The sequence below is a fragment of the Triticum dicoccoides genome, chromosome 2B (genome assembly GCF_002162155.2).
Source record: "Triticum dicoccoides isolate Atlit2015 ecotype Zavitan chromosome 2B, WEW_v2.0, whole genome shotgun sequence".
Taxonomy (NCBI): Eukaryota; Viridiplantae; Streptophyta; class Magnoliopsida; order Poales; family Poaceae; genus Triticum; species Triticum dicoccoides.
The window spans coordinates 108,536,098-108,608,186 of NC_041383.1; the positions used below are offsets into that span (position 1 = coordinate 108,536,098).

General features: G+C 46.1%; 1 protein-coding gene and 1 pseudogene across 1 annotated transcript; both read left to right on the plus strand.

Annotated features, from left to right (window-relative positions):
* Window positions 1-7,994: 7,994 nt before the first annotated feature.
* Window positions 7,995-10,420, plus strand: LOC119362408 (thiamine pyrophosphokinase 2-like). The gene is made up of 3 exons (XM_037627623.1): window positions 7,995-8,458; window positions 8,575-8,824; window positions 10,090-10,420. The coding sequence occupies exons 1-3, from the start codon at window positions 8,315-8,317 to the stop codon at window positions 10,209-10,211; spliced, it is 516 nt and encodes a 171-aa protein (XP_037483520.1). The 5' UTR covers window positions 7,995-8,314; the 3' UTR covers window positions 10,212-10,420.
* A 1,993-nt stretch (window positions 10,421-12,413) lies between these two features.
* Window positions 12,414-54,116, plus strand: LOC119360595 (annotated as a pseudogene).
* The last annotated feature ends 17,973 nt before the right edge of the window (window positions 54,117-72,089 follow it).

The following is a 72,089-nucleotide window of genomic DNA, read 5'->3' on the forward strand; positions in this document are numbered from 1 at the left end:
AGTAGGATCTGATCGCACGAGGCGATCAGGAGGCGACGAGGCCCTTGTGCGCCGCCGGTGATCGCACGAGGGATCCCTGATTTTTATTGGTCTGTGGTTCCTCGATTTATCTTGTACTCTGTTGTTTCCATCCTTCGGAAATTTTGCGAAATTATTTTGATAATAGAGTAACTGGCCGAACCTTAAGTTGAAGATGGTATCAATAACACTGTATTAGGGCATCTCCAACAGCCGCGCTAAACTAGCGCCGCGCCGCAAATAAGTCCGTTTTAGCGCGCGCGCAACGCGGCGGGTCGCTCCAACGGGCGCGCAAAAACGGCGCGCGCGCTATAACGAGTTGGACGCGCTGTCGGAAACACTGTCCCGCGCGGTGTATTTCGGGCGCCCGCTACAGCGCGCGGCACACTCGAGCGCTCGCGCCCGCACTTTCTCTCCCACTTCCACCCCCATCCGGCCGCGCCGCCACCGCCGCCCGCGCCCCCCGGTGCCGTTCAGGTGCTTCCCCGGCCTATCCCCGCGCTGCCGCGCTTCCGCCCCATCCCCTCCTAGTCCCGCCGGCGCTCGCGCGCCTCTGTCGTGCGAGGAACAGCGCCCGAGTGCTCGCTGCCGCACCGCGCCCGCAAGGTGTTTGACAAAACGCCTACAAGGTATGTATTGCTCAAACTTCATGAGTTTGGTGCATGTTTTGAATTGTAGTTTTTATAGTATAGTATTGAACATTGTAGATGAGTTCGTCATATGATTCTTCCGAAGAAGAATTTGATATGGAAGAGGAGGAGGATCTTGCAATGATCCTACCTATGCATATCAATAAAAAACCGAAGCACGGTGGTTCGGTTATGAGTCGGGAGAAAATTTGGAGAGATAGGATTGATGCCCATAACAGATTGATGAAGAACTATTTCGTGGAGAATCCCACATACCCGGAGTCGTATTTTCGTCGCCGGTTTAGGATGAGCACCGACTTGTTCAGGCGCATTGCAGAGAAACTAGCGAGCCATGACCGGTTTTTCCAGCAAAGGAGGAATGCCACCGGAGAGCTCGGGCATAGCACCTTTCTGAAGGTGACAACCGCTTTGCGTATGTTGGCATACGGTATCCCTGCTGATCTAGTTGATGATCACTTGGCTATGGGTGAGAGCCAAGCCATCATGTGTGTCAAGCGCTTTGCAGTGGGAATTGTGCAAGTGTTTGGCGAGGAGTATTTGAGATCTCCCACGGCTGAAGACGCCGCAACGCTATTGGTGATGAACAAAGCGCGCGGCTTTCCTGGCATGCTTGGCTCAATAGATTGCATGCATTGGAGTTGGAAGAATTGTCCAAAGGCATGGCATGGGCAATTCCACAGTCAAAAAAAGGGTTCCACTATAATCCTTGAAGCGGTGGCCGATCAGGAGACTTGGATTTGGCATGCATTCTTTGGAATGCCTGGATCTTTGAATGACATCAATGTTGTCAATCGGTCACCACTGATGAATAAGATTGCAAACGGTGAGTTGCCACTTGTGCAGTTTGTAGAAAATGGTCGTACGTACAACTATGGCTATTATCTAGCGGATGGCATCTATCCAAAGTGGCAAACCTTCGTGAAGCCGTTGAAAAAGCCGGAAGGTAAGAAAAATCTTGATTTCCACAATGCCCAGGCGGCGGCTAGAAAAGATGTGGAGAGAGCATTTGGGATTTTGCAAGCCCAATTTGCTATTGTGAGAGGACCGGCTAGATTTTGGGATCAAAAAATGCTTTGGTACATCATGCACGCTTGTGTGATCATGCACAACATAATCATCGAGAATGAGCGTGGCCAAGATTTAGACTACTCATAGTATGAGCTCTTGGGACATCCCGTGCGAGTGCGACGGAGAGCTGAAAGGGTACCCCGTTTTATTGCCTCCTATCACGCCATTCGGCGTCCCGCAACGCACAATGAACTTCAGAATGATCTGATTGAAGAGTGGTGGGCATGGCATGGACGACAAAGAGCATGATGATTTCTGCATGATGAACTATTTGTTGTGTTTATTGCATTCGTTGTTGTACCGAACGATAAACTATTTGTTTGAGTTGTAATGATAACGAAATTGAACTATTTATTATTGATTTATTTTGTTTGTTTAATCATTTTTGCTCCTCTTCTTTGAATGTATATGTGGTTTGTGCGGCGCGCGCGCTGTATTTTTGCGCTCTGCTGGAGCGGCGCGCGCGCTGCATTATAGCGCGGCTGCTGGAGCCAGCGCTGGCGGCCGCGCTAAACCAGCCGAAGCGCGCGCGGCAAACATATTTTTTGCGCGGCGCTTAGCGCGGCTGTTGGAGATGCTCTTAACTAACACTATTTTAAGTCTCAGTTTTGACATCTAGTAGAGTGCACATTCTTGTTAATCTGAATATATGTATATAATATAATGAATTTTGCACTGGTGAACTAATTGTATTGAAAATGTGATCAGGATGTCATTGCCTCATTGTTTTGTTAAATTGTTCTTTACACAGGGATCCAAAATTTCTGATAAATCACATAACCAGGAGACAGCAGATCTGCACAAGTGTATTTCCAGTATCCGCCATCGCACACCCAATCATGAAAAGCTAATGTAAGTAGTGGTTGTACTTTCTTATTTGGTACTTTGTGTCATTGCTATCTTTTACCGGCTAATATGTTTATCAATATCAAAACACAAAGTTATGTGATGTTCAGGTATATTTGGTTCTAATTCTACTATTTAACTTACTTTTTGGGGGTTCTATGTAGCTTTGTGTTCTCGTTGCTGGAGCACTTGGTGGAAGGTTTGATCATGAGGCTGCAAACATCAATGTTCTCTATGTGTTCTCGGACATGCGGATTGTCCTTCTGTCAGATGATTGCTTCATCCAACTTCTTCCCAAAACGCATCACCATGAGATCTATATTGAGTCGTCTGTAGAAGGACCACATTGTGGAATTTTTCCTACTAGTAAGCTTGTACGTGCAACGCACGTCTATTTTTTTTTATATATTTTTAAAATATATATAATGTTTGTGATATCATTTAGTTTGTATTTTTAGGTAAACCGAACGCCACATTGTTAAACATATCGAGTCACTGTGCTTAAATCTACTAATTAATCTACTAATTAATCCTCCAAACCCCCATTGTTAAACATATCGAGTCACTATGCTTAAATCTACTAATTAATCTTCGGAACCCACATTGTTAAACATATCAAAACACTGGACAAGCTAATTCTAGCTTGATACTTCTTAGAACAACATGATTATAGTACAGAATATGATTTCAGTATACAACATGAATTGGTCCCAAAACAAAGATTTGTATGAAGAAGAAAATAGAACTACAATTTACACTCTTTGCATACCGGGTTGTTCCCTCTTTCTTCATGATGGCATGTAGATTTCTCCAACGGACTCTCGGTGAGCTCTCCATTTCCTGTGATTCAAATTGAAGAGGAATCTATAAAACATTTCCCTAATGCTGAAATCAGTATACACTTATATTTAATTAATTTAAAAAGAACTGGTTATTATAAGTTGTAATTGTGTGGTGGCATCGGGTGAGCGTACAAAATAAAATCATATGCATTTTGGACACGGACAATTCAACTACGCCGAACAATAAAGTGAGTAGAAATCTATGAAATGGATGGCATATATTCAAATGAGATTAGTTCAGCTCAGATTATATTCCTACAATATCAGGATGAAACGAAAAATATAGTCTATACTATTGTTTATGTTTTGTAAAAAAAGCTATATGAAGTATCAAGGCTGCCATACCAACTAACAAAATACCAGAGTATCAATTCCACTTGCATAGCCTATTCTCCTATGCAACATCATAGCAGCACACCACTCCCCTGAAATTTAAACACTTTATTACCTTTTATTGGTCATAGCAGTTTCGACAAAAACACAAAACACTGAAACATGATGTGCAAAAAGAAACATGAAGTAGCACAAGCTGTTGGAAATCTGAGCAATTTACCGAATGATTTTATTAACAGAAATAGTAGATAAAACATGACTAAAATAGCAAATATAAAGCAAGTCATGCAATCTGACAGAGAGAAGGTAAACATCGTCTGCATATATGAACTTGAGGTAAACACATCTAGAACAGTCACTAGATGAAGTTGCTTATACGACATAGAACCTAACATACGTAGGACAGAAACTAGAGCCAAGAACTATAGCAGGACTACTAGCAGAAAGGAGAAGAACACGTACGGCACAGCAGCAGCAGAAGCGCTGGACTTGGGGTCGGTGTCCTCGCCTGTCATGTTGTCGAGGAGGTCGTGGACGTCGGGGAAGAAGTCGTCGTCGGGGAAGTAGTCGTCGGCGACCGGATCGTCCGTGATGAATCAGCCAGTAGTTGCGCAGAGCGCTCCCCAAAAACCTTATCACCCTTCTACCGTACAGGACTCAAAGAATGCGGTTTCGGAGGCCTACTGTCCCGACCTGCGGTGCACGCTGCAAGACGGGATGGAGAAGATCGTAGCAGCAGCGCAGTGCTCAGGAACCGGTGGCGAGAGGAAGAAGTAGTTCTAGTGCCTCTTGCTGAGAGGAGCGACCTCCCTTTTATAGGCGCAAGAGAAGGAGGCGAGAGGGCAGCGCCGGGAGCTGAAGGGACCGAGGGAGATGAAACAAACAGACAGCAGCCGAAGGGTGCAGCGTTCGCATTTAATTTCCACTACAGCAAAACTTTCCATCTCCCGAGTGACCTTTCGTATACCCGTAGTGCGTGGCAGAAATTTAGACATCGGCTCATTCCCGCAACCAGCGGCGCGTCGTGACGAGGCGTGGCGTGGCGAGGCGGGCGGCGGAGGAGGAGCGCGCGTGGATGTCCCTCTTGTTCTCATGCTCATACAAGTGGGGAAAGAACCCCCCTTATAAGGAGGTCCAACTCCCACTAAACTAGCAATATGGGACTAAACTTTTAGTAGTATCCCTTGCCTTGCACAAATGGGCTAAGTGGGCCTCTAGAATTTATTAGGAATTTCTGAAATAGTTATTGGGCTGCCCAAAATAGACTAAATTCCAGCAATCCCCCACCAGATCCCAGAGGCACACAGAAATTTGCCTTTGGTTCCAAAACACTGTTTTATATACCGGTACTGCAATGGAGACTGTTAAGTTGAACTTCCACCTAGAACTCTATGCTACACTAGTAAGCAACTTGAACAGTGGACTGGGCCTTGAACTGCAAGTTTTGTGCGAATCTAGCTTCACATAAAGCCTTGACCGGTACGTGGCTACCGTGGGTCTTCCCCGCGGCTGGAGCTTATGCGTCATACTCCGTCACCTTTCATGAGTTTACTAGAGAGAACCCTACTCTCATAGATTGCGACGTCTGACAATCAGACTCATATAGGTGTGTTCTTCAAAAGATGTTCTGCAGGATAACATCTCTGCATAAATAAGCCACTTAGAACACATTAAGATATACATCAACCTGCCATGCAGATTAGGAGAGTATTGCAGCTTCATGGTGTTGGGGAACGTAGTAATTTCAAAATTTTCCTACACACACGCAAGATCATGGTGATGGCATAGCAACGAGAGGGGAGAGTATTGTCCACGTACCCTCGTAGACCGTAAGCGGAAGCGTTAGCACAACGCGGTTGATGTAGTCGTACGTCTTCACGATCCGACCGATCCAAGCACCGAACGTACGGCACCTCCGAGTTCAGCACACGTTTAGCTCGATGACGATCCCCGGGCTCCGATCCAGCAAAGCTTCGGGGATGAGTTCCGTCAGCACGACGGCGTGGTGACGATGATGATGTTCTACCGGCGCAGGGCTTCGCCTAAACTCCGCGACGATATGACCGAGGTGGAATATGGTGGAGGGGGGCACCGCACACGGCTAAGGAACGATCCATAGATCAACTTATGTGTCTATGGGGTGCCCCCTGCCCCCGTATATAAAGGAGGAAGGGGGAGGCCGGCCGGCCCTTGTTGGACGCGCCAGGAGGAGGAGTCCTCCTCCTAGTAGGAGTAGGACTCCTCCTTTCTTACTCCTACTAGGAGGGGAAGGAAGGGGGAGAGGAGGGGAAGGAAAGAGGGGGGCGCCCCCCCTCCTAGTCCAATTCGGACCAGAGGGAGAGGGGGCGCGCGGCCCTTCCTGGCCGCCCCTCTCTCTTCCCACCAAGGCCCATGTGGCCCATTAACTCTCCGGGAGGGGTTCCGGTAACCCTCCGGCACTCCGGTTTTCTCCGAAATCACCCGGAACACTTCCGGTGTCCGAATATAGTCGTCCAATATATCAATCTTTATGTCTCGACCATTTCGAGACTCCTCGTCATGTCCATGATCACATCTGAGACTCCAAACAAACTTCGGTACATCAAAACTTGTAAACTCATAATAAAACTGTCATCGTAACGTTAAGCGTGCGGACCCTACGGGTTCGAGAACTATGTAGACATGACCTAGAACTATTCTCGGTCAATAACCAATAGCGGAACCTGGATGCCCATATTGGTTCCTACATATTCTATGAAGATCTTTATCGGTCAAACCGCATAACAACATACGTTGTTCCCTTTGTCATCGGTATGTTACTTGCCCGAGATTTGATCGTCGGTATCCAATACCTAGTTCAATCTCGTTACCGGCAAGTCTCTTTACTCGTTCTGTAACACATCATCTTATAACTAACTCATTAATTATAATGCTTGCAAGGCTTAGGTGATGAGTATTACCGAGAGGGCCCAGAGATACCTCTCCGACAATCGGAGTGACAAACCTAATCTCGAATTATGCCAACCCAACATGTACCTTCGGAAACACCTATAGAGCACCTTTATAATCACCCAGTTACGTTGTGACGTTTGGTAGTACACAAAGTGTTCTTCCGGTAAACGGGAGTTGCACAATCTCATAGTTGCAGGAACTTTGTATAAGTCATGAAGAAAGCAATAGCAACATAATAAACGATCAAGTGCTAGGCTAACGGAATGGGTCATGTCAATCACATCATTCTCCTAATGATGTGATCCCGTTAATCAAATGACAACACTTTTGTCTATGGTTAGGAAACATAACCATCTTTGATAAACGAGCTAGTCAAGTAGAGGCATACTAGTGACACTATGTTTGTCTATGTATTCACACATGTATTATGTTTCCGGTTAATACAATTCTAGCATGAATAATAAACATTTATCATGATATAAGGAAATAAATAATAACTTTATTATTGCCTCTAGGGTATATTTCCTTCAGTCTCCCACTTGCACTAGAGTCAATAATCTAGTTCACATCGCTATGTGATTTAACACCAATATTCACATCTGCATGTGATTAATACCCATAGTTCACATCATCATGTGATCAACACCCAAAGGGTTTACTAGAGTCAATAATCTAGTTCACATCGCTATGTGATTAACACCCAAAAGAGTACTAAGGTATGATTATGTTTTGCTCGTGAGAGAAGCTTAGTCAACGGGTCTGTTCATATTCAGAGCCGTATGTATTTTGCAAATATTCTATGTCCACAATGCTCTACACGGAGCTACTCTAGCTAATTGCTCCCACTTTCAATATGTATCCAGATTGAGACTTAGAGTCATCTGGATTGGTGTAAAAGCTTACATCGTTGTAACTTTAACGACGGGCTCTTTTATCACCTCCATAATTGAGAAACATCTCATTAGTCCTCACTAAGGATATTTTTGACCCATGTCCGGTGATCTACTTATTAGATCAAAATTGTATTCCTTTGCCAAACACAGAGCAAGGTATACAATAGGTCTGGTTCACAGCATAGCATACTTTTATAGAACCTATGACTGAGGTATAGGGAATGACTTTTCATTCTCTTTCTATTTTCTGCAATGGTCGGGTCTTGAGTCTTACTCAACTTCACACCTTGTAACACAGGCAAGAACTCCTTCTTTGACTGTTCCATTTTGAACTATTTCAAAAATTTATTAAGGTATGTACTCATTGAAAAATCTTATCAAGCGTAGTATTTAATGATGTTTTCTCGTAGTAGCAACTTGTTTAAACTTGCATTCATGTAGTCATAATGATATTTTGCTACTTCCTTCTCATTTCTCCCTTGCATGCATGCGGGCATATTAGTAATCCCGGTTAACGAGAAGAAAAGTTGACTTGCAAAGCAATCATTAAATTTTGCCTTGGTACCTGTATTTTGAGTTTGTGGCTTTGTATAAGGGAATGGAGGGAGTATAAAGGATAACACTATTTTAAATCTGATTTTTGAGATCAAGTGGAGTGCACGTTTTTGTTGATCTGAATGTAACACAATGAATTTTGCACTGATGCACTAGTCGTATTACAAATGTGATCAGGATGTCATTGGCTCATCGTTTTGTTAAACTGTTCTCTACGCAGGGATCCAAAATTTCTGATAAATCACATAACCAAGAGACAACAGATTTGCACAAGTGTATTTCCAGTATCCGCCATCGCACACCTGATCAGGAAAAGGCTAATGTAAGTAGTGGCTGTACTGTCTAATTTGCTACTTGGTTTTATTGCTATCTTCTACCGGCTAATATGATCTATCAATATCAAAACACAAAGTTAAGTCTTTTTTTGGTTCTATGTAGCTTTGTATTCTTGTTACTGGAGCACTTGGTGGAAGGTTTGATCATGAGGCTGCAAATATCAATGTTCTCTATGTGTTCTCGGACATGCGAATTGTCCTTCTGTCAGATGATTGCTTGATCCAACTTCTTCCCAAAACGCATCACCATGAGATATATATTGAGTCGTCTGTAGAAGGACCGCATTGTGGAATTTTTCCTATTGGAGCACCATCTACAAGCACTACAACCACTGGCCTCAAGTGGAACCTGAGTAAATTTCTTCTGCTTGTTTTACCAGTTGTCTTGCGGTTTGAGAGTTTGACTATATGCACTAAAAAATTGTCCAGCAAAATTTCTAATTGGGCTCATTTGTGTGGCTTGAGGTATTGGTTGGGCCTAGCACCTAGTGGTTCTTCATGCGTTTCCTTGGTTTGATAAATAGGATGAGTTTGTCCATTGGCTTCGATCCATAGGGCCTGCTGAACATGGGCCGGGCTTAGTTGTATCTCATACGTAATGTAGTTTGTCTGGCTGGATGACCCATGCCATTCAGGCTGCACTACTGTGTCTCTGCCCATTAACAGCAAAAGTGTAATCAGGTCGAGCCTTGCAGCCAGTGTCTGCCAGGTTCGACATGCTGTAGCTGTGTGTACTAATGGGGAGCTACCAATATTCAAGTCTACTAGTGTACCAACTTTGTGCACAATATCATCCTAGGGAATGCTGAGTGTGGGATAAAGTCTCTCCAAAGAGAGGTTCTATCACTGTCGACCACATCTTCCACCTAGTATATCCCTAGTATACAGTTGATGCTATATGCATGTGAATTTCAAACTACTACCTCCGTTCACAAATATAAGATGTTCTAACCTTTTTTGTCAAGATGTATATAGACACGTTTTAGTGTGTTTGTTCACTCATTTCAGTCCGTATGTAGTCCATATTGAAATAATCAAAACATCTTATATTTGTGAATGGAGGGAGTATGTGTTACCACTATGGTTTTCTTTTGGTCTTGCCTTTCAACCTTTCTAGCACTAATTTGCACAAGTGATGTGCAGTAGGTGAATGTGGTCCGTGTTTTTGTATGCGGGCTAAATGAGACCCTTCTTTGATGCTTAAGATTACCCTATTTTCCAATGAAATCATTGAAGCAACTGCCAGTAAAATTAATGGCTGGACCAAAAACATATAAACCCTGTCAAATTAAAGAAGTGGACAGGTGGATCCTTTTGATCAAAAATGAATATAGCGTGATTGCAAGTTAAACCCTTTTTTGCCATCATTAACATATATACTCCCTCTGTTCCTAATATAAGCCTTTTTAGAGATTCCAATATGGGCTACATACGGAGCAAAATGAGTGAAATCACATTCTAAAATATGTCTATATACATCTGTATGTAGTTCGTATTGAAACCTCTAAAAGGGCTTATATTTAGAAGAAAGCAATGTGGTTTTCCATTCCATTTCAAATGCGATGGCCTTGCTACTCGTAGCATGGGCTAATTTTGTGCAAACCTTTTGTGCTTCCAGGTGATGCAGAGATGAGATTTGGGAGCATGATAAGCACATCCAACATCGTGGATTCAGATAAAGTAACTGTGCAGTCAGATGCGGATCTTCTGTGGACAATTTCTCTTCGAAATCTGACCTGAAGAGCATCCACATGATTGGAATCGTCTGCTGTGTTTCCTTTTTTGTAAAATCTTTGTTGATCTTGTATGCTATCAGCTCAGCTCTTGTACAGTGCAGCTGTGTTTGTGCTCATAAGTTGTTTTGTATCTGATAAATATAAATGATATCTTGTGGCTCGTGGTTGAAACCTCTGTTATCAGATAGATGGAGACCCGCCAGATTATCATAATGGTGTCCAATAGTACGTTTTTTGTGCGTCCAGGAGTGATGACGATCGACCATGTCTTTATATACCAATTAAAAAAATCGTTTTTGTATATTTATATTTGACAAAAAAATCTAAAAGATTTATCCTAGATTCTAGATAGAAAACTTTGCTACGCTGCAAAGGTTTGAACTTCAAAATATGTTTTATGTGAGAGAAACAAAAAAGAAAAATGTGTTTGCACGAATCGCGATGCGCAGAATGGATGGCTAGATAGAGAGGGCCCGGGTGCAGCTGTGCTATTTTATATTTTCGCAGGACCGCGGACCGCGCCGGCCATGCCGACGGCGGGTCGAGCTTGCAGTGGGTGAGCTCCAGCAGCCGGAGCGTGGCGGCGCACGGCAGGGACTCGAGCCGCGGGCGGTGTTGGTATCCGTAACTCCGGCACTCGAGGTGGAGCACTTCGAGTTGGGACGCGGCGGGGTGGGCGAGGGCGAGGCCGTCAACCCTGTCGCCGTCGGGCTCCTGGTCGTCGTCCTTGGATATCCAGTAGGGTTTGGCGCGGCGGTAGGCATCCTGGTCTAGCCTGAACGTGAGCCTCTTGAAGCGTGTGCCGGAGTTTAGCGGGCCGCTGCGGCGACCGCGGCCACGGAAGGCGGCGAGCGCGGTCTCGGCGGCGCTTAAGAACGCGTCGGACATGGTCGGAGAGTGCATTGGGCACGTCCGCGCTTTCACCCGCGCTGGCTAGGGTGATGGGTGGCCGCCATCGATGCCAACCAGGAGATTAGATGTAACTAACCTGTAGGATCTCGACCTGGAATCGCGTTTGGTTTTGGAAACGGATACGCACGCGCCGATGGTAATTGGAGTCGGCTTGGATTATTTGCTTGTTTTCTTTTTCTTTTTTTGCATGGTAATACGTGTCTCATCTATATAGAATAAAGATCAAGTTACGAGGCACGTAAGCACCGATCATACATGACTGAAAAGATATGCAAAATACCAGCGCCTGTTCCTTTCCTTCGACACCACCGAAGCGGCCATCAAAGGGTAAGAAGACAGATCACCTCTTCGCCCAAGCTCGACGCGGCTCCATCGCTGATCAGCAGCTTTACGGACCTCCAAAGTAGTTTGCCAAAAGCAAAACCATAGCCGTTGAAAGAATCAGACCGGGGCAACATGTCCCCGGACACGACATCGAACTTCAGAACTGACACCCTCGCATGACAACAACGTCGGAGAAGGAAACCAGAACTGTCGGCCTTCGACCACAGACCCAACACAAGATACTCCATCTTTCAGCTGTCACTTGCGTAGACAACCGTCTGCGCGTACTCCTAAACGACAAACCTCCCTGCTCCACCATGTCGTCGGAGACAACGCCACAGCAACAGGGACAGAGCAGAAGGAGAGACACACCTGATGGAGTCGTCGCCGCCGCCTCGTCAACACCATCCATGAACCCTAACGCTGTCGATATGAAGGATCGACAGAGACACGATGCCATCAACTCCGAGACGCCGCCATGAAGGACACCGCCGGTGTGGGAGTGGGGTTGAGGTAGATTTATTCGTCCGGGCGCCGCTCCCACCACCCCAATGACGCACCACGACCTACAAATCCAAAACGTAACTACAGAGCGGAGGAACGGGGTCCCCCCTCCCTCCTGCCGCTGGAGCAGCAATCGAAGGGAGAGGGGGCCAGCGCATCGGCCGGTGGAGATCGGAGGAAAAAGTGTCTCGCCCTAGTCGTCTGGCGGCGGCGGCGGCTAGGGTAGGAAACACTATTTGCTTGTTTTCCGTGACTATAGGCTATTCTCGTTTGGGTCCAATACAACGTACGTGGTTGTTTGGATAACGAGTATTTAGAGATCTGGTTTTTCTTATCTGTCATGCAATACAGAAACATGCCATCCAGGTGTGAATCATTCTTTTGAATCGGTACAGGCGCTCGTCGATGCATGTAGCAGGGAAGGCATCGTCGTGGAGAAGCAAAAACGGTGGAAGAGGAGGATGGGATGACCTTGGTGAAAGAGGAGGATGATCTCATGGTCGTCCTCACGGGAGGTAAGAGAATCTTGGAGGCGGAGGCAAGATCCGGGAAGGATGATACGGCCAGGGCGAATGTGAGTGTTCTCAATGTTCTTGAAACTTTTCCACATGTCAATGGTTTAGAGGCTAGAGATGTTTACGTAGCAAAATACATTAGATTTGATGAGAACTACGAGGAGGAGGTTGCAACTCTAGCTGAAGATACGTGCATGCTTGTTGATCCCTTGCATGGCTCAGGTTCAAATCAAGGAAAGAAGGATCAGCTGGATGTATGCTTGTCAGTTAGCCAGAGAAAGAAATCACAAGACTCCCACACGTACAAATACTATTTTGGAGGGCTCAGTTAGAGATTCCTATTTTTTATTAGATGGTCAAGGAGTTAAGGGAAAGGGTGCAGATTTCCTATTTTTGTTCTTGCCACGCAAAGAGATGTTCGCGAAAGGTGCATGCAGAACGTGGGATGCATGGGGTCTATTAACCTTGAAGGAAATTGGCTGGGGCCCACCTACCATGCAAGCAGAAAATATGGCGCACCCAATTATATGGAGACAATTAGTTTGTTAGTTATAGAGATAGAGAGAGAGAGATAGAAGTAAATAAATTGCGGAGATGTAAAAGGCAAGTATTTTTTTAGTTTTAGCAGAGTCCAGATTTCTTTCAACCGATTGCTTTTCTTTTTATTCTATGCGTGAGTTTGGTTACTTAACAACCAAGTTATAGGAGGCCGGCTAATATATAAATCTAGGTGCACCGTTGTAAAAGAGAGGTTATGGCCGCTCCGGAAAAGTAGGATCTGATCGCACGAGGCGATCAGGAGGCGACGAGGCCCTTGCGCGCCGCCGGTGACGCCTCCGGTTCCCTCTCTCTCCGTCGGCCGCTCTGGCGTCGGGAGGGAGGGGGAACCTCGGGTTTGTTCGCTAGGTGGGTGTGTGGTAGGGTTAGGGTTGAGGGAGACGCTGCCGAGGCCGTTGCGGTGATGTCGCGTCGGAATAAGTTTCTCCGGGCTCCGTTCGCGGTCAGGCGAGGCTTTTGCCTTCGTCTAGGAGCCAGCAGGGTTGGGGATCCCCGGATCTCGTCGAGGTCGCGGGCTATGGTGGCTGAAGGTCCATCGACACTGGCTATTTGGGTTCTCAGATGGGCGATGGATGCAGGGAGATGAAGACCCTTCTTCTTCCTTGTTGGTATGATTTGCTGCTGCTGTTCTTCTCCTTCCTCTGCGCTGATGCTGGTGGGAGATCCTGCTTTGTCCGGGTGGATGGCCCGGCCGCGGTGCTGGACCGGTCGGATGACTCGAGTTCTCTTCCTTCCGGAAGGGACACTTTTTGCGGTACTCAAAGTCAAAGATGGCGACGACTGTTGCAGGTGTGTTGGATTGATGTCCATGCCCTGTCAGCACTGGTGTCAAGAAAGGAGGAAGCAGCGTGGCAGCAATTGTACCGTGGTCGAAGATGATGACCTACTTGCGACTGGTTGCAGATCCTTCTGCTGCAGGGGTCTTCTCTCAAGATTTAGGGATGATGACCCAGGGTTCCGGAGATCTTCTTGTGTTATGGTTGTTTTAGAATACTCTAGGTGTTCATGGTCCTTTGTGTTTGCGTTTCAGTGTGCTTGTAAGGGCCAACTTCGTTGTACTGATTCGTGATATGAATGAAAAACTTCTCAAAAAAAGAGAGAGGTTATTTTATAAAATAGACACGATGTGTTTTTCAGGGTGGACACCCGTATCAAGTTTTTGAGGGATCTTTAGAAAACCTCAGTGTTGCGATTTCTCTTTGTGGAAATTGTTTTGCGCGTGAGTACCTTCGTCGAGATTGGTTTTCTCGTGCTGGTCCGCAAGGTTCAAACCCTCTACTTCGTGTACATCGCGCGCGCGGGCGAGAGGTTGCTACTGCTGGTGGTGGAGTGTCGTGAAAGGTCAGTCCGCAACAACGGATCAGATCTCGCCATCGAGGTCCGGTCTACATCAGGTGGTATTCAGAGCAAGGTTGTTCACGGCACTGTGCGAAAGATGACTGGATTATCATTGAAGCTAAGCTATGGATTTCAGTTGGAGAAGGAAGGCCGATGGGATGGACTTTTTCATACTCGTGTTGTGGTACCAGAGAGATCATGTGCTATGACAATCGACCACATGAGTTTGATCAACGCGACAAGCATCGAGATGGTGGAGAAGTTGGAACTGCCAATGACACCACGCCCACAACCATACTCATTCCGTTGGGGTCATGAAGAGCTCAGTGTCACACATCAAACCAAGGTACCGTTTTTGTTGGGAAAATATTATTGCACGGTTTTGTGTGACGTGATTCCTGCTCTGATGGTTTCATGTCACTTATTGTTGGGCAAGCCATGGTACAAAGAACACGATGTTTCAGATGATTGTCAAACACACATATATACCGTTAAGATGGGTAAGAAGTACGACCTCGTGCCTATGGGTCGGGATCGTTTTATTGCTTGGAGGAGAGAACATCAGAAGAACGTAAAAGAAGAAGAAGATGCTAAAAATGATATGGTCGAATCTACTGAAAATTGTGTGGTCGTTGCTCAATCCATACATCAAAATATTACTGCAGAGATTGAGTCGAAACCGAGGACGGTTTCGTTTCAAGGGGGAGAGGATGATACGGCCAGGGCGAATGTGAGTGTTCTCAATGTTCTTGAAACTTTTCCACATGTCAATGGTTTAGAGGTTTAGAGGCCAGAGATGTTTACGTAGCAAAATACATTAGATTTGATGAGAACTACGAGGAGGAGGTTGCAACTCTAGCTGAAGATACATGCATGCTTGTTGATCCCTTGCATGGCTCAGGGTCAAATCAAGGAAAGAAGGATCAGCTGGATGTATGCTTGTCAGTTAGCCAGAGAAAGAAATCACAAGACTCCCACACGTACAAATACTATTTTGAAGGGCTCAGTTTGCAAGCTATTGGTGTACGTGGAGATTCCTATTTTTTATTAGATGATCAAGGAGTTAAGGGAAAGGGTGCAGATTTCCTATTTCTGTTCTTGCCACGCAAAGAGATGTTCGTGAAAGGTGCATGCAGAACGTGGGATGCATGGAGTCTATTAACCTTGAAGGAAATTGGCTGGGGCCCACCTACCATGCAAGCAGAAAATATGGCGCACCCAATTATATGGAGACAATCAGTTTGTTAGTTATAGAGATAGAGAGAGAGAGAGAAGTAAATAAATTGCGGAGATGTAAAAGGCAAGTATTTTTTTAGTTTTAGCAGAGTCCAAATTTCTTTCAACCGATTGCTTTTCTTTTTATTCTATGCGTGAGTTTGGTTACTTAACAACCAAGTTATAGGAGGCTGGCTAATACATAAAGCTAGGTGCACCGTTGTAAAAGAGAGGTTATGACCGCTCCAAAAAAGTAGGATCTGATCGCACGAGGCGATCAGTAGGCGACGAGGCCCTTGCGCGCCGCCGGTGACGCCTCCGGTTCCCTCTCTCTCCGTCGGCCGCTCCGGCGTCGGGAGGGAGGGGGAACCTCGGGTTTGTTCGCTAGGTGGGTGTGTGGTAGGGTTAGGGTTGAGGGAGACGCTGTTGAGGCCGTTGCGGTGATGTCGCGTCGGAATAAGTTTCTCCGGGCTCCGTTCGCGGTCAGGCGAGCCTTTTGCCTTCGTCTAGGATCCAACGGGGTTGGGGATCCCCGGATCTCGTCGAGGTCGCGGGCTATGGTGGCTGGAGGTCCATCGACACTAGCCATTTGGGTTCTCAGATGGGTGATGGATGCAGGGAGACGAAGACCCTTCTTCTTCCTTGTTGGTATGATTTGCTGCTGCTGTTCTTCTCCTTCCTCTGCGCTGATGCTGGTGGGAGATCCTGCTTTGTCCGGGCGGATGGCCCGGCCGCGGTGCTGGACTGGTCGGATGACTCGAGTTCTCTTCCTTCCGGAAGGGACATTTTCGCGGTACTGAAAGTCAAAGATGGCGACGAGTGTTGCAGGTGTGTTGGATTGATGTCCATGCCCTCTCAGCGCTGGTGTCAAGAAAGGAGGAAGCAACGTGGCAGCAATTGTACCGTGGTCGAAGATGATGACTTGCTTGCGACTGGTTGCAGATCCTTCTGCTGCAGGGGTCTTCTCTCAAGATTTAGGGATGATGACCCAGGGCTCCGGAGATCTTCTTGTGTTATGGTTGTTTTAGAATACTCTAGGTGTTCATGGTCCTTTGTGTTTACGTTTCAGTGTGCTTGTAAGGGTCAACTTCGTTGTACTGATTCGTGATATGAATGAAAAACTACTCAAAAAAAGAGAGGTTATTTTATAAAATAGACACGATGTGTTTTTCAGGGTGGACACCCGTATCAAGTTTTTGAGGGATCTTTAGAAAACCTCAGTGTTGCGATTTCTCTTTATGGAAATTGTTTTGCGCGTGAGTACCTTCGCCGAGATTGGTTTTCTCATGCTGGGCCGCAAGGTTCAAAAGCTCTACTTCGTGTACATCGCACACGCGGGCGAGAGGTTCCTACTGCTGGTGGTGGAGTGTCGTGAAAGGTCGGGCCGCAACAACGGATCAGATCTCGCCATCGAGGTCCGGTCTACATCAGGTGGTATTCAGAGCAAGGTTGTTCATGGCAGTGTGCGGAAGATGACTGGATTATCATTGAAGCTAAGCTTTGGGTTTCAGTTGGAGAAGGAAGGCCGATGGGATGGAATTTTTCATACTCCTGTAGTGGTACAAGAGAGATCATGTGCTATGACAATCGACCACATGAGTTTGATCTACGCGACAAGCATCGAGATGGTGGAGAAGTTGGAACTGCCAATGACACCACACCCACAACCATACTCATTCCGTTGGGGTCATGAAGAGCTCAGTGTCACACATCAAACCAAGGTACCGTTTTTGTTGGGAAAATATTATTGCACGGTTTTGTGTGACGTGATTCCTGCTCCGATGGTTTCATGTCACTTATTGTTGGGCAAGCTGGTACAAAGAACACGATGTTTCATATGATTGTCAAACACACGTATATACCGTCAAGATGGGTTAGAAGTACGACCTCGTGCCTATGGGTCGGGATCGTTTTATTGCTTGGAGGAGAGAACATCAGAAGAACGTAAAAGAAGAAGAAGATGCCAAAAATGATATGGTCGAATCTACTGAAAATTGTGTGGTCGTTGCTCAATCCATACATCAAAATATTGCTGCAGAGATTGAGTCGAAACCGAGGACGGTTTCGTTTCAAGGGGGAGAGGATGATACGGCCAGGGCGAATGTGAGTGTTCTCAATGTTCTTGAAACTTTTCCACATGTCAATGGTTTAGAGGTTTAGAGGCCAGAGATGTTTACGTAGCAAAATACATTAGATTTGATGAGAACTACGAGGAGGAGGTTGCAACTCTAGCTGAAGATACGTGCATGCTTGTTGATCCCTTGCATGGCTCAGGTTCAAATCAAGGAAAGAAGGATCAGCTGGATGTATGCTTGTCAGTTAGCCAGAGAAAGAAACCACAAGACTCCCACACGTACAAATACTATTTTGGAGGGCTCAGTTTGCACGCTATTGGTGTACCTGGAGATTCCTATTTTTTATTAGATGATCAAGGAGTTAAGGGAAAGGGTGCAGATTTCCTATTTCTGTTCTTGCCACGCAAAGAGATGTTCGTGAAAGGTGCATGCAGAAGGTGGGATGCATGGAGTCTATTAACCTTGAAGGAAATTGGCTGGGGCCCACCTACCATGCAAGCAGAAAATATGGCGCACCCAATTATATGGAAACAATCAGTTTGTTAATTATAGAGATAGAGAGAGAGAGATAGAAGTAAATAAATTGTGGAGATGTAAAAGGCAAGTATTTTTTTAGTTTTAGCAGAGTCCAGATTTCTTTCAACCTATTGATTTTCTTTTTATTCCATGCGTGAGTTTGGTTACTTAACAACCAAGTTATAGGAGGCCGGCTAATATATAAAGCTAGGTGCACCGTTGTAAAAGAGAGGTTATGGCCGCTCCGGAAAAGTAGGATCTGATCGCACGAGGCGATCAGGAGGCGACGAGGCCCTTGCGCGCCGCCGGTGACGCCTCCGGTTCCCTCTCTCTCCGTCGGCCGCTTCGGCGTCGGGAGGGAGGGGGAACCTCGGGTTTGTTCGCTAGGTGGGTGTGTGGTAGGGTTAGGGTTGAGGGAGACGCTGTCGAGGCCGTTGCGGTGATGTCGCGTCGGAATAAGTTTCTCCGGGCTCCGCTCGTGGTCAGGCGAGGCTTTTGCCTTCGTCTAGGAGCCAGCGGGGTTGGGGATCCCCGGATCTCGTCGAGGTCGCGGGCTATGGTGGCTGGAGGTCCATCGGCACTAGCCATTTGGGTTCTCAGATGGGCGATGGATGCAGGGAGACGAAGACCCTTCTTCTTCCTTGTTGGTATGATTTGCTGCTGCTGTTCTTCTCCTTCCTCTGCGCTGATGCTGGTGGGAGATCCTGCTTTGTCCGGGCGGATGGCCCGGCCGCGGTGCTGGACCGGTCGGATGACTCGAGTTCTCTTCCTTCCGGAAGGGACACTTTTCGCGGTACTCAAAGTCAAAGATGGCGAAGACTGTTGCAGGTGTGTTGGATTGATGTCCATGCCCTCTCAGCGCTGTTGTCAAGAAAGGAGGAAGCAGCGTGGCAGCAATTGTACCGTGGTCGAAGATGATGACCTGCTTGCGACTGGTTGCAGATGCTTCTGCTGCAGGGGTCTTCTCTCAAGATTTAGGGATGATGACCCAGGGCTCCGGAGATCTTCTTGTGTTATGGTTGTTTTAGAATACTCTAGGTGTTCATGGTCCTTTGTGTTTACGTTTCAGTGTGCTTGTAAGGGTCAACTTCGTTGTACTGATTCGTGATATGAATGAAAAACTTCTCAAAAAAAAGAGAGGTTATTTTATAAAATAGACACGATGTGTTTTTCAGGGTGGACAACCGTATCAAGTTTTTGAGGGATCTTTAGAAAACCTCAGTGTTGCGATTTCTCTTTGTGGAAATTGTTTTGCGCGTGAGTACCTTCGTCGAGATTGGTTTTCTCGTGCTGGGCCGCAAGGTTCAAACCCTCTACTTCGTGTACATCGCGCGCGCGGGCGAGAGGTTGCTACTGCTGGTGGTGGAGTGTCGTGAAAGGTCGGGCCGCAACAACGGATCAGATCTCGCCATCGAGGTCCGGTCTACATCAGGTGGTATTCAGAGCAAGGTTGTTCACAACAGTGTGCGGAAGATGACTGGATTATCATTGAAGCTAAGCTATGGATTTCAGTTGGAGAAGGAAGGCCGATGGGATGGACTTTTTCATACTCGTGTTGTGGTACAAGAGAGATCATGTGCTATGACACTCGACCACATGAGTTTGATCAACGCGACAAGCATCGAGATGGTGGAGAAGTTGGAACTGCCAATGACACCACACCCACAACCATACTCATTCCGTTGGGGTCATGAAGAGCTCAGTGTCACACATCAAACCAAGGTACCGTTTTTGTTGGGAAAATATTATTGCACGGTTTTGTGTGACGTGATTCCTGCTCCGATGGTTTCATGTCACTTATTGTTGGGCAAGCCATGGTACAAAGAACACGATGTTTCATATGATTGTTAAACACACGTATATACCGTTAAGATGGGTAAGAAGTATGACCTCGTGCCTATGGGTCGGGATCGTTTTATTGCTTGGAGGAGAGAACATCAGAAGAACGTAAAAGAAGAAGAAGATGCTAAAAATGATATGGTCGAATCTACTGAAAATTGTGTGGTCGTTGCTAAATCCATACATCAAAATATTGCTGCAGAGATTGAGTCGAAACCGAGGATGGTTTCGTTTCAAGGGGGAGAGGATGATAAGGCCAGGGCGAATGTGAGCATTCTCAATGTTCTTGAAACTTTTCCACATATCAATGGTTTAGAGGTTTAGAGGCCAGAGATGTTTACGTAGAAAAATACATTAGATTTGATGAGAACTACGAGGAGGAGGTTGCAACTCTAGCTGAAGATACGTGCATGCTTGTTGATCCCTTGCATGGCTCAGGTTCAAATCAAGGAAAGAAGGATCAGCTGGATGTATGCTTGTCAGTTAGCCAGAGAAAGAAATCACAAGACTCCCACACGTACAAATACTATTTTGGAGGGCTCAGTTTGCACGCTATTGGTGTACGTGGAGATTCCTATTTTTTATTAGATGATCAAGGAGGTAAGGGAAAGGGTGCAGATTTCCTATTTCTATTCTTGCCACGCAAAGAGATGTTCGTGAAAGGTGCATGCAGAACGTGGGATGCATGGAGTCTAGTAACCTTGAAGGAAATTGGCTGGGGCCCACCTACCATGCAAGCAGAAAATATGGCGCACCCAATTATATGGAGACAATCAATTTTTTAGTTATAGAGATAGAGAGAGAGAGATAGAAGTAAATAAATTGCGGAGATGTAAAAGGCAAGTATTTTTTTAGTTTTAGCAGAGTCCAAATTTCTTTCAATCGATTGCTTTTCTTTTTATTCTATGCGTGAGTTTGGTTACTTAACAACCAAGTTATAGGAGGCCGGCTAATATATAAAGCTAGGTGCACCGTTGTAAAAGAGAGGTTATGGCCGCTCCGGAAAAGTAGGATCTGATCGCACGAGGAGATCAGGAGGCGACGAGGCCCTTGTGCGCCGCCGGTGATCGCACGAGGGATCCCCGATTTTTATTGGTCTGTGGTTGCTCGATTTATCTTGTACTCTGTTGTTTCCATCCTTCGGAAATTTTGCGAAATTATTTTGATAATAGAGTAACTGGCCGAACCTTAAGTTGAAGATGGTATCAATAACACTGTATTAGGGCATCTCCAACAGCCGCGCTAAACTAGCGCCGCGCCGCAAATAAGTCCGTTTTAGCGCGCGCGCAACGCGGCGGGTCGCTCCAACGGGCGCGCAAAAACGGCGCGCGCGCTATAACGAGTTGGACGCGCTGTCGGAAACACTGTCCCGCGCGGTGTATTTCAGGCGCCCGCTACAGCGCGCGGCACACTCGAGCGCTCGCGCCCGCACTTTCTCTCCCACTTCCACCCCCATCCGGCCGCGCCGCCACCGTCGCCCGCGCCCCCCGGTGCCGTTCAGGTGCTTCCCCGGCCTATCCCCGCGCTGCCGCGCTTCCGCCCCATCCCCTCCTAGTCCCGCCGGCGCTCGCGCGCCTCTGTCGTGCGAGGAACAGCGCCCGAGTGCTCGCTGCCGCACCGCGCCCGCAAGGTGTTTGACAAAACGCCTACAAGGTATGTATTGCTCAAACTTCATGAGTTTGGTGCATGTTTTGAATTGTAGTTTTTATAGTATAGTATTGAACATTGTAGATGAGTTCGTCATATGATTCTTCCGAAGAAGAATTTGATATGGAAGAGGAGGAGGATCTTGCAATGATCCTACCTATGCATATCAATAAAAAACCGAAGCACGGTGGTTCGGTTATGGGTCGGGAGAAAATTTGGAGAGATAGGATTGATGCCCATAACAGATTGATGAAGAACTATTTCGTGGAGAATCCCACATACCCGGAGTCGTATTTTCGTCGCCGGTTTAGGATGAGCACCGACTTGTTCAGGCGCATTGCAGAGAAACTAGCGAGCCATGACCGGTTTTTCCAGCAAAGGAGGAATGCCACCGGAGAGCTCGGGCATAGCACCTTTCTGAAGGTGACAACCGCTTTGCGTATGTTGGCATACGGTATCCCTGCTGATCTAGTTGATGATCACTTGGCTATGGGTGAGAGCCAAGCCATCATGTGTGTCAAGCGCTTTGCAGTGGGAATTGTGCAAGTGTTTGGCGAGGAGTATTTGAGATCTCCCACGGCTGAAGACGCCGCAACGCTATTGGCGATGAACAAAGCGCGCGGCTTTCCTGGCATGCTTGGCTCAATAGATTGCATGCATTGGAGTTGGAAGAATTGTCCAAAGGCATGGCATGGGCAATTCCACAGCCAAAAAAAGGGTTCCACTATAATCCTTGAAGCGGTGGCCGATCAGGAGACTTGGATTTGGCATGCATTCTTTGGAATGCCTGGATCTTTGAATGACATCAATGTTGTCAATCGGTCACCACTGATGAATAAGATTGCAAACGGTGAGTTGCCACTTGTGCAGTTTGTAGAAAATGGTCGTACGTACAACTATGGCTATTATCTAGCGGATGGCATCTATCCAAAGTGGCAAACCTTCGTGAAGCCGTTGAAAAAGCCGGAAGGTAAGAAAAATCTTGATTTCCACAATGCTCAGGCAGCGGCTAGAAAAGATGTGGAGAGAGCATTTGGGATTTTGCAAGCCCAATTTGCTATTGTGAGAGGACCGGCTAGATTTTGGGATCAAAAAATGCTTTGATACATCATGCACGCTTGTGTGATCATGCACAACATAATCATCGAGAATGAGCGTGGCCAAGATTTAGACTACTCATAGTATGAGCTCTTGGGACATCCCGTGCGAGTGCGACGGAGAGCTGAAAGGGTACCCCGTTTTATTGCCTCCTATCACGCCATTCGGCGTCCCGCAACGCACAATGAACTTCAGAATGATCTGATTGAAGAGTGGTGGGCATGGCATGGACGACAAAGAGCATGATGATTTCTGCATGATGAACTATTTGTTGTGTTTATTGCATTCGTTGTTGTACCGAACGATAAACTATTTGTTTGAGTTGTAATGATAACGAAATTGAACTATTTATTATTGATTTATTTTGTTTGTTTAATCATTTTTGCTCCTCTTCTTTGAATGTATATGTGGTTTGTGCGGCGCGCGCGCTGTATTTTTGCGCTCTGCTGGAGCGGCGCGCGCGCTGCATTATAGCGCGGCTGCTGGAGCCAGCGCTGGCGGCCGCGCTAAACCAGCCGAAGCGCGCGCGGCAAACATATTTTTTGCGCGGCGCTTAGCGCGGCTGTTGGAGATGCTCTTAACTAACACTATTTTAAGTCTCAGTTTTGACATCTAGTAGAGTGCACATTCTTGTTGATCTGAATATATGTATATAATATAATGAATTTTGCACTGGTGAACTAATTGTATTAAAAATGTGATCAGGATGTCATTGCCTCATTGTTTTGTTAAATTGTTCTTTACACAGGGATCCAAAATTTCTGATAAATCACATAACCAGGAGACAGCAGATCTGCACAAGTGTATTTCCAGTATCCGCCATCGCACACCCAATCATGAAAAGCTAATGTAAGTAGTGGTTGTACTTTCTTATTTGGTACTTTGTGTCATTGCTATCTTTTACCGGCTAATATGTTTATCAATATCAAAACACAAAGTTATGTGATGTTCAGGTATATTTGGTTCTAATTCTACTATTTAACTTACTTTTTGGGGGTTCTATGTAGCTTTGTGTTCTCGTTACTGGAGCACTTGGTGGAAGGTTTGATCATGAGGCTGCAAACATCAATGTTCTCTATGTGTTCTCGGACATGCGGATTGTCCTTCTGTCAGATGATTGCTTCATCCAACTTCTTCCCAAAACGCATCACCATGAGATCTATATTGAGTCGTCTGTAGAAGGACCACATTGTGGAATTTTTCCTACTAGTAAGCTTGTACGTGCAACGCACGTCTATTTTTTTTATATATTTTTAAAATATATATAATGTTTGTGATATCATTTAGTTTGTATTTTTAGGTAAACCGAACGCCACATTGTTAAACATATCGAGTCACTGTGCTTAAATCTACTAATTAATCTACTAATTAATCCTCCAAACCCCCATTGTTAAACATATCGAGTCACTATGCTTAAATCTACTAATTAATCTTCGGAACCCACATTGTTAAACATATCAAAACACTGGACAAGCTAATTCTAGCTTGATACTTCTTAGAACAACATGATTATAGTACAGAATATGATTTCAGTATACAACATGAATTGGTCCCAAAACAAAGATTTGTATGAAGAAGAAAATAGAACTACAATTTACACTCTTTGCATACCGGGTTGTTCCCACTTTCTTCATGATGGCATGTAGATTTCTCCAACGGACTCTCGGTGAGCTCTCCATTTCCTGTGATTCAAATTGAAGAGGAATCTATAAAACATTTCCCTAATGCTGAAATCAGTATACACTTATATTTAATTAATTTAAAAAGAACTGGTTATTATAAGTTGTAATTGTGTGGTGGCATCGGGTGAGCGTACAAAATAAAATCATATGCATTTTGGACACGGACAATTCAACTACGCCGAACAATAAAGTGAGTAGAAATCTATGAAATGGATGGCATATATTCAAATGAGATTAGTTCAGCTCAGATTATATTCCTACAATATCAGGATGAAACGAAAAATATAGTCTATACTATTGTTTATGTTTTGTAAAAAAAGCTATATGAAGTATCAAGGCTGCCATACCAACTAACAAAATACCAGAGTATCAATTCCACTTGCATAGCCTATTCTCCTATGCAACATCATAGCAGCACACCACTCCCCTGAAATTTAAACACTTTATTACCTTTTATTGGTCATAGCAGTTTTGACAAAAACACAAAACACTGAAACATGATGTGCAAAAAGAAACATGAAGTAGCACAAGCTGTTGGAAATCTGAGCAATTTACCGAATGATTTTATTAACAGAAATAGTAGATAAAACATGACTAAAATAGCAAATATAAAGCAAGTCATGCAATCTGACAGAGAGAAGGTAAACATCGTCTGCATATATGAACTTGAGGTAAACACATCTAGAACAGTCACTAGATGAAGTTGCTTATACGACATAGAACCTAACATACGTAGGACAGAAACTAGAGCCAAGAACTGTAGCAGGACTACTAGCAGAAAGGAGAAGAACACGTACGGCACAGCAGCAGCAGAAGCGCTGGACTTGGGGTCGGTGTCCTCGCCTGTCATGTTGTCGAGGAGGTCGTGGACGTCGGGGAAGAAGTCGTCGTCGGGGAAGTAGTCGTCGGCGACCGGATCGTCCGTGATGAATCAGCCAGTAGTTGCGCAGAGCGCTCCCCAAAAACCTTATCACCCTTCTCCCGTACAGGACTCAAAGAATGCGGTTTCGGAGGCCTACTGTCCCGACCTGCGGTGCACGCCGCAAGACGGGATGGAGAAGATCGTAGCAGCAGCGCAGTGCTCAGGAACCGGTGGCGAGAGGAAGAAGTAGTTCTGGTGCCTCTTGCTGAGAGGAGCGACCTCCCTTTTATAGGCGCAAGAGAAGGAGGCGAGAGGGCAGCGCCGGGAGCTGAAGGGACCGAGGGAGATGAAACGAACAGACAGCAGCCGAAGGGTGCAGCGTTCGCATTTAATTTCCACTACAGCAAAACTTTCCATCTCCCGAGTGACCTTTCGTATACCCGTAGTGCGTGGCAGAAATTTAGACATCGGCTCATTCCCGCAACCCGCGGCGCGTCGTGACGAGGCGTGGCGTGGCGAGGCGGGCGGCGGAGGAGGAGCGCGCGTGGATGTCCCTCTTGTTCTCATGCTCATACAAGTGGGGAAAGAACCCCCCTTATAAGGAGGTCCAACTCCCACTAAACTAGCAATGTGGGACTAAACTTTTAGTAGTATCCCTTGCCTTGCACAAATGGGCTAAGTGGGCCTCTAGGATTTATTAGGAATTTCTGAAATAGTTATTGGGCTGCCCAAAATAGACTAAATTCCAGCAATCCACCACCAGATCCCAGAGGCACACAGAAATTTGCCTTTGGTTCCAAAACACTGTTTTATATACCGGTACTGCAGTGGAGACTGTTAAGTTGAACTTCCACCTAGAACTCTATGCTACACTAGTAAGCAACTTGAACAGTGGACTGGGCCTTGAACTGCAAGTTTTCTGCGAATCTAGCTTCACATAAAGCCTTGACCGGTACGTGGCTACCGTGGGTCTTCCCCGCGGCTGGAGCTTATGCGTCATACTCCGTCACCTTTCATGAGTTTACTAGAGAGAACCCTACTCTCATAGATTGCGACGTCTGACAATCAGACTCATATAGGTGTGTTCTTCAAAAGATGTTCTGCAGGATAACATCTCTGCATAAATAAGCCACTTAGAACACATTAAGATATACATCAACCTGCCATGCAGATTAGGAGAGTATTGCAGCTTCATGGTGTTGGGGAACGTAGTAATTTCAAAATTTTCCTACACACACGCAAGATCATGGTGATGGCATAGCAACGAGAGGGGAGAGTATTGTCCACGTACCCTCGTAGACCGTAAGCGGAAGCGTTAGCACAACGCGGTTGATGTAGTCGTACGTCTTCACGATCCGACCGATCCAAGCACCGAACGTACGGCACCTCCGAGTTCAGCACACGTTTAGCTCGATGACGATCCCCGGGCTCCGATCCAGCAAAGCTTCGGGGATGAGTTCCGTCAGCACGACGGCGTGGTGACGATGATGATGTTCTACCGGCGCAGGGCTTCGCCTAAACTCCGCGACGATATGACCGAGGTGGAATATGGTGGAGGGGGGCACCGCACACGGCTAAGGAACGATCCATAGATCAACTTATGTGTCTATGGGGTGCCCCCTGCCCCCGTATATAAAGGAGGGAGGGGGAGGCCGGCCGGCCCTTGTTGGACGCGCCAGGAGGAGGAGTCCTCCTCCTAGTAGGAGTAGGACTCCTCCTTTCTTACTCCTACTAGGAGGCGAAGGAAGGGGGAGAGGAGGGGAAGGAAAGAGGGCCCCCCCTCCTAGTCCAATTCGGACCAGAGGGAGAGGGGGCGCGCGGCCCTTCCTGGCCGCCCCTCTCTCTTCCCACCAAGGCCCATGTGGCCCATTAACTCTCCGGGAGGGGTTCCGGTAACCCTCCGGCACTCCGGTTTTCTCCGAAATCACCCGGAACACTTCCGGTGTCCGAATATAGTCGTCCAATATATCAATATTTATGTCTCGACCATTTCGAGACTCCTCGTCATGTCCATGATCACATCTGAGACTCCAAACAAACTTCGGTACATCAAAACTTGTAAACTCATAATAAAACTGTCATCGTAACGTTAAGCGTGTGGACCCTACGGGTTCGAGAACTATGTAGACATGACCTAGAACTATTCTCGGTCAATAACCAATAGCGGAACCTGGATGCCCATATTGGTTCCTACATATTCTATGAAGATCTTTATCGGTCAAACCGCATAACAACATACGTTGTTCCCTTTGTCATCGGTATGTTACTTGCCCGAGATTTGATCGTCGGTATCCAATACCTAGTTCAATCTCGTTACCGGCAAGTCTCTTTACTCGTTCTGTAACACATCATCTTATAACTAACTCATTAATTATAATGCTTGCAAGGCTTAGGTGATGAGTATTACCGAGAGGGCCCAGAGATACCTCTCCGACAATCGGAGTGACAAAACCTAATCTCGAATTATGCCAACCCAACATGTACCTTCGGAAACACCTATAGAGCACCTTTATAATCACCCAGTTACGTTGTGACGTTTGGTAGCACACAAAGTGTTCTTCCGGTAAACGGGAGTTGCACAATCTCATAGTTGCAGGAACTTTGTATAAGTCATGAAGAAAGCAATAGCAACATAATAAACGATCAAGTGCTAGGCTAACGGAATGGGTCATGTCAATCACATCATTCTCCTAATGATGTGATCCCGTTAATCAAATGACAACACTTTTGTCTATGGTTAGGAAAGATAACCATCTTTGATAAACGAGCTAGTCAAGTAGAGGCATACTAGTGACACTATGTTTGTCTATGTATTCACACATGTATTATGTTTCCGGTTAATACAATTCTCGCATGAATAATAAACATTTATCATGATATAAGGAAATAAATAATAACTTTATTATTGCCTCTAGGGTATATTTCCTTTAGTCTCCCACTTGCACTAGAGTCAATAATCTAGTTCACATCGCTATGTGATTTAACACCAATATTCACATCTGCATGTGATTAATACCCATAGTTCACATCATCATGTGATCAACACCCAAAGGGTTTACTAGAGTCAATAATCTAGTTCACATCGCTATGTGATTAACACCCAAAAGAGTACTAAGGTATGATTATGTTTTGCTCGTGAGAGAAGCTTAGTCAACGGGTCTGTTCATATTCAGAGCCGTATGTATTTTGCAAATATTCTATGTCCACAATGCTCTACATGGAGCTACTCTAGCTAATTGCTCCCACTTTCAATATGTATCCAGATTGAGACTTAGAGTCATCTGGATTGGTGTAAAAGCTTACATCATTGTAACTTTAACGACGGGCTCTTTTATCACCTCCATAATTGAGAAACATCTCATTAGTCCTCACTAAGGATATTTTTGACCCATGTCCGGTGATCTACTTATTAGATCAAAATTGTATTCCTTTGCCAAACACAGAGCAAGGTATACAATAGGTCTGGTTCACAGCATAGCATACTTTTATAGAACCTATGACTGAGGTATAGGGAATGACTTTTCATTCTCTTTCTATTTTCTGCAATGGTCGGGTCTTGAGTCTTACTCAACTTCACACCTTGTAACACAGGCAAGAACTCCTTCTTTGACTGTTCCATTTTGAACTATTTCAAAAATTTATTAAGGTATGTACTCATTGAAAAATCTTATCAAGCGTCTTGATCTATCTATATAGATCTTGATGCTCAATGTGTAAGCAGCTTCACCGAGGTCTTGCTTTGAAAAACTCTTATTCAAGTATCCTTTCATGCTATCCAGAATTTCCATATCATTTCCAATTAACAATATGTCATCCACATATAATATTAGAAATGCTACAGAGCTCCCACTCACTTTCTTGTAAATACAGGCTTCTTCAAAAGTCTGTATAAAACCATATGCTTTGATCAACTCATCAAAGCGTATATTCCAACTCCGAGATGCTTGCACCAGTCCATAGATGGATCGCTGGAGCTTGCACACTTTGTTAGCATCTTTAGGATTGACAAAAACTTTCTGGTTGCATCGTATACAACTCTTCTTTAATAAATCTATTAAGGAATTTAATTTTGACATCCATTTGCCAAATTTCATAAAATGCGGCAATTGCTAACATGATTCAAACAGACTTAAGCATAGATATGAGTGAAAAACTCTCATAGTAGTCAACACCTTGAACTTGTCGAAAACCTTTTGCGACAATTCTAGCTTCGTAGATAGTAACGCTATCAGCGTCCGTCTTCCTCTTGAAGATCCATTTAATCTCATTGTCTCGCCAATCATTGGGCAAGTCAATCAAAGTCCATATTTTGTTTTCATACATGGATCTCATCTCAGATCTCATGGCCTCAAGCCATTTTGCGGAATCTAGGCTCACCATCGCTTCTTCATAGTTCGTAGGTTCGTCATGGTCTAGTAACATAACTTCCAGAACAGGATTACCGTACCACTCTGGTGCGGATCTTACTCTGGAAGACCTACGAGGTTCTGTAGTAACTTAATCTGAAGTTTCATGATCATCATCATTAACTTCCTCACTAATTGGTGTAGTAGTCACAGGAACATACTTCTGTGATGAACTACTTTCCAATAAGGGAGCATGTACAGTTACCTCATCAAGTTCTACTTTCCTCCCACTCACTTCTTTCGAGAGAAACTTCTTCTCTAGAAAGGATCCATCTTAGCAACGAATAACTTGCCTTAGGATCTGTGATAGAAGGTATACCCAATAGTTACCTTTGGGTATTCTATGAGGACGCACTTCTCCGATTTGGGTTCGAGCTTATCAGGTTGAAAAACTTTTTTTTTCATATAAGCATCGCAACTCCAAACTTTAAGAAACGACGGCTTAGGTTTACTGCTAAACCATAGTTCATACGGTGTCGTCTCAACGGATTTAATGGTGCCCTATTTAACGTGAATGCAGCTGTCTCTAATGCATAACCCCGAAACGATATTGGTAAATCGGTAAGAGACATCATTGATCGCACCATATCAAATAAAGTGCGGTTATGACGTTCGGACACACCATTACGTTATGGTGTTCCATGTGGCGTGAGCTGTGAAACTATTCCACATTGTTTTATATGAAGGCCAAACTCGTAACTCAAATATTCTCCTCCACGATCAGATCGTAGAAACTTTATTTTCTCGTTACGATGATTCTCCACTTCACTCTGAAATTATTTGAACTTTTCAAATGTTTCAGACTTGTGCTTCATTAAGTAGATATACTCATATCTGCTCAAATCATCTGTGAAGGTCAGAAAATAACGATAGCTACCACGAGCATCAACACTCATTGGACTGCATACATCGGTATGTATTATTTCCAACAAGTCAGTATCTCGTTCCATTGTTCCGAATAACGGAGTTTCAGTCATCTTGCCCAAAAGGCATGGTTCGCAAGCATCAAATGATTCATAATCAAGTGATTCCAAAAACCCATCAGCATGGAGTTTCTTCATGCACTTTACACCGATATGACCCAAACGGCAGTGCCACAAATAAGTTGCACTATCATTATTAACTTTGCATCTTTTGGCATCAATATTATGAATATGTGTATCACTACGATCGAGATCCAACAAATTATTTTCATTGGGTGTATGACCATTGAAGGTTTTATTCATTTAAACAGAACAACAATTATTCTCTGATTTTAAATGAACAACTGTATTGCAATAAACATGATCAAATCATATTCATGCTCAACGCAAACGCCAAATAACATTTATTTAGGTTTAACACTAATCCTGAAAGTATAGGGAGTATGCGATGATGATCATATCAATCTTGGAACTACTTCCAACACTCATCGTCACTTCCCCTTCAACTAGTCTTTGTTTATTCTGTAACTCCTGTTTCGTGTTACTAATCTTAGCAACCGAACAAGCATCAAATACTCAGGGGCTACTATAAACACTAGTAAAGCACACATCAATAACCTGTATATCAAATATACCCTTGTTCACTTTGCCATCCTTCTTATCCACCAAATATTTGGAGTAGTTCCACTTCCAGTGACCATTTCCTTTGCAGTAGAAGCACTCAGTTTCAGGCTTTACGTTCAGCTTTGGGCTTCTTCGCGGGAGTGACAACTTGCTTGTCATTCTACTTGAAGTTCTGTTTCTTTCCCTTTGCCATTCTCTTGAAACTAGTGGTCTTGTCAATCATCAACACTTGATGCTCTTTCTTGATTTCTACCTTCGTCGATTTCAACATCACGAAGAGCTCGGGAATCATTTTCGTCATCCTTTGCATACTATAGTTCATCATGAAGTTCTACTAACTTGGTGATGGTGACTAGAGAATTCTATCAATCACTATCTTATCTGGAAGATTAACTCCCACTTGATTCAAGCGATTGTAGTACCCAGACAATCTGAGCACTTGCTCACTAGTTGAGCGATTCTCCTCCATCCTTTAGCTATAAAACTTGTTTGGAGACTTCATATCTCTCAACTCAGGTATTTGCTTGAAATATTAACTTCAATTCCTGGAACATCTCATATGGTCCATGACGTTCAAAACGTCTTTGAAGTCCCGATTCTAAGTCGTTAAGTATGGTGCACTAAACTATCAAGTAGTCATCATATTGAGCTAGCCAAATGTTCATAACGTCTGCATCTGCTCCTGTAATAGGTCTGTCACCTAGCGGTGCATTAAGGACATAATTCTTCTGTGAAGCAATGCGGATAAACCTCATATCACGGATCCAATCCGCATCATTGCTACTAACATTTTTCAACATAATTTTCTCTAGGAACATATCAAAATAAACATATGAAAGCAACAACGCAAGCTATTGATCTACAACATAATTTGCAAAATACTACCAGGACTAAGTTCATGATAAATTAAAGTTCAATTAATCATATTATTTAAGAACTCCCACTTAGAAAGACATCCCTCTAATCCTCTAAGTGATTACATGATCCATATCAACTACACCATGTCCGATCATCACGTGAGATGGAGTAGTTTCAACGGTGAACATCAATATGTTGATCATATCTACTATATGATTCACGCTCGACCTTTCGGTCTCCGTGTTCCGAGGCCATATCTGCATATGCTAGGCTCGTCAAGTTTAACCTGAGTATTCTGCGTGTGCAAAACTGGCTTGCACCCGTTGTAGATGGACGTAGAGCTTATCACACCCGATCATCACGTGGTGTCTGGGCACGACGAACTTTGGCAACGGTGCATACTCAGGGAGAACACTTCTTGATAATTTTAGTGAGAGATCATCTTAAAATGCTACCGTCAATCAAAGCAAGATAAGATGCATAAAGGATAAACATCACATGCAATCAATATAAGTGATATGATATGGCCATCATCATCTTGTGCTTGTGATCTCCATCTTTGAAGCACCGTCATGATCACCATCGTCACCGGCGCGACATCTTGATCTCCATCGTAGCATCGTTGTCGTCTCGCCAACTATTTCTTCTACGACTATCGCTACCGCTTAGTGATAAAGTAAAACAATTACAGGGCGTTTGCATTTCATACAATAAAGCGACAACCATATGGCTCCTGCCAGTTGCCGATAACTTCGGTTACAAAACATGATCATCTCATACAATAAAATATAGCATCACGTCTTGACCATATCACATCACAACATGCCCTGCAAAAACAAGTTAGACGTCCTCTACTTTGTTGTTGCAAATTTTACGTGGCTGCTACGGGCTTTTAGCAAGAACCATTCTTACCTACGCATAAAAACCACAACGATAGTTTGTCAAGTTGGTGCTGTTTTAACCTTCGCAAGGACCGGGCGTAGCCACACTCGATTCAGCTAAAGTGAGAGAGACAGACACCCGCCAGCCACCTTTAAGCACGAGTGCTCGAAACGGTGAAACCAGTCTCGCGTAAGCGTACACATAATGTCGGTCCGGGCCGCTTCATCTCACAATACCGCCGAATCAAAGTATGACATGCTGGTAAGCAGTATGACTTGTATCGCCCACAACTCACTTGTGTTCTACTCGTGCATATAACATCAACGCATAAAACCTGGCTCGGATGCCACTGTTGGGGAACGTAGTAATTTCAAAATTTTCCTACGCACACGCAAGATCATGGTGATGGCATAGCAACGAGAGGGGAGAGTATTGTCCACGTACCCTCGTAGACCTTAAGCGGAAGTGTTAGCACAATGCGGTTGATGTAGTCGTACGTCTTCACGATCCGACCGATCCAAGCACCGAACGTACGGCACCTCCGAGTTCAGCACACGTTCAGCTCGATGACGATTCCCGGGCTCCGATCCAGCAAAGCTTCGGGGATGAGTTCAGTCAGCACGGCGGCGTGGTGACGATGATGATGTTCTACCGGCGCAGGGCTTCGCCTAAACTCCGCGACGATATGACCGAGGTGGAATATGGTGGAGGGGGGCACCGCACACGGCTAAGGAACGATCCGTAGATCAACTTATGTGTCTATGGGGTGCCCCCTGCCCCCGTATATAAAGGAGGGAGGGGGGAGGCCGGCCGGCCCTTGTTGGGCTTGCCAGGAGGAGGAGTCCTCCTCCTAGTAGGAGTAGGACTCCTCCTTTCCTACTCCTACTAGCAGGGGAAGGAAGGGGGAGAGGAGGGGAAGGAAAGAGGGGGGCGCCGCCCCCCCTCCTAGTCCAATTCGGACCAGAGGGAGAGGGGGTGCGCGGCCCTTCCTGGCCGCCCCTCTCTCTTCCCACCAAGGCCCATGTGGCCCATTAACTCTCCGGGAGGGGTTCCGGTAACCCTCCGGCACTCCGGTTTTCTCCGAAATCACCCGGAACACTTCCGGTGTCCTAATATAGTCGTCCAATATATCAATCTTTATGTCTTGACCATTTCGAGACTCCTCGTCATGTCCGTGATCACATCCGAGACTCCGAACAAACTTCGGTACATCAAAACTTGTAAACTCATAATAAAACTGTCATCGTAACGTTAAGCGTGTGGACCCTACAGGTTCGAGAACTATGTAGACATGACCTAGAACTATTCTCGGTCAATAACCAATAGCGGAACCTGGATGCCCATATTGGTTCCTACATATTCTACGAAGATCTTTATCGGTCAAACCGCATAACAACATACGTTGTTCCCTTTGTCATCGGTATGTTACTTGCCCGAGATTTGATCGTCGGTATCCAATACCTAGTTCAATCTCGTTACTGGCAAGTCTCTTTACTCGTTCTGTCACACATCATCTTATAACTAACTCATTAGTTATAATGCTTGCAAGGCTTAGGTGATGAGTATTACCGAGAGGACCCAGAGATACCTCTCCGACAATCGGAGTGACAAAACCTAATCTCGAATTATGCCAACCCAACATGTACCTTCGGAAACACCTGTAGAGCACCTTTATAATCACCCAGTTACATTGTGACGTTTGGTAGCACACAAAGTGTTCTTCCGGTAAACGGGAGTTGCACGATCTCATAGTTGCAGGAACTTTGTATAAGTCATGAAGAAAGCAATAGCAACATACTAAACGATCAAGTGCTAGGCTAACGGAATGGGTCATGTCAATCACATCATTCTCCTAATGATGTGATCCCGTTAATGAAATGACAACACTTTTTTCTATGGTTAGGAAACATAACCATCTTTGATAAACGAGCTAGTCAAGTAGAGGCATACTAGTGACACTATGTTTGTCTATGTATTCACACATGTATTATGTTTCCGGTTAATACAATTCTAGCATGAATAATAAATATTTATCATGATATAAGGAAATAAATAATAACTTTATTATTGCCTCTAGGGCATATTTCCTTCACATGGAGTGGTATTGTGAATAGTAGGGATACTCTCCTCTCAGTTGACCAACAGCTTGTCTTCCACATCTAATTCACGGGATCTCCGATCACAAAGAATAGGTTACCACTGTGAACAACTCATATTGTGGGTCTCATACCCATATCCCTTGATGCATTATCTATCACATTACGTGATAGACCCTTAGTAAAAGGATCTGCCAGATTTTTAGACGTTTGGACATAATCCAATGCAATAACTCCGGAGTTTTTCATTTTCCTGACAGACTTTAACCTTCTCTGAACGTGTCTTGATGACTTCATGTTATCCTTTGAGCTGCTCACTTTCGTGATCACAGTTTGATTGTGGCAGTTCATAAGGACACCCGGTACAGGTTTCTCAACAACTGAGAAGTCATTCAAGAGTCGGCGAAGCCAATCTGCTTCGACCGTAGTTGTATCTAGTGCTGTGAGTTCTGCTTCCATAGTTGACCTCGTTAAGATGGTCTGCTTGCAAGACTTCCAAGAAACAGCGCCACCTCCATGAGTGAATACATAACCGCTTGTGGCCTTTATCTCATCAGCATCTGAGATCCAGTTTGAGTCACTATACCCTTCAAGCACCTTTGGATGCCCAGTGTAGTGAATTCCATAATTCGCAGTGCCTTTCAAATAACGCAAAACTCTCTCTAGAGCTTTCCAATGCACATCTCCTGGTTTTGAAACAAACCGACTCAGTTTGCTAACAGCAAAAGAGATGTCAGGTCTTGTAGCACTTGCTAAGTACATAAGCGAGCCAATAATCTGAGAATACTTCAATTGATCTCTAGCAATTCTTCGATTCTTTGGAATCAGCACGCTAGCATCATATGGTGTTGGAGAGGGCTTGCAGTCACTATAGCCAAAGCGACTCAAGATCTTTTCCACATAGTGAGATTGAAGCAATGTAATCCCACCATCATCATCTCTCAACAACTTGATGTTCAGAATGACATCAGCCACTCCTAAATCCTTCATCTCAAAACAGTGAGATAGGAAATCCTTGACCTCCTTAATAACATTTAGATTTGTTCCGAAAATTAGTATGTCATCAACATACAAGCAAAGCATAACTCCCTCGCCCCCACCATGGCGATAGTACACACATTTGTCAGCTTCGTTCACAACAAAGCCTGCAGCTGTTAAAGTTCTTTCAAACTTCTCATGCCACTGTTTGGGTGCTTGCTTGAGTCCATACATGGACTTTAGCAACTTGCACACTTTCCCTTCCTGACCATCTACTACAAACCCATCTGGTTGTTCCATATAAATTTCCTCATCCAACTCTCCATTTAGGAAAGCAGTCTTAACATCCATTTGATGAACGAGAAGACCATGTGAGGCAGCTAGTGAAAGTAGAACTCGAATAGTGGTCAGTCGAGCCACAGGTGAGTAAGTATCAAAGAAATCTTCACCTTCCTTTTGGGTATAACCCTTAGCCACGAGCCGAGCCTTGTACTTTTCAATAGTACCATCAGGCCTAAGATTCTTCTTGAATACCCATTTGCATCCTATAGGTTTGCACCCATAAGGACGATCAGTTATCTCCCAAGTTTCATTCGCCAAGAGGGAATCCATCTCGCTACGAACTGCTTCCTTCCAGTAGTCAGCATCTTCAGATGCATAGGCCTCTGAAATAGAACTGGGAGTGTCATCTACGAGATACACAAGAAAATCATCACCAAAGGACTTTGCAGTCCTCTGTCTCTTGCTCCTAATAGGAACTTCATTGTTCTCCTCCACAGGACTTTCAAAGTGTTCCATCGAAATGGCAGGTTCAGTAATTGTAACTGGTTCCTGATTCGATGAACTAGGCATCTCCTGATTAGATGAGGTAGCCATATCCTTCATGGGAAAGATATCTTCAAAGAAAGTCGCATCATTCGACTCCATGATCGTACCGACATGTATATCAGGTATCTCAAATTTTACAACCAAGAATCTATAGCCAATGCTATGAAAAGCATATCCCAAGAAAACACAATCCACGGTCTTTGGTCCAAGTTTCCACTTCTTTGGAATTGGAACATTGACTTTCGCCAAACAACCCCATGTTCGCAGATAAGAGAGTTTTAACCTTTTCTTCTCCCACTCCTCGAATGCAGTTATCTCTTTGTTCTTTGTGGGGACTCGATTTAGGACATGACACGCTGTCAATATCGCCTCCCCCCACCATGCCTCGGAGAGACCCGATGTGTCTAACATGGCGTTAACCAAATCAGTTAGAGTACGGTTCTTTCTTTCGGCCACCCCATTTGACTGAGGTGAGTAGGGAGGCGTCCTCTCATGGATTATACCATGTTCCGCACAAAAAGCATCAAATTCATTGGAAAAATACTCTCCACCACGGTCGGACCTAAGCCTCTTGATTTTTCGATCAAGTTGGTTTTCCACTTCAGCTTTATAGATCTTGAAAAAGTTCAAAGCCTCATCCTTAGATTTCAGAAGATACACACAGCAGTATCTAGTGGAGTCGTCAATTAACGTCATGAAATATTTCTTTCCACCTTTTGTCAAAACACCATTCATTTCACATAGATCTGAATGTATAAGTTCTAGTGGTGCAAGATTTCTCGTTTCTGCAGTCACGTGAGATTTACGAGGTTGCTTAGCTTGCACACACACTTGACACTTAGATCCCTTAACGGTGGTGAAACTAGGGATTAAGTTCAACTTTGCTAGTCGCGACATGCAACCAAAGTTAACATGACAGAGTCGTGAATGCCACACATTTGATTCATTATTGTTGCAAATATGATTAACAACTTTATTGCAAACGTCTGATAAGGATAAACGAAACAGGCCTCCTGACTCATAGCCTTTACCAACAAAGGTTCCATACTTGGATATTACAAATTTATTCGACTCAAAGACAAGCTTATAGCCATCTCTACACAGAAGAGATCCGCTAACAAGATTTTTATTGACGGAGGGGACATAATGCATGTTCTTCAGCCGCACGATCTTCCCCGAAGTAAACTTCAGATCGACCGTGCCAACACCACGAACAGAAGCACTTGAACCGTTGCCCATCAGCATGGTTGAAGTCCCTGCGGTCTGATAAGACGAAAGCATGGAAATATCACTGCATACATGCACATTAGCACCCGTGTCAATCAACCAATCAGGAGAATGACATACTGAAAGAATAGTGGGAAATATACCATACTCAGCATCCTTCATGTCAGTGTCTCCAATGACAACATTAGCGGTCTTGCCGCCTTTCCCTGGATGACGCTTGTCATAGCGATTAGGGCAACTAGGAGCCCAATGATCAGGATCTCCACACACATGACAAGCACCTTTCTTCTTGCCATTCTTCTTCTTGAAGTTCGTGTGTTGCACAGCCTTGTTCTTCCCATCAAACTTTGCTTTACCATCAAACTTGCCCTTGTTCTTGAACTTGTGGGGCTGGAAGTTCTGCTTCTGTACCACATTGGCACTAGATCCTCCCTCAATACCTCGAGCACGTGTGTCCTTTGCTCTCGCCTTTTCTTCCACATCAAGAGTACCAATGAGATCCGGAACGGAAAACTCCTGTCTCTTATGTTTCAGTAAGGTAGCAAAGTTCCTCCATGAAGGAGGAAGCTTAGTGATGATACCGCCGGCAACAAACTTGTCCGGTAGCATGCAATTGAAGTGCTCAAGTTCTCTAGCAAATGACTGTATCTCATGAGCCTGCTCAACCACAGAGCGCTCTTCAGTCATCCTGTAATCATAGAATTGCTCCATGATGTACAGCTCAGTGCCGGCATCCGAGACCCCAAACTTGGCCTCGAGTGCGTCCCACATATCTTTTCCATTATCAATTGACGCATAAGCATCAACTATGTTCTCTCCAAGAACACTCAAGAGCGCAGCCTAAAACAAGGTATCCATTTTCTGAAAAGCTTGTGCCTGTTGGGCATCTTGCTCTCCTTCAGGTTTGCCAAGAGTGGCATCATAGCAAATCATGGTTTGAAACCATAAGACTGCTCTCACGCGCCACCTCTTATAGTGGATACCCTCAAATATAGGAGGTCTCATGGAAGCAGCAAAACCACTTGGGGTAAATTGCCTATAATAAGGTTTTTGGATTGTTGGAAATATGAGCAATTTACCGAATGATTTTATTAACAGAAATAGTAGATAAAACATGACTAAAATAGCAAATATAAAGCAAGTCATGCAATCTGACAGAGAGAAGGTAAACATCGTCTGCATATATGAACTTGAGGTAAACACATCTAGAACAGTCACTAGATGAAGTTGCTTATACAACATAGAACCTAACATACGTAGGACAGAAACTAGAGCCAAGAACTGTAGCAGGACTACTAGCAGAAAGGAGAAGAACACGTACGGCACAGCAGCAGCAGAAGCGCTGGACTTGGGGTCGGTGTCCTCGCCTGTCATGTTGTCAAGGAGGTCGTGGACGTCGGGGAAGAAGTCGTCGTCGGGGAAGTAGTCGTCGGCGACCGGATCGTCCGTGATGAATCAGCCAGTAGTCGCGTAGAGCGCTCCCCAAAAACCTTATCACCCTTCTACCGTACAGGACTCAAAGAGTGCGGTTTCGAAGGCCTACTGTCCCGACCTGCGGTGCACGCCGCAAGACGGGATGGAGAAGATCGTAGCAGCAGCGTAGTGCTCAGGAACCGATGGCGAGAGGAAGAAGTAGTTCTGGTGCCTCTTGCTGAGAGGAGCGACCTCCCTTTTATAGGCGAAGAGAAGGAGGCGAGAGGGCAGCGCCGGGAGCTGAAGGGACCGAGGGAGATGAAACGAACAGACAGCAGCCGAAGGGTGTAGCGTTCGCATTTAATCTCCACTACAGCAAAACTTTCCATCTCCCGAGTGACCTTTCGTATACCCGTAGTGCGTGGCAAAAATTTAGACATCGGCTCATTCCCGCAACCCGCGGCGCGTCGTGACGAGGCGAGGCATGGCGTGGCGAGGCGGGCGGCAGAGGAGGAGCGCACGTGGATGTCCCTCTTGTTCTCATGCTCATACAAGTGGGGAAAGAACCCCCCTTATAAGGAGGTCCAACTCCCACTAAACTAGCAATGTGGGACTAAACTTTTAGTAGTATCCCTTGCCTTGCACAAATGGGCTAAGTGGGCCTCTAGGATTTATTAGGAATTTCTGAAATAGTTATTGGGCTGCCCAAAATAGACTAAATTCCAGCACAAGCATGCAGGGAACTATCATGGGAAAAGGATCAAGAAGATTAGAACCAACATAAAAACAAGAATAGTAATACAGAGAGCACCTAGTGGACTCACATGTGCCCTATGGCATGTCCATTCCTCGCATCATAGATCCCACTGGCTACAAGTAATTGAAGTTCCTGCCTCAAACGTGGCTATGTGGCTGAGATTTGAATAATACTTATAAAAGGGGATTGACAAGATGCATGCATTGTAGGGATTCTTCTCACTGGACATGGAGGCAGGGCCGCTGGGGACACGTGATTTGCAGCTCGCTAGCATTCAACCTGAAGGTGAAGATGAAGACACGAAGAGTACAACCTGAAGGTGCATATCGATCTTGACGAGGATGCGCGCCTGCCACGCCGCCGACCTGGCGGCCTCCTGCCCTCAGGAAAAATTCCGCGTGCCCCCGAAGGATCCGTACTCACGTGCGTTTATGGTGATTCCGGTGGTGGTCCGAGTCGTCTGACCATCCAGGTTACTCTGCATGCGCGCTGGCCGACACCTACTATTCTTTTCGCCGGACAGACGGCGGCGCCTCGGGCACGAGTGGCATCCCGGATCTTGAGTGCTGCGATCGGAACCAATCATGATGGGAGACGGCGGCGGCGATGTAGGGGCCGGATGAGAAGGTATCGCACGTATGGCTGAGCAGCTTGAAGACGCCCTCAGCGGCGACGTAGGGGTTGGAGGTTCTTTTCCGATTGGATGAAGATGTCGCTTTGACGGCGTCGGCCGTGGAAGCCCAGTCCATGTCGAGAAGCCGTGCCAGTAGGCGGCCTGGGCTCCCGCCCACGGCAGCGTGGACGTTGGCGACGAGTACGTTCGCTATGCCGGTGAGCAACGTGATGAGCCGCTAGGCTAGGCCTTTGTTCGTATTAAGGGGTCGTATTTGTGGAAAGGATTTTTGGGAGGAATATCCAAGATAATTTTGCTTTAATTTTCTTCGTTTTCTACCTTGATTAGCGGGAGCAGTAACTACCTAATCTGATGCATGCTTTCACCGATTGCTCCTCCGCATGTATGGTTGTTATTTACTTCCCATTTACTTTTCCTTTTTGAACGGTGTTATTTATTCTTCACACGATGTTTGTTTCCTAGTTTATAGGAACAGGACGCAGTGCAGTGACGTTTCATCGTTGGATTTTTTTTTGCGGGGTTAAAAGGATTTCATTGCTCAACTGTTGGAATATTCGTTCCTATATAGCAGAGGAACGTCTGCAGGTCCAGAGCGCAACCAAACTATAGTTCGGCCCTCCGATCATCCGAAAACAGCAAGTGTGTGGCTAACAACGTTCTGATTCCTACTTACATGAGCAATAGAGATATCCCTTTCACCAAAGAGCCTCTTAATATCCTGAACTATCATTCTATGTGGCGATCTATCAAGGGTAGGCGACTTGATCAACTTGATCGCATCCATGCAGTCCATCTCGATGTCTATCGGGCGAGTAGACCATTGTAGAGCAAGGCTTAATCCCTCCTGACATGCCAACAGCTCAGCCTGGAGCGGTCCGGAACAATGCAAGATAGAACGACAAGCAGAGAAGATAATGTTGCCGTCATTATCACGTAAGATCATACCGGCTCCTGCTAATCCACCATCAGTATGAACGAACGACCCGTCAACATTGAGCTTCACGCGACCGGCCGGCAGGGCAGACCACTGGACTGTGGCTGCATGTTGCGTTGCTGTATTTATCATTGTAGAACTATACCCAATCGGCGGCGGCACCATCTTCCCTTTGATGATGTCAATGGTTGGAAAATGATTGATGCATCGAAGAGATTCAGCATAGCTAATTAGAAATCTGCAGGAAGCTTCAATTGGAGGCGGTAGCTTATGATGTACTATTTCATTACGTACATACCAACTCCTCCACAGCACCATCAACACATGCATGCGATCATCTTCATTTAGCTTGTATAGAAGATCAAAAAGCCACTCAGGGCCTGTATTCCTCACTGAAGCTAAGTCCGGCAATAGCCATTTTTCCCGCATGGCGTACCACAAAGCAACAGCCAATGGGCATCTACAGAATGTGTGGAATGTGTCCTCCGGTTCCATCGCACACAGCGGACAAAGGTTAGACACCTCAAGTTTCCGTGATTTTTTATTCACCCAAGTAGCCAGTGAATTTGTGACCAAATGCCATGCAAAGATACGCACCTTTGGTGGAACAGGGCATCTCCATATAAGTGCCCAGACGGCACGTCGCCCGTCCGGTGCCCTACTCGATGCGACTGTAGTCTGACGGTGAATCTCGTCATATGATAGACGATAAGCACTCCGAACTATGAATGATCCAGAACGCTCAGGCGCCCAAGCGATAATATCTTTGTCCAACCGTGGCACCACCTTGATCTTCATAATTTCCATGACATCTACCGACATGAAATGTTGATTAAGTAGTTGCACATTCCAATTTCCTCGGTCGTCCAGGAGCTCGCTGACACGCCGAAGGCGGCAGCGCCCCTGGGGTGATATTGGCAACCTCGCAAGTGGATGTGGTATCCACTGGTCACGCCAAATACGTACAGAAGCACCATCACCAATGCACCAAATTAAACCTTTCTTGAGAAGCTCAAGACCATGGACAATAGACTGCCACGTCTGGGATGAGTTGCCCGAAAAGACCGTATCTTCCAGACGTTCCGCCGGGTAATATCTTGCTTTCAGCACCTACGCACATAAACTGTCAGGATAAGCAATAAGACGCCAAGCCTGTCTAGCCAGAAGTGCCTGATTGAAGAGTCTGAAATCACGGAACCCCATGCCGCCTTGCACTTTCGGTTTAATCAATGTATCCCATGCACGCCAATGTGTCTTCCTCTTCCCCTCCTTGGCCCCCCACCAAAAATTGCGTACCATGCGAGTAAGGTCATCACAAACACTCCGGGGCAAACGGAAAACCCCCATGATATATGTAGGTAGGGACTGCGCAACCGCCTTAATGAGAATTTCTTTGCCCCCTTGTGACACCGCTTCTCCCCACTGTAAGATACGCTTAGTAAGTTGCTCTTGTAGATTTTGAAACTTGCCCTTCGACATTCTACCAGATGGTGTGGGGAGACCGAGATACTTATCGTCGAATCCCACCGTCTGAACTTGCAAGGTATGCACAACCTCCTGCTTGTCGTTGTCACCACAACATGTGCCAAATAAAATAGAACATTTCGCCGGGTTAATGAATTGTCCTGTGGTGCGCTCATAAATAGCTAGTGCATCTCCCACCTGGGTAGCTTCTTCCCGAGTAGCACGGAAGAACATTAACGTGTCGTCTGCGAATAAGAGGTGTGAGATACCTGGTGCCCTTGGACACACATGAATAGGAGAAATCCTTCCTTGTCTGACCTTCTGTTTCAAAATAGCATCAAGTCCATCAGCTACGAACAAAAACAAAAACGGGGATAGAGGATCACCCTGCCGAAGTCCACGCGATGGTGCGAACGAATCTGAGAGGGCTCCATTTAGTTTAACACTATATCTCACCGAGGTTACACACGCCATAATCCACTGTATCCACCGGTGATGAAAACCCAACTGTTGCATCATTCGCTCCAGGAAATTCCAGTCTACCCTGTCATATGCCTTTGATAGGTCCAGCTTGTAAGCACAAAAACTATTCTCCTGATTCCTTTCCTGTTTGATTGTATGCATACACTCAAAAGCTATGAAAGCATTATCTATAATAAGTCTACCAGGGACGAAGGCGCTCTGCTCAGGAGCAACAATAACAGCAAGGAGAGGTCTCAAACGATTTACCAAACACTTGGAGATGACCTTGTAAACTACGTTACATAGACTGATTGGTCTGAACTCATTTAGCTTCTTTGGATTCGCAACCTTAGGAATAAGCACAATAGTAGTTGAGTTTACCTCATCCGACATGTGTCCAGTCTCAAAGAACAACCAGACAGCCACCATTACATCCTCTTTCATTAAAGCCCAATTCCGTTGAAAAAATCGAGCTGGAAATCCGTCTGGACTGGGGGCTTTTAGTGGCCCAATCTGGAACAACGCATCGCCTATTTCCTTATCTGTGAAAGGAGCACAAAGAGTAGTATTCATATCATCCGTTATTTTAGCTTGGAATAGATTCACTACCTCTTCTGGGTTGACGTTCGGATCAGCTGTAAATAATTGCATAAAATGGTTACGGGCCATATCCAACATCACGTTCTTATTAGTTTGCCAAACATCATTAGCATCCAATAGTCCTCGTACTGCATTCTTTCTGGCTCGCCACACCGCTTTTCTGTGAAAAAACTTTGTGTTCCTGTCCCCCTCCTTGAGCCGAGCAATGCGCGAGCGCTGTAACCACAACATCTCCTCCCTGAATAAAAGTTCATTCATTTCGTCCATGTGCTTCCTAATATCTGCCCTATCCGCATTCATAAGCATCAGTTCATCCAACCTCGATCTATATTTCTCAAGTTGTCTTGTAACATTTCCAAAATTTTTATTACTCCAAGTATGCAACTTACCCATCACCTGGCCGAGAGCCTTTTGAACATCACGTAAGTTTCTTTTAATTCCTGCTGCACCCCATGCTTCCGCCACTACCTCATTAAGAGCATGATCTCTTTCCCACATCAATTCATAACGGCGACATCGGCCCGGCCGAGGGGCCGTATCCAAAATACATGAGACCAACACTGGACAATGGTCTGACGCCGGTGAGACCAGGTGACGTACAACAGCATCAGCAAACATATCCCTCCAAGTATTAGTGGCCACTGCTCTGTCCAATCTCACCTGAACATTGGCTCTACCACCCCGCCTATTATCATAGGTAAAGGGATAACCCGTGAAGCCCATATCAATCAGCCCACATGTTTCCAAAGCATCTCTAAAACTCAACAGCTGACCCGGTGCCCTTGGTGTTTCTGACATGTGTTCATAATCCCACATAGCTTCATTAAAGTCGCCAACTAACATCCATGGAAGTGCACTGTGTCTTGACAACCTCCTCAAAGAGTCCCACATAAAATGTCTATTTTTCACTCGTGGCTCGCCATACACAAAGGTGACACGCCACAAAGGATCATCAGGTGACAAACGGACATAAGCATCAATCCATCTATTATTAGCCTCTTGAACAACCAGGGATACAGACTCATGCCAAAATAAAGCTAGACCACCACTACGACCATCACTACTAACTCCTTCAAAACCAGCTAAGCCTAATCGATTACGAAGACGATACATCTTTTCTTTTGGTTGTCTAGTTTCACACAGAAAGACCACTTTCGGGGAATGAGCACCCACAAGCGCTACAAGATCACGAACTGTGCGAAGGTTCCCCGCCCCTCGACAGTTCCAACTTAAGAAATTCATTGCTTCTGACGGGGCGCCAAAGGCCCCGTCAGATCGCTGGCGGCCCCTAGGCCAGCTGCCTCCAAGTCCACCACACTTCCTTTGCTGGTTACTTCCTCCTCTTGTTGTTGACCTTCAGTTTTCCCTTTCTTCAGACTACCTCCTGTTGGAACATCAACGAACGGCACCATAGCTTTGTCAAGTTGCGCATCCTGCCCATAACCAAACAATCCCGCAACCTGACATTTTCCCAAGATGGAATCATTGCATACCATCAAGTCCACCGCTGTACCAAAAGATTTATCCAAAAATTCAACACCCCGTAATGTTGGGTTCATGACATTCGAAGTAGGTTCTTTTTCCGTGATAACTAGAGTGCCTGGCTTCCTTGCTGCCACAACTTTCTTACCAGTACTTCTCTTCTTGTAAGATTTGGGTTGTAGTTCAGTCTGTTTGTCCATAGCTTTTGCTTCAAAATGAATCTTTATCTGCTGAGATTGACTGCACTCTGGTTTCTCTTTGGCCAGCCTCAGACGGAGCGCCTCCACCTCATCCGCAAGCTGAATAACAGCCGCCGTCTCACCTGATCCTTCTCTGTTCTCAAACCCATCATGGGCATCAACCCTATCTGGTATAACTGGATTATGTCTAGACTCACTTCTCGCTGAAGAAGAAGCGGATTGTCGTGTAGTAGAACGAGCGCGGCCCTGGGAAAAGTCCAACACACGGCGCTCCCTTGGCTGGCCCGGCGACGCTGTATATGCTGGTCTTTGCTCATACTTCTTAAACGGGGAACAATGGAGCGTGGAATCGTAGGCTTTAGATGGCAGCCCAAGCCTCTTCTTCTCACACACATCTTCATCATGGCCTAGAAAACCACAGAAGAAACAGAAGTGTGGTACACGGCTACACGCTCATACTTGAGTTTAAAAGTAGATCGTTTTGTTACTCCTCTGACAGTATATTCTAGCGTAACCTCCTTCTGCAACCTCCTGTTATATGGCAGCTTAACTCTGATCCTCAAAAATTCGCTAGTGCCATGCCCAACTTCCGGAGCATCAACCTCCAACACCTCTCCCAGGGTGCCACCCAAGGCGTTCCCATATGGCCTGGTTTGTTTATTCCAAGGCACATCAAAGACACGCACCCACACGGGGACTGAATCCATTATAGTTTCAGACGGATGAGCATCTTCCACAAACGGAGCCACCAACAAAGCATCTCCATCATAAATCCATGGCCCTCCCCTAGCAACGAATCTGTAGTCCCCTTCAGAGAAAAAAGTGACCACAAAGTAATTTTTCTGTAGGGGCTTAAACTCAACTCCTGTACGTAGCTGCCAAATTTTCTCAAAGTGATCCGACAGCGTCTTCGCACTTGGCCGTTTCTGTGATCTGTATAGGCTCATCAGCTTCCAACCCGGCTCAATGGTGATATTGGCAACCTCGCAAGTGGATGTGGTATCCACTGGTCACGCCAAATACGTACAGAAGCACCATCACCAATGCGCCAAATTAAACCTTTCTTGAGAAGTTCAAGACCATGGACAATTGACTGCCACGTCTGGGATGAGTTGCCCGAAAAGACCGTATCTTCCAGACGTTCCGCCGGGTAATATCTTGCTTTCAGCACCTGCGCACATAAACTGTCAGGATAAGCAATAAGACGCCAAGCCTGTCTAGCCAGAAGTGCCTGATTGAAGAGTCTGAAATCACGGAACCCCATGCCGCCTTGCACTTTCGGTTTAATCAATGTATCCCATGCACGCCAATGTGTCTTCCTCTTCCCCTCCTTGGCCCCCCACCAAAAATTGCGTACCATGCGAGTAAGGTCATCACAAACACTCCGGGGCAAACGGAAAACCCTCATGATATATGTAGGTAGGGAGTGCGCAACCGCCTTAATGAGAATTTCTTTGCCCCCTTGTGACACCGCTTCTCCCCACTGTAAGATACGCTTAGTAAGTTGCTCTTGTAGATTTTGAAACTTGCCCTTCGACATTCTACCAGATGGTGTGGGGAGACCGAGATACTTATCGTCGAATCCCACCGTCTGAACTTGCAAGGTATGCACAACCTCCTGCTTGTCGTTGTCACCACAACATGTGCCAAATAAAATAGAACATTTCGCCGGGTTAATGAATTGTCCTGTGGTGCGCTCATAAATAGCTAGTGCATCTCCCACCTGGGTAGCTTCTTCCCGAGTAGCACGGAAGAACATTAACGTGTCGTCTGCGAATAAGAGGTGTGAGATACCTGGTGCCCTTGGACACACATGAATAGGAGAAATCCTTCCTTGTCTGACCTTCTGTTTCAAAATAGCATCAAGTCCATCAGCTACGAACAAAAACAAAAACGGGGATAGAGGATCACCCTGCCGAAGTCCACGCGATGGTGCGAACGAATCTGAGAGGGCTCCATTTAGTTTAACACTATATCTCACCGAGGTTACACATGCCATAATCCACTGTATCCACCGGTGATGAAAACCCAACTGTTGCATCATTCGCTCCAGGAAATTCCAGTCTACCCTGTCATATGTCTTTGATAGGTCCAGCTTGTAAGCACAAAAACTATTCTCCTGATTCCTTTCCTGTTTGATTGTATGCATACACTCAAAAGCTATGAAAGCATTATCTATAATAAGTCTACCAGGGACGAAGGCGCTCTGCTCAGGAGCAACAATAACATCAAGGAGAGGTCTCAAACGATTTACCAAACACTTGGAGATGACCTTGTAAACTACGTTACATAGACTGATTGGTCTGAACTCATTTAGCTTCTTTGGATTCGCAACCTTAGGAATAAGCACAATAGTAGTTGAGTTTACCTCATCCGGCATGTGTCCAGTCTCAAAGAACAACCAGACAGCCACCATTACATCCTCTTTCATTAAAGCCCAATTCCGTTGAAAAAATCGAGCTGGAAATCCGTCTGGACCGGGGGCTTTTAGTGGCCCAATCTGGAACAACGCATCGCCTATTTCCTTATCTGTGAAAGGAGCACAAAGAGTAGTATTCATATCATCCGTTATTTTAGCTTGGAATAGATTCACTACCTCTTCTGGGTTGACGTTCGGATCAGCTGTAAATAATTGCATAAAATGGTTACGGGCCATATCCAACATCACGTTCTTATTAGTTTGCCAAACATCATTAGCATCCAATAGTCCTCGTACTGCATTCTTTCTGGCTCGCCACACCGCTTTTCTGTGAAAAAACTTTGTGTTCTTGTCCCCCTCCTTGAGCCAAGCAATGCGCGAGCGCTGTAACCACAACATCTCCTCCCTGAATAAAAGTTCATTCATTTCGTCCATGTGCTTCCTAATATCTGCCCTATCCGCATTCATAAGCATCAGTTCCTCCAACCTCGATCTATATTTCTCAAGTTGTCTTGTAACATTTCCAAAATTTTTATTACTCCAAGTATGCAACTTACCCATCACCTGGCCGAGAGCCTTTTGAACATCACGTAAGTTTCTTTTAATTCCTGCTGCACCCCATGCTTCCGCCACTACCTCATTAAGAGCATGATCTCTTTCCCACATCAATTCATAACGGCGACATCGGCCCGGCCGAGGGGCCGTATCCAAAATACATGAGACCAACACTGGACAATGGTCTGACGCCGGTGAGACCAGGTGACGTACAACAGCATCAGCAAACATATCCCTCCAAGTATTAGTGGCCACTGCTCTGTCCAATCTCACCTGAACATTGGCTCTACCACCCCGCCTATTATCATAGGTAAAGGGATAACCCGTGAAGCCCATATCAATCAGCCCACATGTTTCCAAAGCATCTCTAAAACTCAACAGCTGACCCGGTGCCCTTGGTGTTTCTGACATGTGTTCATAATCCCACATAGCTTCATTAAAGTCGCCAACTAACATCCATGGAAGTGCACTGTGTCTTGACAACCTCCTCAAAGAGTCCCACATAAAATGTCTATTTTTCACTCGTGGCTCGCCATACACAAAGGTGACACGCCACAAAGGATCATCAGGTGACAAACGGACATAAGCATCAATCCATCTATTATTAGCCTCTTGAACAACCAGGGATACAGACTCATGCCAAAATAAAGCTAGACCACCACTACGACCATCACTACTAACTCCTTCAAAACCAGCTAAGCCTAATCGATTACGAAGACGATACATCTTTTCTTTTGGTTGTCTAGTTTCACACAGAAAGACCACTTTCGGGGAATGAGCACCCACAAGCGCTACAAGATCACGAACTGTGCGAAGGTTCCCCGCCCCTCGACAGTTCCAACTTAAGAAATTCATTGCTTCTGACGGGGCGCCAAAGGCCCCGTCAGATCGCTGGCGGCCCCTAGGCCAGCTGCCTCCAAGTCCACCACACTTCCTTTGCTGGTTACTTCCTCCTCTTGTTGTTGACCTTCAGTTTTCCCTTTCTTCAGACTACCTCCTGTTGGAACATCAACGAACGGCACCATAGCTTTGTCAAGTTGCGCATCCTGCCCATAACCAAACAATCCCGCAACCTGACATTTTCCCAAGATGGAATCATTGCATACCATCAAGTCCACCGCTGTACCAAAAGATTTATCCAAAAATTCAACACCCCGTAATGTTGGGTTCATGACATTCGAAGTAGGTTCTTTTTCCGTGATAACTAGAGTGCCTGGCTTCCTTGCTGCCACAACTTTCTTACCAGTACTTCTCTTCTTGTAAGATTTGGGTTGTAGTTCAGTCTGTTTGTCCATAGCTTTTGCTTCAAAATGAATCTTTATCTGCTGAGATTGACTGCACTCTGGTTTCTCTTTGGCCAGCCTCAGACGGAGCGCCTCCACCTCATCCGCAAGCTGAATAACAGCCGCCGTCTCACCTGATCCTTCTCTGTTCTCAAACCCATCATGGGCATCAACCCTATCTGGTATAACTGGATTATGTCTAGACTCACTTCTCGCTGAAGAAGAAGCGGATTGTCGTGTAGTAGAACGAGCGCGGCCCAGGGAAAAGTCCAACACACGGCGCGCCCTTGGCTGGCCCGGCGACGCTGTATATGCTGGTCTTTGCTCATACTTCTTAAACGGGGAACAATGGAGCGTGGAATCGTAGGCTTTAGATAGCAGCCCAAGCCTCTTCTTCTCACACACATCTTCATCATGGCCTAGAAAACCACAGAAGAAACAGAAGTGTGGTACACGGCTACACGCTCATACTTGAGTTTAAAAGTAGATCGTTTTGTTACTCCTCTGACAGTATATTCTAGCGTAACCTCCTTCTGCAACCTCCTGTTATATGGCAGCTTAACTCTGATCCTCAAAAATTCGCTAGTGCCATGCCCAACTTCCGGAGCATCAACCTCCAACACCTCTCCCAGGGTGCCACCCAAGGCGTCCCCATATGGCCTGGTTTGTTTATTCCAAGGCACATCAAAGACACGCACCCACACGGGGACTGAATCCATTATAGTTTCAGACGGATGAGCATCTTCCACAAACGGAGCCACCAACAAAGCATCTCCATCATAAATCCATGGCCCTCCCCTAGCAACGAATCTGTAGTCCCCTTCAGAGAAAAAAGTGACCACAAAGTAATTTTTCTGTGCGGGCTTAAACTCAACTCCTGTACGTAGCTGCCAAATTTTCTCAAAGTGATCCGACAGCGTCTTCGCGCTTGGCCGTTTCTGTGATCTGTATAGGCTCATCAGCTTCCAACCCGGCTCAATGTTTTCAATCGCCTCCTCCTCAAAGTCGACTGCAACAAAACCAACGTCGTCCATGTCTGCTTCGTCCCCGATGTGCGCATCCTCTCCAACTGGTAGACCATCTTCCTCCGACAGTCCATTGCCATTGCTTGGAATCGCCCTCTGAAAACCTGCAAAATTCCCAGATGGCCTGAAGTCCACGATCGCGCCGCCGTTGGAAAGCTTCGGGTGGGCAGGATCCTCAACGGCTCCCCCTTGATCACCCCTACTACCAACAGCAAGCGATAACCGCGACATGACAGGTCGGAAGCGCTCGGGATCGGAATCAGGCGGCTTGGTAGCGATCGGCGCCGTAGTTGTGTCGCAAAGATTAGGACGGCAGCTATAAATAGGCGCAGCCCTAGGGCCTTGACTTCCGTGCAGAACACGAACAGGGTCCAGGCGAGACCGACGGAGACTCAGAGACGGCATAGACTTCGGTAACGCAACCCTGGAGAAGTTCTCCTGGCGTTCCGGTGCGCTCCCGCCTGCGGGAAGGGAAGACGGCGGCGAGCGATCGCCCATCGCCAGAGGATACCCTAACCCTAGCGGAGCAGACTTTTTTCCTTGTTTCATCGTTGGATTACAGAAGCGGCAGAGTTTTCGTCCGCGACAAATTGCTAAACGCACATTTGCCTGAGGGTTAGGATACACATAGCGATGAATATATTTGCTTGTTTAATAGTAGTATAGATTGGAGCACCATCTACAAGCACTACAACCACTGGCCTCAAGTGGAACCTGAGTAAACACTTCTTCTGCTCGTTTGTGACCAGCTGTCTTGCAATTTGAGAGTTTGACTATGTGCACTTAGTCATATTGAGGTCTCGGCATTCCCCAGGCCGGGCCGGGCTTACAGAAGCCCGACCAGAAAATGCCAAGCCTTGCCTGGCCTGAAACCTGAAAAAACTTTCTTTTTCTTTATTTAAAAATGTTAAATAAATCATTTTCGGAATAAAAATGTAGTAATATACATATATTTCCCCAAAATCACAAAATATGCATTCTGGACTTTTTTTGGGCTTTTGGGCTGGGCTTCTGGTGGGGAAATGAGGCCCGAGCCCAGCCCGGACACCAAGCTTCTGAGGCGGGCTGCCCATGTTTAGTCATATGTAATGTAGGTTGTCTGGCTGGATGAACCATGCCATTCATGGGCTAGGCTGGGCTGTACTGTGTCCATTTGAGCAACAAAAGTGTAATCAGGTCTAGCCTTGCAGCCGGTGTTTGGCAGGTGTGAGATGCTTAGGCGTGCCATAGTCAAAACAAACCAGCTTAGTTGTAGAGTTTTGTTAGCAGAATTTACTTCAGTTTGAACTAATTCTCACTTATGTGGGCTTATGTGGGATGCCGCCCTGCATCACTAGAGATGCTGTAGCTGTGCGTACTAATGGGGAGCTACAGTTATTGAAGAGTGTACCAACTTTGTGCACAATCTTGTTCTGGGGAATGCGAAGTGTGAGATAGTGTCCCCAGACAAAGGTTGTAATGGTGTCAACCACATCTTCCACCTAGTATGTCCCTAGTTAGTGTACAGTTGATGCTATAAGCATGCGAGTTTTGAACTATGTGTTACTATGTTTTTCTTTTGGTCTTGCCTTTCAATCTACTATGTTTGGTGACTGTGGCCCGTGTTGTTGTATTGCGTTGTTCCAGATGAGACCCTTCTCTGATGCTTAAGAGCAGTGGCGGAGCTTGACGAAGTTCATTGGGGGGCTAAGTAGAATATATGAGCTAGTGGGGGGGCCAAACAGATAAATATTCATCATCTAATCTCTTTCTGAAAAATTTATGCCTGCATGTGCAAATCCTTGGGGGGGCCACAGACCCCCAGCCATGCACTAAGCTCCGCCGTTGCTTAAGAGGGTGCTTGGATTCAAGGGACTTATTTTAGTCTGACTAAAAATAGTCTTTTTAAGAGGCTAAAGTTCCAAGCACCCCTGACTAAAAAGGGGCTAAAACTAGTCTTGAGACTAAAACTTTTCAGTCAGAGGTACCCCTACTAAAATGGGGATTATTCCTCTCTCTCCTCATTTAACTTCTCTCCTTTAACACATGCGAGTTCTGGTTTGGAGAGTTTGGAGGATAATAAATGCTCATTAACTGATTTTAGTCGCTTTAGTATTTGGATCCAAGCATGGGTGAGGCTAGCAAATTTTAGTCCCACTACTTTTAGTCATGGGACTAAAACGTATCCAAACACCCTCTAAGATTATTAGCCAATGAAATCATTGAAGCAACTGCCAGAAAAATTAATGGCTGGACCTAAAGCACATAAACCGTGTCAAATTAAAGTAGAGGACAGGTAGATCCTTTTGATCAAAAATGAATATAGCGCGACTGCAAGTGAAACCCTTTTTTGCCATAATTATATACATTCCAGTGCACACGAAACCGTTAGTATTTGTTGTTGAAGTTTCGGTGCAAAGGCATGCGAGTCGTATAGAAGAAAGCAATGTGTTTTTTTATTCCATTTTCAGTTGTGAAGACCGTGCTACTCCTATCATGGGCTAATTTTGTGCAAACCTTTTATGCTCCCAGGTGATGCAGAGATGAGATTTGGGAGCATGATAAGCACATCCAACATCGTGGATTCAGATAAAGTAACTGTGCAGTCAGATGCAGATCTTCTGTGGACAATTTCTCTTCGAAATCTGACCTGAAGAGCATGCACTTAACTGGAATCGACTGCTGTGTTTCCTTTTTTGTAAAATCTTTGTTGATCTTGTATGCTATCAGCTCAGCTCTTGTACAGTGCAGCTGTGTTTGTGCTCATAAGTTGTTTTGTATCTGATAAATATAAATGATATCTCGTGGTTCGTGGTTGAAACCTCTGTTATCAGATAGATGGAGACCCGACATATTATCATGTCCAATAGTATGTTTTTTGTGTCTAGGAGTGATGACGATCGACCATGTACTCTTTATATACCTACTTAAGCTGTTGAAATTGAGTCAAAGGTCGGCCCTGCATCTGTAGAAAAAATTGTAGTTGTTGATTTCTTTTTACGTTTTATGGTGACTAGATGACCCGTCGTGCTAAATGGTAAGGTCATGGTTTGAGTTGTCGTCGGATTTTGACTTTTCGTAATGCTGACGTTCTAAGATATTTTGAATGGATTATTATCATAGGTATGGGAGTGGAAAAGCGTGGAGCACAGAGAGGATGAAGGAGATGATAGAAGGGAAGATTGGTTATTTACCCTTACTAGCATTGAATCATATACCTCAAGTCGAGTATCATTTGGTATTTAAAAGCAATTCATAATGGAATGACATTCGTGAAAACCATGGCAAATGAAAAAAAAAATCACTCGAAAATGCTTTTGAAATTAACTTTTTTGGAGCATCATTTGTTTTGCCACATCCTCCGTGAATGTGAGTTCATAATGGAATTTTGCAAGCAATCAAAAAATTGATCAATAGTATTTGCTAACAAAAATTCAAATGTTTTGATTATTATTTTTCAATTTTTTTGAATCCCATTGTTTATTTGAGCTCATATGAGCTCGAGCTTAGTGAATCCGCTTAGTTTCTTAGGCATAATTTGGTACACAGTAACCTACCTAACTGTGACTTTTGACCTGAAAGACTCCTATGTCCGGGAGGTTCTTCCTCCGGAACGAATCCGCTCTCCATCTTGCAACGTTGTTGCAGAGGTGGTCTGCCCAGAACTGCTTCCCGTGGTCGACGTGCATCTCCTCGAGAGCCATGGCGTTCTCCACGAGGAACTTGGCGAGCTGGACCTCCAAGCAGTTGAGCTCCTTTGGCGAGTTGAACTTCAACGTCACCTTCCGCAAGCAGCTGAGGGTGCAGCCGCTCAAGGCGGGGAGCTCTGAGATGTGGCGGGTATCTTCAATGCTGTCGCCACCTTGCACGGAGACGGAAGCCATGGAGGCAGCGAGTTGATTAAATCGATCCACGGTTGCGGCGAAGGAAGCCCCAGCCGGATCCTTCTCCCACGCCTTGTAGTGCGTCAGCCTAAGACAAAGCTCGGACATCACCGGGCATGAGCCGAGCAGCCTCGCCATTGCCAATGCCGCCGTGTCGTGGTTCTTGTACCGGTAGCTTCCTTGTACTTCAAGGAGCTCTAGGTTTGGGAACGTGGGCAGGATGGGGCCGCCTTCTTCCTCCTCGCCGGCGACAATGTCCTCGATGCTGCCCAGGCGCAGCTTCAGGGCCCTCGTGGTGGAGAAGCTTGTGAGCATGCGTGACGGGTGCTTGCGCCCTTGGCCATAGTGGGAGACATCGAGTTCGACCCGCGCGAGTCCTGGTGCGGGCGATGTGAGGGAGAGCTTGATGCAGGATTCCCGGTAGCAGAAGGAACGCAGGCTCGGCATGTCGAGCTCGATGCCGCTGTTGGCCAGAGCCTTGAGCTCCTCGCCGGAGTCGCTGTAGTTGAGGCGGCTGGTGTCGAGCTCCAAAGCGGTGAGCGTCGGGCACCGGAGACGGAAGGGCCGCCCGAAACTGTCGTCGGGATCGGCCTTCTCCGCCGTCCTGCGTCTGATGTTCACCAGCACGAGATTCGTGAGTGCCGGAGCGGCGTGAAGCACGACCTGGAGGTACCCCTCGGAGACGACGCATCCGCGCAGTTGCAGAGTGGTCAGGCGCGGGAGGGCCAGGACTGCGGACCGCGCCGGCCACGCCGACGGCGGGTCGAGCTTGCAGTGGGTGAGCTCCAGCAGCCGGAGCGTGGCGGCGCATGGCAGGGACTCGAGCCGCGGGCGGTGCTCGTATCCGTAACTCTGGCACACGAGGTGGAGCACTTCCAGTTGGGAGGCGGCAGGGTGGGCGAGGGCGAGGCCGTCCACCCTGTCGCCGTCGGGCTCCTGGTCGTCGTTGAAGTCGTCGTCCTTGGGTATCCAGTAGGGTTTGGCGCGGCGGTAGGTATCCTGATCTAGCCTGAACGTGAGCCTCTTGAAGCGTGTTCCGGGGTTTAGCGGGCCGCTGCGGCGACCGCGGAAGGCGGCGACCGCGGTCTCGGCGGCGCTTAAGAAGGCGTCGGACATGGTCGGAGAGTGCATTGTGCTTTCACCGGCGCTGGCTAGGGTGATGGGTGGCCGCCATCGATGCCAACCAGGAGATTAGCAGATGTAAGCCTGTAGGATCTCGATCTGGAATCGGGTTTGGTTTTGGAAACGGATACGCACGCCGATGGTAGTTGGAGTCGGCTCGGATTATTTGCTTGTTTTCCAGGTTATTCTCGCTTGGGCCCAATATAACGTATATACGGAGTTAGTAGCAGTGTCGTAGCGTGGCCGGGCATTTTATGTGTGTTGTACTGCTGTTTCCTGAGCATCTCTTTTTTTAACACGCAAGCGCTCATATACACGCGCATACATTAATCCCTGTGAACGCACACATACACACATCCTACCTTTATGAGCACCTTCGAAATACTGAGCCGGCATATTATCTTGAAATTTACGTAGTCACCTAAGCGCCTCATCGTCGATGGGAACACCTCCTACGCTGGATGCGCATTGCCGGAAATTCTAAATAAATACAGGAATAAATGCGAGCACCGGGACAACAGGGTTCGATACTGGGAGAATATCATACGGAAACCAATACTCGATGAAAACTTCATGAAAACTATATTTTAAAGTTTCAAAAAAATCTGAGAAAAATGTGGGATGTTAAGAAGGTAATGTTTTATTACTACACAAAATTTCAAGTTGAAAAGCATTACGAGATGTGAGTTATGAAAAAGACAAATCCAGTCATGAATAGTGACATTACTACTCGACACTATTCAACGCTAATTTTGTCTTTTTCATAGCTCACATCTCGTAATGTGTTTCAAGTTGAAATTTTGTGTGGCAATAAAAGATCATCCTCTTAATATCTCATTTTTTTTTTGAAACTACAAGGCATTTTTTTCTCATGGTTTTCATCGATTTTCACTGAATGTTGGTTTCCGTATGGTAAAAGTTTTCATCAGTTTTCACTGAATGTTGGTTTCCGTATGATATTCTACCAACGGGGATATCTACCATGCACGTGATATCTCGTGCATGCAGCAGCCATTCGGAGATACCTACTCAGCAGTAGTAGATTTTGATTGCATGCATATGCGTCCCCACTCCTTTCATGCATGCTTACATTCTCACTACGGAGAAATCGCTGTTACCGGGTTCTTTTATCTTTGCCGAATACGAGAACACGGGATCACGACAAAAGTCATCTAAGCCGAGCACGGGTCTCCATACACAGTAGGACACGACACATGAATAGCTCTGCCAAGCCCCGCCGGTTACATACTCGGCAAATATAAAGTAACTCGGCTTATGCATAGTATGCCGGGAGCCTTGTAGAAGGCACCCGGCAAATAGGAGCCACATGGCACGGCCGTTTGCAGCTGTTGGCCCTGTGACGGTGGGCAACTTTTGCCGCGATCCGCAACGAAAGGTACTTGAAATTGGAAATGAAATCATATGTTCAATTTCGTGACAGATAAACAAGTTGACCCAAATGAGAGGAGCCAAATGAGCCGTTACTAGCATTGAATCATATACCTCAAGTCGAGTATCATTTGGTATTCAGGCGAGATTCATAATGGAACGACATTCATGAAAACCGTGGCAAAAAAACAGCACACCACAAATGCTTTTGAAATTATTATTTTTTGGAGCATCATTTTTTTGTCGTATCTTCTGCGAATGTCATTTCATAATGAAATTTTTCAAGTAATCAAAACATTTGACAATATTTGCTAAAAAATTCAGAACTTCTGATATCTTTTTCCAAAATTTCCGAATTTTATTGTTTATTTGAGCTCATACAAGCTCTAGTTTAGTTAATCTGCGTACTTTCTTATGTACAATTCGGCGCACGGTAGCCTACCTAACTGTGACTTTTGACCTGAAAGACTCCCGTGCCAGACAGGTTCTTACTCCGGAATGAATCTGCTCTCCATCTTGCAACGTTGTTGCAGAGGTGGTCTGTCCAGAACTGCCTCCCGTCGTCCACGTGTATCTCCTGGAGAGCAATCGCGTTCTCCACGAGGAACTTGGCGAGCTGGACCTCCAAGCAGTTGAGCTCCTCCGGCGAGTTGAACTTGAGCGTCGCCTTCCGCAAGCAGCAGAGCGTGCAGCCGCTCAAGGCGGGGAGCTCTGAGATGTGGCAGGTATCTCCTATGCCGTCACCACCTTGCATGGAGGCGGCAAGTTTGCTGAATCGATCCACGGTTGCGGCGAAGGACGCTCCAACCGGATCCTTCTTGCACGCCTTGTAGCGAATATGGCTCAGCCTAAGCCAAAGCTCGGACATCACTGGGCATGAGCCGAGTAGTCTCGCCATTCCCAATGCCGCTGTGTCGTTGTTCTTGTACTGGTAGCTTGCGTCTACTTCGAGGAGCTCCAGGTTTGGGAACGTGGGCAGGATGGGGCCGCCTTCTTCCTCCTCGCCGGCGACGATGTCCTTGATGCTGCCAAGGCGCAGCTTCAGGGCCAAAGTTTTAAATCACGGGCTAAAGCATTTCACGACTGCTTTTGCCAGATGCTACAGCCGCTATAGCGGGCAATAGCGCACTTTTCTCCCGCGATTTAAAACTTTGTCAGGGCCCTCGTGGAGGAGAAGCTTCTGAGCATGCGTGACAGAGGCTCGCGCCCTTGGCCATAGTGGGAGACATCGAGTTTGACCCGCACGAGCCCTGGTGCGGGCGATGTGAGCGAGAGCTTGACAGAGAATCCCCAGTAGCAGAAGGAGCGCAGGCTCGGCATGTCGAGCTCGATGCCGCTGTTGACCAGAACCTTGAGCTCCTCCTGGGTCTCCGAGTCGCTGTAGTAGAGGCCGCTGGTGTCGAGCTCCAGGGAGGTGAGCGTCAGGCACCGGAGACGGAAGGGCCGCCCGAAACTGTCGTCGGGATCCGCCTTCTCCACCGTCTTGCGTTTGACGTTTACCAGCACGAGGTTCGTGAGTGCCGGAGCGGCGTGAAGCACGACCTGGAGATACCCCTCTGAGACAACGCAACAACGCAACTGCAGATTGGTGAGGCGCGGGAGAGCCAGGACCGCGGACCGCGCCGGCCACGCCGACGGCGGGTCGAGCTTGCAGTGGGTGAGCTCCAGCAGTCGGAGCGTGGCGGCGCACGGCAGGGACTCGAGCCGCGGGCGGTGTTCGTAACTGTATCTCCGACACTCGAGGTGGAGCTCTTCCAGTTGGGACACGGCAGAGTGGGCGAGGGCGAGGCCGTCGACCCTGTCGCTGTCTGGCTCTTCGCCGTAGTTGTCGTCCTTGAGTATCTAGTACGGCTTGGCGCGACGGTAGACATCATAGTCCAGCCTGAACGTGAGCCTCTTAAAGCGTGTGCCAGGGCTTAGCGGGCCGCCATGATGTCCGCGGAAGACGGCAAGCGCGGTCGCGGCGGCGCTTAAGAGCGTGTCGGACATGGCGTCGGAGAGTGGACGTTGGCACGCTGTCACCTGCGGCCATCGATACGAGCCAGGAGTTATATGTGATAGGATCATGGGGTCGATGCCCGAGCCAGGTCGTGGAATCGGGTTTGGTTTTGGAGCAGATACGCACGCGGCGGTCGATGGCAATTGAATTCGGTTTGGATTCTTTTTGCTTGTCAGTGTTCTCTTCTTGTACTTCTTCTATTTTTTAGTCTGCATATAAAATTTGATCAAAGTTAAACTTCATAAAATCTAAACAACTTTACAGAAAGGAATAGCAACGTCTACAATACCAAGCTATATGGTATGAAAATTAATTTCATGATACTTCTAACAATATTAATTTCATATTATGAATCTTGATATTTTTATGAACTTAGTCAAAGTTAACAAAGTTTGACTTTGACCAAGTTTTATATGTAGACTAAACTTAGTCTGCTGTTACTTACTTTTTTCCCCGATAAAGACTGCTGTTACTTACTACTATGGGATCTGAGAAGATGCATAAATGCATGCGTGTGGTGTGGTGATGGATCCCCAGGTTTCTGCAATAAACGAGGTACATATTTTGCTGTCAAAAAACGAGGTACATATTTTTGTATTGGTGGACGAAGTCTCAAGTAAACCCTGAAATCTTCACCCCTGGAAATCAAATCATGAACTATTTGATCCCTGTTGATTTTTGTTCCAAGCTCCTTGGGATGCTGTCATGGCACCGGGTGAAAAGTCTCTAGCGGCTCCCTGGGTACCAGAGTGCTCAGCGCGATCGCATTGTGTCTGCATAGTACATCTATATTTCTCTTTTATACTTCCTTCATCCGAAAATACTTATCGGAGAAATGTGTGTTCCCACTCTTGGGTCACACTCAAATCTAAGCTCGGGCAGAAAAACTGAAGACCGAAGTAGTCATCAAAACTAGAAGACCCAATTTATTTCAGTTGGATCGGTCTTCTACCGAACAACCCATATAGACCGAATTAGCACAATTCTCTGAATGTTTATGGTACACTCAGCACAATCGCTGGTCTGTCTGAATTCTGCTTGCATACACATATAATAAAATGTGCACAAATCTGAGTTGTAGCAATAAAAATTTGATTTCTTGAACCAAACACCATACTATAAAACCAAAGACCAAATAATGGAGGACCGACAAGACCAAAATAAATTCGGCCATCAATTATGAAAGACCGTAAAGCCCAGACTGAGCAAACCGAAAAGATCGATATCGGGTACGTTTTAAACTACAGCAACATTGCTCACGCTCTGAAGACTGAAAAGCCTCGTGCGACCGGCAGATTCTTCCTCCGGAACGAATCGGCTCTCCATCTTGCAACGTTGTTGTGAAGGTGCTCCGTCCATAATTGGGTGCCATCGTTGATCCTCATCTCCTCGAGAACCATAGCGTTCTCCACGAGGAACTTGGCGAGCTGGACAGGGAAACAGTTGACCTCATTGGCCTCAAATCGCAACGTCACCTTGCTCAAACAACTGAGGGTGCAGCTGCCCAAGGCGTTGAGCTCTGAGATCTTGCAGGGAACCTTTGATGCTATTACCACCTTGCACGTAAGCCATGGAGGCGAGCCTGTTGAATCGGTCCATGGATACGGCGAAGGCCCCTCCAGGTGGATCATTCTTTGACTGCCGGTGGCGTTGGCCTGGCTTCATTTTCAACCAAAGCCGGAGTTCAGACATGACCGGGCAAGAGCCGAGCAGCCTCGCCATTGCCAATTGCGTGTCGTCGTTTTCCAGGTGCTCGTATTCCCTCGTTAGGTCGAGCAGCTTGAGGTTGGGGAACATAGGCAGGGCGACGTCGCTTGCGGCGATTTCCTCGATGCAGTGGACGTTGAGCGTCAAGGCCCTCGTGCCGGAGAAGCTTCTGATCATGCGCGACATGGGCTCATAGCGTTTGACGATGATGGCCTGGTGATAATTATCGCAGCGCGTGGCATCGAGGTTGACTCTTCTGAGTTCCGGGGCGGGCGATGTCATGGAGATCTCGACGGGGAATCCGTCGTAGCTGAAGGATCGCAGACTCGGTGTGTCAAGCACGATGCGTCGGGTACCCAAAGCCTCGTCAATGTCGTCATCCACCTTGCAGCCTCTGGTGTTGAGCACCAAGTCGGTGATCGTTGGGCACCGGAGACGGAATCGATGCCCAAAACCTTTCTGCCTGGAGTCCGCGTTGTGCTTGACGTTCACCATCACGAGTGTGGTGAGCACGGTCGCGGCGTCGAGCACAACCTGGAGAAACCCCCCCGAGACAAAGCATCTCTCCAGCCGCAGATCCGTCAAGCACGGGAGGGCCAGACCCGAGGATGGTACCGCCAACCTCGACGTCGGCGGATCGAATTTGCAGTACTTGAGCTCCAGCACCCGGAGCGTGGCGGCGCCCGGGAGGAGCTCGAGCCGCGGGCGGTGATGAAAGCCGTATTCCTTGCAGTGGAGGTGGAGTTCTTCGAGTTCGGATGCAACCGGGTGGGCGAGGGCGAGGCCGCAGACCCTGTTGTCGTCGTCGGCCTGCTTGACGTTGTCTTTGAGCATCCAGTACGGTTTGGCGGCGCGGTAGGCAGCTTCATCCAAGGAGAACGTGAGCGTTTTGAGGCGCGTGCTGGGGTCGAGGCCGCGGCGACGGTGATGGCGGTCGAGGCGGCGGAAGACGGCGAGGGCGGCCTCGGCGTCCTGTAAGAACCCCTCAGACATGGTCGCAGAGTGCGCGCTGCCGCTTTTACCTCCGGCGGCGTATGGCCTGCTACCTGTGCCAGCCACGGCGGCCATCGACTCGAGCCAGGAGATTAGATCGGATGCAGGACGTGCTAACGCATGGATCTGGCTAGGTATCTGCCTATCTGGAACTATGGAGTCTGTTAGGGTTTTTAAGGGATATACTCCTATGCAGGCTGTTTGTAATTGGATCTTTTGAGCGATATAATTGGATTATTACGTGAATACAAATAGGAAATTCAATATGATAATTGGATTTTTTTAGGCTGAAATAATACCTCTTTCTAAACGTGAGAACGTGAGAACGTGAGAACTAGCGTAGAAAACGTGAGAACGATTGACCTTCAATCAAAAATTTCAGCCTAAATACGTAGCAGCTATATGTATGTATGAAACTAAATTGACACGTACCTTTTAATGGATTATGTACTTATCTAAAGTAGAGAAAATTAACGATCTCGGTTCTAAAGTTAATGCCTATCACGATAACTGGATCTCTCGTAGTGGTAGTTTAGTGCCACTGGCGCTGAATATGTACCACATGTGACAAAGGTAGCTGACCTTTTGAACCAACAGGGCAGTGCTCGGGATGAAACGAAGCTGCAACAAGCTTTCTCAGATGATAAAGTGAAGGAAATCAAACACATCATTGTAAGTGGGCCAGGGACCGAAGATTACCGAGCTTGGAATCACAATAAATCGGGTGTCTTCTCTGTGCGCTCCGGGTACCACATGGGTATGTGCATCAAACGAGCTGGTAAGGCACTGCCACTAGCTCCAACCCGGCTGCAGATCACAAAAGCTTCCTGGAACTATGGTCCGCAGATGTTCCAAACAAGATGAAACTTCATACGTGGCATATTATATCAAATGGACTTGCTGTAGGACATGATCTACACAGGCGCAGAATTAAACCAGGCGTTTTTTGCATTGCATGTGGCCGGGAGGAGTCCCTCGTACATAGGTTCCGGAGATGTCTGCATTCGTTGTTATTTTGGAAGCTGTTGCGTGACTCGATCGGAGCGCCGCTGCTGGAACTACCAAAGGAGATAGAGACGTACAGAGGGATGCGGACGTGGTTGCTAGAATGGATGGGGCGTACTTGCTCAGAGGAACGTGCGACTGTAATCGAGGCATGGTACGAGCTATGGATGGCTAGGAATAATGAGAGGGATGCAGGACATATAGATGATCCAGCTGTTATCAGAGACGACTAAGAGAGGACTGGAAGTCTATACGAACAATGACGCCGAGACGGCCGGTGCAGCAATACGTTCAGGAGTGGTCTAAGCCGGCTGCTGTCTGGATCAAGGCGAATGTAGACGGTGCCCTATCTAGAGACCAAGGTTCGGGAGCATCTAGTGCTATTCTTCGGGGCAGCTATGGCAAGTTCATTGCATGCGCGAGCCATTTTTTCCGAGTTGCTGCTGATTCTGAAGTGGTCGAGCTCCTAGCGTGTAGACAAGCCATTTTTCTAGCTCCAGAACTCAAAGTCCAGAAGGTGATCATAGTGACTGACTCGCAGGTGGCGGCTAGAAAATTTGTTTCTCATCAAAAGGATCTCTCAGCTAATGGGCAACTAGTTGAAGAGATCAAAGGGTTGCTTCGGTCTTTTGGTGATTTTAAGGTTGCTTGGGTGCGACGGTGATCTATCTAAAGTAAGAAAATCAGACAAGTATCAGAAAGAAGATAAGAACAAGAGGCTCACCACGGTGGTGCCGGCGACGAGATCGGCGCAGGCGATCAATGGCGGTGAAAACGGGGACGGGACGTGACGGACCCCTAAATCTAGACAAATCTCGAAAAAAATGGAGCTCCGAGGTCGAGCTTCGAGAGGAGAAAGCTTAACTAGTGTGGCTCGGACATTTCATCGAACACCTCATGTGCATAGGAGCACTAGTAGAAAAAGGGTCAAACGTGAAGCACATTAGTGCCGGTTTGTATTTGAGCCGGCACAAATGTATACATTAGTGCCGGTTCCAACGGTTAGCCGGGCCGCTCTCATTAGTACCGGTTCGTGGCTAACCTTTAGCACCGGTTCGTGCCACGAACCGGTACTAATGAGAGTGGTGGCAGGATGTTGTCAGTCTGGGCCCCCTCTAGCACCTTTAGTACCGGTTTTTGGCACGAATCGGTACTAAAGGTCGTCCTACATAAACCCTTCGTCCACCCGAGCTTGCTCTGTTCTTCCCCTTTCCCCTCTCCTCTCTGTTCTTCCCCTCTTCCTCTTGAGATCATCACACATTTTGCCTAAAATTTGTCAAGATTTGAAGGCCCCCATCCATTTAAATGATCACAAAGGTTAGCAACTTTGTCCTTTCATCTCTCATTGCTATATTAGCTCTTGCAATGCTTTATATAGTTATTAATTTATGAGTTTAGTAATTTGGGAGGAAATATATATATGTGCTAGTATTTGATTTATATGCAATTTGAGGTTAAAATAACACTTAGTTTGCATATGTAGATGTGGTTTACTTAGTGCCTTCTAAATCTCCGTCGTAACCACCGTCGATCACCCGCACAGTCCCGTCGCCGGCACCACCTTGTGGTGAGCCTCTTGTTCATGAAATTTTATATAAAAAATTGATGTTTGTGTGATTTGGATATATAGTTACTCGTATAATAATTATCTTACCCATACGTTGTTTGTTATACATAGTGCCATGGTTTTGATATCCGTACCCGTCGGCCCTCGTCCTTGTTATGATTCGGATGTGGTATATTCTCTTTTAAAACTATTTGTTGCATTTCGTGTTTATGACAAATTATGCCCATCAAGTTGACATAGATATTTTTATCTAGGAGGTATGTGAACCGGAAATTCCAACCGACCCTATTGTCGAGAGGTTAAATTTAGTTGAAAGAGAAAACGAGTACTTGAAAGAAAAATTGAAAAGAATTGAGGGGGAGAAGATGGAATTGGAGTTGCATGTTGCCGATGTCGTCGATGATCACAAGATCAAGAAGGAGAAAATGCGGTTGAAGATTAGAAAGATTAGAAAATATGCCATCGATAGTGAGGCTTGGTATCATTATGTTGTTGGATCAATTGTTACCTTAGTTGCGATCTTGATCGCATTTGTTGTTGCATTTAAATGCTTTAGCTAGAGAGTTATTTGTTTGTTGCATTTAAGTGTTGTATGAACTTTATGTATGAACTTGTATTAATTTGATCTATTCGGTGTTATGTAATGAAGATGAGCCGGCAATGAATGTACGATGATCGATGCTCTCCCCAGTTCGTTGAGGGCGTGCATACTTTTCTGCTTGCGGCTGAGGCAAACAAGCGGGCGGATGGTTTTATGCCTTGTCCATGTGCTGGCTGTAAGAATGGTCGCAATTACTCTACGTCAAGAACCATTCACGTCCACCTGTTTGAGTCCGGTTTCATGCCCCACTATAATGTTTGGACCAAGCACGGAGAAAGAGGGGTTATGATGGAAGACAATGAAGAAGAAGAGGACGACGACAGCTATCCTCGCCATGGGTTCCCTGAATACGATGATACAACAATGGGGGAAGAAGCTGAGCCGGTAATGCAGAAAGAAGCTGAGCTGGCAATGCGGGAAGAAGCTGAAGAAGAGGCATCAGATGAGCGCGTTGATGATCTAGGTCGGGCCATTGTCGATGCAAAGAGAAACTGTGCAAGTGATTTGGAGAAGAAGAAGTTGCAGCGCATGTTAGAGGATCACAAAAAATTGTTGTACCCGAATTGCGTAGGTGACAAGAAAAAGCTGGGCACCACACTGGAATTGCTGCAATGGAAGGCAGAGAATGGTGTATCTGACAAGGGATTTGGAAATTTGTTGGTAATGATAAAGGACATGCTTCCAAAGGACAACGAATTGCCCGAGAGTACGTACGAAGCAAAGAAGGTTGTCTGCCCTCTAGGGTTAGAGGTGCAGAAGATACATGCATGCCCTAATGATTGCATCCTCTACCGCGGTGAGTACGAGGATTTGAACGCTTGCCCGATATGTGGTGCATTGCGTTATAAGATCAGCCGCGATGAGCATGGTGATGTCGAGGGCGAGCGCCGCGGGAAGAAGATTCCTGCCAAGGTGATGTGGTATTCTCCTATAATACCAGGGTTGAAACGTTTGTTCCAAAACAAAGAGCATGCCAAGGCGATGCGATGGCACAGAGAAGACCGTAAAAAAGACGGAAAGTTGAGAGTACCCGCTGACGGGTCGCAGTGGAGAAAAATCGAAAGAAAGTACGGGAAGGAGTTTGCAGATGACGCAAGGAGCGTATGGTTTGGTCTAAGCGCAGATGGCATTAATCCTTTTGGGGAGCAGAGCAGCAACCATAGCACCTGGCCTGTGACTCTATGTTTGTATAACCTTCCTCCTTGGTTGTGCATGAAGCGGAAGTTCATTATGATGCCAGTGCTCATCCAAGGCCCTAAACAACCCGGCAACGACATTGATGTGTATCTAAGGCCATTAGTTGAAGAACTCTTACAACTGTGGAACGGAACAGGTGTACGTGCATGGGATGAGCACAAACAGGAAGAATTTGACCTAAAGGCATTGCTGTTCGTGACCATCAATGATTGACCTGCTCTCAGTAACCTTTCAGGACAGACAAACAAGGGATACCACGGATGCACGCACTGTTTGGATGATACCAACAGTATATATTTGAATAGTTGTAAGAAGAATGTGTACCTGGGACATCGTCGATTTCTTCCGAGCAGGCATCCCGTAAGAAAGAAAGGCAAGCATTTCAAAGGTGAGGCGGATCACCGGACGAAGCCTCGCCACCGTACTGGTGCTGATGTACATGATATGGTCAAGGATTTGAAGGTGATATTTGGAAAGGGTCCTGGCGGACAATCTGTTCCAAAGGACGCTGACGGACGCGCACCCATGTGGAAGAAGAAATCTATATTTTGGGACCTTCCATATTGGAAAGACCTAGAGGTCCGCTCCGCAATCGACGTGATGCACGTGACGAAGAATCTTTGCGTGACCCTGCTTGGCATCTTGGGCGTGTATGGGAAGACAAAAGATACACCTGAGGCACGGGAGGACCAGCAACGTATGCACGGAGAAGACGGCATACATCAGAGTCATGCAAGCTACGCTCTTGCCAAAGAAGAGAAGGAAATCTTTTTTGAATGCCTGCTCAGTATTAATGTACCGTCTGGCTTCTCGTCGAATATAAAGGGAATAATAAACATGGCAGAGAAAAAGTTCCAGAACCTAAAGTCTCATGACTGCCACGTGATTATGACGCAACTGCTTCCGGTTGCATTGAGGGGGCTTCTACCGGAAAACGTTCGATTAGCCATTGTGAAGCTATGTGCATTTCTCAATGCAATCTCTTAGAAGGTAATCGATCCAGAAATCATACCAAGGTTACAGAATGATTCGGTGCAATGTCTTGTCAGTTTCGAGTTGGTGTTCCCACCATCCTTCTTCAACATCATGACACACGTCCTAGTTCACCTATGCCAAGAGATTAACATTTTGGGTCCTGTATTTCTACACAATATGCTTCCCTTTGAGAGGTTCATGGGAGTCTTAAAGAAATATGTTCATAACCGTGCTAGGCCAGAAGGAAGCATCTCCAAGGGCCATCAAAATGAGGAGGTCATTGAGTTTTGTATTGATTTTATTCCTGGCCTTAAGCCGATTGGTGTTCCTGAATCGCGGCATAAGGGCAGACTGGATGGAAAAGGCACGCTAGGAGGGGAACAAATAATATGTATGGACGGACATTCTCTCGCTGAAGCACACTACACAGTTCTACAGAATTCCGCCTTGGTGGCTCCGTATATGGATGAACACAAGAATTTGCTACGCTCCAAACACTCGGAGCGGTCTGATGACTGGATTACACGTGAACAAACTAGGAGTTTCGCCAGCTGGTTGCAGACACGTACCATGCATGACACCTCTATTGAAGATGACCTGTACTTGCTGTCCCAGTTACCATCTTTGAATATAATGACTTTCAAAGGGTACGAGATAAATGGTAATACATTTTACACGATCGCCCAAGATAAGAAGAGCACCAACCAAAACAGTGGTGTCCGCTTTGATACAGAAACCAAGACAGGAAAGGAAACATATTATGGTTATATACAGGACATATGGGAACTTGACTATCGACGTGGTTTAAAGGTCCCTTTGTTTCGGTGCAAATGGGTCAATATGACACGAGTCGGGGTAACGGAAGACCCGCAGTACGGAATGACAACAGTGGGTCTCAACAATCTTGCGTATGCAGACGAACCATTCGTCCTAGCCAATGATGTGGCACAAGTTTTCTATGTGAAGGACATGTCTACCAAGCCAAGAAAAAGAAAAGATAAGGAAGCGAATGCATTGTACGATGAGCCAAAGCGGCACATAGTTCTTTTTGGGAAGAGAAACATCATGGGAGTGGATGACAAGACAGACAAGTCAGAAGATTATGAAAAGTTTGATGAAATTCCTCCATTCACAGTGAATATTGACCCGAGCATCCCGTTAAGTGATGAAGATTTTCGATGGTTACGGCGCAAAGGGACACACGCGAAGAAAAAGTTTCACACCCAAAGATCTGGGATGTGATCGGCTTCACTAGCTATCATCACTTTCTTCTGTGTTTCGCACCGAGAGGGGAATCTCTGTAATAGTTAGGGTAGTTATGTGTTTTGGCATTTGAAACGCGAAGAAATTTTATGTGCAAACAAATTCTTTCATGCCTTTACTGATTTTTAAAGTTAAGTTATTCACAACTAGTGATTCACACTAATTTCAAATAATTCAAAATTTAAACTATTTAAATTTGAAAACTACGGGCACTAACAGAAAGTTTGTAATTTTTTGTACCTAAAACAAAAATGTTCACAAAGAAACTCTAAATACACAAAAAAAAACAACACAAAAATAAATAAAGCAAAAAAATAAAAAAAAACCTAACAGAAAGTTTGTAATTTTTTGTACCTAAAACAAAAATGTTCACAAAGAAACTCTAAATACACAAAAAAAACAACACAAAAATAAATAAAGCAAAAAATAAAATAAAAAAGCCCGCCTACTAGGCCAGAGCGGCCTGCATACGACTAGAAACCCAACCTATCGTTGGGCCAGGATGCAGGCCCGCAAATGCCAAGTGGGCCCACAGGGCTGCAAAGAACACGTAGGCCCAGTAAGCCTGCTTTGGAGAGGAGCTCGAGAGAGCGACCGCACGAGGGTTTATAAACCAGTGCGGTCGCCCCTCGGCTAGCGAGGTGGGACTAAACTTGTCGCACCGCACCTGCGCCAGCGCACCCCCTTTAGTACCGGGTCGTGGCACAAATCGGTACTAAAGGGGGGGCTTTAGTACCGGTTTGTGCCACCACCCGGTACTAAAGGGGGTCGCTTCCCGCCGCTTGGCCTGGCCAAAACAGGCCTTTAGTACCGGTTGGTGGTTCCAACCGGTACTAAAGGTGCCTTCTATATATACAACGGCTACGAAAATTTTAGTTTCCCTCTCTGTTCGTTCCTCTGTTTTTGTCTCCGTCGCCATGGCCGCTGCCCTCGATCGTCTCCGTCGCCGCTCGTCTCCGTTGCCGCCCCCGTCCCCGTCGCCGCCCCCGTCCCCGTCACCGCCCTCGTCTCCGTCGCCGCCCCGGGCCCGTCCCCATCGCGCCGTCCCCGCCGTCGCCTCGCCGTTGCCTCGCCGTCGCCTCGCCGTTGCCTCGCCGTCGCCTCGTCGTCCCCGTCGCCTCGCCGTCGCCTCGCCCTCGCCTCGCCCTCGCCTCGCCGTCGCCGTCGCCCGTTGTGAGCCCTCCCCGAGCCCGTACACACACACAAGCATGTTTAATTAGTTTAGATAATTAGTCTTTAATTAGTTTAGATTATTTAGATTATTATTTTGTATGTTTAATTAGTTTAGATAATTGGTGTTTAATTAGTACACACACACGTATTTTGTATGTTTAATTAGTTTAGATTATTTAGATTATTATTTTTTCACTATTATATATGTACGAATGCATGTTAGATGGATATAATTAGTGTTTAATCAGTTAGAAATTAGTGTTATATAGAAATGTTAGAAATTAGTGTTATATAGAAATGTTAGAAATGTTAGAAATTTTAGTGTAATTTAGATTATTTAGATTAGCATAATTAGTGTTATATAGAAATGTTAGAAATTTTAGTTATCGAAATCCAATCATTAAAAAAATGTTACTTTTTGCGGGCATATAGCTAGTATTTGTTCTCGACGATGCCCGGCCCGCATCCTCGCCGTCGACCCATCCGCGACGACGTCCAGCCGACCCATGTCCGGGACTGGGCTCCGCCGGGCTGGCACTGGGAGGTGCTGCCTGGAGGGGCGCGCCTCTTGATGAGGAACCTGGCCCCAGGTCCCGTCGTCGACCCTGATCTCGTTTGGTGGCGTTCGCGTGGGCCAGTTTCGATGCGGAGGGACCCGGCCCCGCCAGAGGTGGTACGTTGTCGTGTCAGGGAGGAGGACGAGCACGTCCATCGCTACATGGTTGCGTTAGAGGGCGGCAGGTTCTCCAATACCTGGCAGTATCTTCGGGGATCTCACTTCAGCTATGATCCTGTGAGGGTTCCTTCTCTTTGGGTGTCCACCGCCCGCGCCGCAGGAACCGCGAGTGTCCTAGATTCTTCTGTAGTATTCGATCTTTAATTAGCTAGCCAGTGATGTACTATTCAATATTATATATTATTCGAGACGATGTATTCGAGATTATATCTATTATTCTAGACGAAGTATTCGAGATTATATCTATTATTCGAGACGATGTAATTTGAATACTAAACTGTTTTATATTTCTTTTGAATTAGTTAAATAAAAGCTATGGCAGACAATACCGACAGAGAGGGAGAACAGACCATGTTCGATATGATACGCGGGCCAAATGATGATCAGAATGAAGAAGATTATGACGGCTCTGAATTTCTAAACAACACCGGAGAGGGTGATATGATATTCGATCGCGACGACCGAATTGATGAAGTCATGAACTACGATTATGACGATGACGAAGAACATGTTGATCCTGAAACAACAAAGACCGGTGAGGTATATATATTTATATAAGCAGGTATCTGGTGATCATCACATGTTTTAAATGACTTGAAGATATATTAACGAATCGATCTTTGTTCTTTCAGCCATCCGGATCGAGCAAATCTTCAGGCAAAAGGACGAAACGAGGCCCGAACAAAAAGTTGAAGGAGGGCGTAAAGTACAATATCGAGGCAGTCAGACCTAATGGCGAACCATTAGCGCCTAAGAAGATTGCGGACAAGTTCATTCGTCAGTGCGGAGTTCTTGTGAAGGACCAACTCCCGATCTCCCTTCAAGAATGGAGAGATCCAGCAAAAGACAAAAGACACAAAGGCAAAGAGGACGCTGCTCCACGTTCAGATGTTACTTTTGTCGACAAGAATCAAAAAGATCTGCTTTGGGATACTCTCATGAAACATTTCACCCTACCAGATCATTTCATAGAAGCAGATGTGCAGAAAGTCAAGGACGCTGCTCTTAGGAAGATGGCGGTTGCATTCAAGAACCACAAGAATCGTGAATGGGACAAGTACGTCAAGGGAGGAAGGAAGACTCCAGTATTCGAGGGAACACTAGAGAACCAACGTGCTCATTGGGACGATTTCGTGAAATTCAAGGATTCGGAATTA

Bases quoted from the DNA above. Each gene is read 5' to 3' on its own strand.
- LOC119362408 (XM_037627623.1), top strand. From the start codon at position 8,315: ATGTCATTGGCTCATCGTTTTGTTAAACTGTTCTCTACGCAGGGATCC. The intron at 8,459-8,574 runs GTAAGTAGTGGC...GGTTCTATGTAG, and splicing joins CTGATCAGGAAAAGGCTAAT to CTTTGTATTCTTGTTACTGG. The intron at 8,825-10,089 runs GTAAATTTCTTC...TTGTGCTTCCAG, and splicing joins TGGCCTCAAGTGGAACCTGA to GTGATGCAGAGATGAGATTT.